Source organism: Nycticebus coucang, chromosome 2, assembly GCF_027406575.1.
Source record: "Nycticebus coucang isolate mNycCou1 chromosome 2, mNycCou1.pri, whole genome shotgun sequence".
Taxonomy (NCBI): Eukaryota; Metazoa; Chordata; class Mammalia; order Primates; family Lorisidae; genus Nycticebus; species Nycticebus coucang.
Window position 1 is genome coordinate 24798005 of NC_069781.1, and position 72089 is coordinate 24870093.

General features: G+C 41.6%; 2 protein-coding genes across 2 annotated transcripts in view; both read left to right on the plus strand.

Annotated features, from left to right (window-relative positions):
* The first annotated feature begins 29525 nt into the window (after positions 1 to 29525).
* ZFP37 (ZFP37 zinc finger protein) lies at positions 29526 to 45814 on the plus strand. The gene is made up of 4 exons (XM_053578970.1): positions 29526 to 29670; positions 36466 to 36592; positions 36895 to 37029; positions 42846 to 45814. The coding sequence occupies exons 1-4, from the start codon at positions 29539 to 29541 to the stop codon at positions 44393 to 44395; spliced, it is 1944 nt and encodes a 647-aa protein (XP_053434945.1). The 5' UTR covers positions 29526 to 29538; the 3' UTR covers positions 44396 to 45814.
* An 18726-nt stretch (positions 45815 to 64540) lies between these two features.
* LOC128575023 (zinc finger protein OZF-like) overlaps positions 64541 to 72089 on the plus strand; it is a 13168-nt gene continuing 5619 nt past the window's right edge. The window contains exons 1-2 of the mRNA XM_053576263.1: positions 64541 to 64552; positions 70102 to 70188. Coding sequence (XP_053432238.1) covers positions 70128 to 70188 — 61 coding nt within the window. The 5' untranslated portion in view covers positions 64541 to 64552; positions 70102 to 70127. The remainder of the gene's footprint in view (positions 64553 to 70101; positions 70189 to 72089) is intronic.

A 72089-nucleotide genomic window follows, 5' to 3' on the forward strand; every position in this document is an offset into this window, starting at 1 on the left:
TTTGTTGTCCTCATAAGTTATACCTCTCTCAGAGAAAAAAATTTTTACAGGATGGATGTAATTTGTACTTTGTAAAACTGAAGTGGGATTACAAATTGTTTATAATTTTAGAAAGGGATTCTAGAAAACCCTATTTGGCTGCCCTTTCCTGGCGAATCTTTTTTTGTAAGTTGTGAAACAGTCATCACATTTCAAAAAAAGGAGTACATTGTGTACTGGATAGATTTTGTCCCAGACTGATATAAAAGCCAGAAGCAATGGTAGCAACCTTGTGGGCACATGTCTACAGAGGTTATCTCCTTTGACTTTGATAAATGTAAACATTTCTCTAAGCCTTCGATCCATGTAGACAAAACTGTAAGAGGTCCCAAACTTCATAGTGAAAGCCCCCTTACCACAGGGAGCAAATCCCACCCCTTTCTGGCAGTCTGAGTATGAAGCGTGTGGGACATTTAGAGGGTAAGTACCTTTCATATTCCTGGGTGGTTGCTGAACAGAATTTGCCAAAATTTACTTTTTCCCAACACCCTGAGCACCCTGCCCTTGTACAACCCTGTTGGGTCAGGGTTGGAACCTGTCTTAGAATTCTGATACCGTGTTTATCATGGAATATCTAGCATTAATTTTTATTTTTAAAAATATTGTTTTAATAGCCAGGCGTGGTGAATCACACCAGGAATCTAGCACTTTGGGAGGCCAAAGTGGAAGGATTGCTTGAGGCCAGGAGTTTGAGACCATCCTGAGCAACATAGCTAGACCCATTCTCTTTAACAACAACAACAAAAAAGTAGGCAGGGCTCAGTGGCTCGTGTCTGTAATTGTAGCCCCGTGGGAGGCCAAAGCAGATGTATTGCTAGAACTCAGGAGTTGGAGACCAGCCTGAGCAAGAGCGAGACCCAGTCTTTAAAAAATAGCTGGGCATTGTGGTGGGTGCCTGTAGTCCCAGCTACTCGGGAAGCTGAGGCAAGAACATTGCTTGAGTCCAAAAATTTGAGGTGTCTGTAAGCTATGACACCACAACACTCTACTAAGGGCAACAAAGTGAGACTCTGTCTAAAATACATATATATGTATATAAATTTAGCCGGGTGTATAAAGTAAATTGTACTAACATTTTATATGTCTTCATACCAAGTCATTTGGTATGCCCTTCCATTTTGTGTTTAATCCCTGGCCTGGAAAAAGCTTTGGATATAAAGTTGGGATTTTACTTGTCTGTATATCGTGTCTGAAAACCAGCCAAAATGTCATTTGGCAAAGCCCAATGTACATCCTTTTATGTGTTTTGGTTTTTGTTACACTTTTTCTTGTAACTATTTTTTCCCTGTGCCTAGACAGACATCATTACAGGTGATCTGAAACTTTAAGGGAGGGATTATTTATATCACAAAGTCACACATTTCCCAGAGAAGTAGGGTTCTGGCAGACCAGGCTGACTGAAAAGGCCAGGGCCATATCTCTCCTTTCCGTGCCAGGCATAGAGAGGGCGATAGTCCAGCAGACAGCTCCCTGTACCAGAGAGTCCACTCGGGAGGTGCCAAAGTGCCTGGCCTGTGAGCATCAAAGGGCTGTTCTCAGCCCCCACCCCACCACTCTACCACTGGACCCTCTCACTCCCACCCCTACCTCTGCCTCTCCTGCTTGTCTCTGGGTTGGGCAGAGGAGGAGTCACTCCTGATGTTGACACCAGGAATGTTCCTGGCCTGTTCAGGTTTGCAGCCAGTGATCTGCAGATTTCCTTCCAACCCTCAAAATTTTCTTCAAGTTTTACAAAATCCTTCGAAACTGTTTTCAATTGTCAGAAATTCCTAGGCTGTTCCCCAAATGATCCAGCAAGATGAGGAAACAGAAAACGGTGGCCATATAACTATCAGGACCACAGATGTCACCAAAAACTGGACCTTCCAGGCTCCCTCCCTTCCATTCTTCCCCATGGGAAGTGACTGAGCTGGGACACAACCACGCCTGCTCGTGGCCCTGGCAGGGCTAGGAGTAGGAATACAGAAGGGTCAAGGCCTGTGATGTGCGTACAGATGTGCACTGAGGGCAGCCAGGAGTCCATGGAGAAGTGAGAGACTCTGTGGCTGTGCCAGGGCGGGTATGAGATGAGCCCGCAGCATCCAGTGTAGTGCAAAATGCTAGAGAGAGCTCCACCACTGATGGCCACATGTCCCCAAATACCAAAGCCTTTGTAAGGAGCTCCCACTGGCTGTGGTGGGCATCGAAACACATAAGGATGCTACCAGAGTATCCCCCATTAACTACGAGTCCACGTTGCTGGTACATGGGCTGGCACACTTGTGCGCACTCACCTAGGCTTGTGTGTGAGCTCTCGCTAGCGGACTACTATCTCTTGCTCTTACCCGCTCCCACCTAAGTAGATGGAGGAGAAAGATCTTTCTTAGGAATTGTAAGTAATGAACGTAGGAGGAATGGGACAATTCCAACATCGTAGTTAGTAATGACTCGAGCAAGGTCGGCTACACTGCCCTTTACCTGTCCCTGTGGATAAAAGGACCCTCAGTGGCTCCAGTGGATTTTCCTTCCGGGGACTTCCTCCTTGGGCACTCCCAGAAAACCCACGCCTCCTGTAGGTGAGTGGTATTCATTTTCTCTTTTCTTTTCTGGCAGTCACTCCTCACTCCATGCCCTTCAGTGGCCGGTGACAGGGATGCTCCGAAAAAGAAGACTAATTTGCATGGTGTGGAGAGATGACCGCAGCGGGCGGAGCAGTGTCCCGGATGAGGCCAGAAGCCCTGCACCCTCCTTCCACACGGCAGGACCTGCCTGTGTGCCTCAGCCCGTGTGTCCCCGGAAGGATCCCCAGAGGCTCTACCTAGCACGGGCAGGTCCCAGAGAACTTCTGCACCCTGAAGGACAGATGGTTACACTCAGGACAAGGATCCCACAAGGAACAGCCATACGGAGCCGCAGGTCACATTCATGGCCAGGAGGTGTCCCTGCAGCCCGCGATTCGGCTCACAGGGAGGCGCTACACACTGGGGCTGAGATGGCGCCACTGCACTCCCCAGGGTCCTTGTCAGCACCAGCAGGTGACCATTGCCCAAAACCTTTTCCTCCCTGCTTGCCTCATCTCTTCAAGGCACTTTGGCTGAAAGGAACGTTCACTGGCGATGGAGGGCTGATCCTATGGATCTGTGAAGATGCCATTTGGCGGCCATGGTGCAAAGTCTCCATGGGAAGATGAGTAGGCACTCAGCGGGGAAAACTCATGGCCAGGTTCACGGTTATACTATAGACGGGCCAGATGCTTGTCTGCCACGGAGCCTCTTCCTAGGATTTGCTGTGGTCTGCCCAGGACCCTCCACAGTGATGTCCTCCCCACCCTGTGATCACAGGGGCCAGCCCTTGTCTGTGGCCTTGGGAACTCACTATTGTTCCTGATGCCTTGTGGGGTGGGGCTGGCAGGGTGGCACGGCCTGTACCCAGGCCTAGTATTGTGGTCCCAGCTTGGTGGTTGGTCTCCAAAACAGGAGCTGGAAGGGAAGCAGATCTTCTTGTGGCACATGGAGATTCCAGGTTGGAGGCTATGAACACCTAGCTCCTCCCCTGTGCATTTGGCAAATAGCCCTTCCCCTGCACTCTCTCTCCTCTGGGCCCCCTCTTCCAGGGAGAGGGCACGGGACAGACTCTTGCTTTTTCCTGTTCCAATCCTATCCTGGCCTGTGGGAGTCACACCAGCTAACCAGGGTCCCTTTACACATGTGGTGGCACACCGGTGTGCCCACGATGGAGGCCAGTGCCCTCTCTGGGGTTAGTAGAGGAAAGGGAGTTTGGGGCCCTTAACCGGGCCAGATTGTCTGACCTGTCACGGGGACTCTGGGGTTGGGGGAGCCAGCGCTGCCTGTGTGGTCCCACCACCCTGCCCATGGAGCTGGGACACCCGTTTTCTAGTGTGGGTCCCACCTCCTCCTGCCACTGTGCGTGCAGGAAGCAGCGCTTCTGAACGGCCCTTCTACATGGTGGATGTCCACGAGGCTCCCTTACCCAGCCTGGAAGCTGACTGGGACATTTCTAGTTGTCTCAGCCTCAGTGGTCTGGATCTGGGCCCACCCCCCACTCAGCCATGTGACTACTTTAAGGGTGTGCGGGGGCAGGGCACACATCTGCTTCATCTAGGTCTTTGGTCGAGTCTTTTTTCCTCCTTCTGAGTGTTGTATATATTTTTTTCATTTGGTCCACGAGAGCAGTATTATGAACAAAGTGGAATGTTAATGACATTGTACCTCTGGGCTGGCCCTGGGAAGGAGCATAGACTTGGTGGGTGTGGACGCCACTGCGCCTCCCCCAGCCAGGCCCGGGTGAGTGACCGAAGCAGGCCGCCAGGAAGAGTGGAGCAGTCCCTCCAGGCTGACCGCAAACAGCGCTGGGGTCACCTTAGCCTGTCCCCAAGCGGCACCCACAGTGGGCAGCACCTGGCTGTTAGAAGAAGTGCTATAGTTAGGAACTCTCACTGGGGATGAACCAAGGGTCCCTGGCCTGTTTGGCTGTCCTGGGGGCACTGGGGTCTGTGTCCTGCATGCAAACTCTGCCTCGGGAGTTAGGCAGTACAGGTGGAGGTGGAGGATGATTTCAGGGTAGTGATGGAAAACATCCTTCAAATTCAGCCAGGGGCCGGTGAGGTTGTGCAGAGGAACCAGGTGTCCTTGGTCCAGAGCCACTCAGGCAACTCTGCTCGCAGCTTGACCCTCATGGTTGGACCGTGGCTCTTTTTGTCCTTCCTCTTCTCAGTGCATGAAGTCCCTCGATGAAATGCCTCATCCTGATCCTTATTTGACCCTTTGATGGAGCCTGTGGCCAACACCAGGGCTCTGTGTCCCCAGAGTCTCTGCCGACTGCAGGTCCTGGGCAGGAGACCCTGGTGAGCATCGAAGGTGCTAGCATGAGATACAGGGGCTGCTCCTGGCACCTCTGATTTTCTTGGCATGTCCCACCCTGTGTATGACCTTCCCCTTGCTGTCACAGCACCTTACTCGAGTCTACAGAATGTGCACCCCTCCCCTCCCCAGCCAGGAAAGGAGAGGGCCTTGTCTTCCCAGGAAGTTTGTAAGTTTGATCCCCGCCGGCTCCTTGCCGGTAAGTTTTTTGGTAAGTTTTTCTCCTGCATCACTTTTATGAAGTGGCCATGGTTTGTAGCATAGGATGATGGGAGAAAAAAAAAGTTGATAGATCGACTTTTTCTTTACTGTCAATGTTTCTGTCGTGCATAGTAAGAGCTCTGGTTTCTGGTGGGCACTGCACAGAGCAAGGAGCCTGTGTGGGCTCTGGGAGGTGGACCTTCTGTCCCCTTCTCATTCTCATGGGCTTTGTTCCCAGTGTCCTCTGCCTTCCCTTATTGGAGCAGGCGGCTGTACCCTGAGATGGGAGGTTCCCCTGTCCTGCCTCCCCTCTCTGATGCCCTCACCCTCGTAACTGGTGGGAGGTTCTTGCCCTATTTTCTGCCCCACTGCTCCCGTCTGAGCGACCTCTGAGAGCGTGTGAGAATCACAGAGGCACCCAACTGCCCCCATTGCTCACGGAACCCAGGGATGGTACGGTTTTGGGAGAATTCTGGTCCTGACAGAGTGTGGTGGCAGGTGAGAAGGCGGGCCCTGTTCCCTTCTGTTTGGGCTGCTGTAAAAGTTCCTCAGAGTCGTAATTCATTAACGACAGAGATTTCTTGCTAATCATTCTGGAGTCTGGGAAGTCCAAGTTCAAGTTGCCAGCAGATTCAGTGTTTTGGAAGGCCATTCCTTAGGGACGGAGCCCTGTAGCTGTGTCTTCACGTGACAGACTCGGGCAGAGAGGTTGCTCAAGCCACCTGGATGGGCATCTCATCCTGTGCGTGAGGGTGGAGCCCTCCTGACCTTCTGGAAGGCCCCATCTCCTAAAGCTACCTGGTGGGAATTAGGTTTCAACATATGAATTTTGGGGGACACCAACACTTGGGCCATAGCAGGTCAAAGACATAGTGGGCTGAGGCTGAGGCAGAGGCTCTAGAACCTTATTTTCACCTAGAGAAAAGCACTGGGAAATGGTGCTGGGGGCTGATAGGCCCTGGTCCACATGGGATCCAGTGTCCATGCTGTCCTGGGTAGCACAGCAGGGCCCTGGTGCAGGGTGTCAGGCAGTGGGCAGGGAAAGGTGGAGGCCAGTTTGAGTGCCCATGCCCTGACGCCCAGGGGACCAAGATAGAGCAGATTCCCTCCTCCTTCCCCACCCACGACGTCACCTCCGCAGTGGCCCAGCACAGCCCTCAGGGCACAGGGTTGCTGCAGCTGCCCCTGGAGTTACCTTCAAAAGGAGGCTCCATGTGCATCCTGGAGTGTCACTGGTACAAGAGAGCCTGGCAGGGTCTGAGTCCCCATGTTCCTCATGTTGTGACACTCTTTTGCCCTCTCCTCAAGGCTGCTCTGACTGTCCCTTCCTGGGGGTTTTCCTCTTGGTGTCAAACCTGGGCTACACCTGAACTCTTGGGGGCAAGCTAGGAAGAGGGCGCCCTGAAGCCTCAGGAGAGTGGTCACCTTTGCTAAAGAGAATGTTGGTCCCCGGCCCCCGAGTGCTCCAGAAGGGAGCTCTCCGGGCTGGGAGACAGAGCCCACGTGTGGAGGGGAGCCCAGGCAGAACGGTCCCTTACTAGGTCTGTGGCCAGTAGCAGTGGGATGGGAGCCTGAGTCACCAACTAAGGCCTTCCCTGTCCTAGGTGTCCCCCTGAGCATGAACCCCTCTTTCCTGAGAATGCCCAGCCTGGCTTCCGTCAGTGCCAACCATGTGGGTTCAGAGGAATAGGAATAGGAAGAGGAAACACAAGGGTCGTCGTTTCCTGGGGCTGGGCCTAGGGTTGTGTGTTCTTTTGCAATGTTGGTGACAAAGTATCTGAGCATAGGGAGGGCACGAAAGTGGCCCAGAACTAGAGATTCCTTGGGCCTCCAGATCCTTCTGCCCTTCTCTTGGCCCTGTTGTGTTCCTCTTCCAGCACCTCTGTGTGTGTGTGTGCGCACACCAACGTCCACGCACGCGTGTGCCCTCACGTGTGTGGTTTCTCTTCCTCTGCCATATTCCCAATAGTAGGTGGGTTCCCCTTTCCCCCTTAGAAATACAGGCTTGGACTCCTCTCAACCTACAGAGGTTTGAATATTTCCCAAGAAGTTTTTTCTCATTCTCAGGTCCTACTGGAAAGCCAAAACACAAATATGTTTTGGAACGAACAGTGCAACCAACATAAAATGCAAATATTTAAGCATACAGCCCGATGGGTACTCTCACTCTGAATACCCAGTGAAGCTACTGCTTTATACACATGTAGATTTGTCCTGAGCCCTGGGAGCCTCTCTCCTGCCCCCTGTAGTGGCTCATTGTGCCCAGTGCTGCTGTCCCCTCCTCCCGGCCCTGCGGGTCACCTCTCCTGACCTCCTGCAGCACTGATTGCTCCTGGCAGCACAGTGTTAAGGCCTTGCTCTTGTGGCCATTTAGTGGTCACCGTAACCCTGTGAGATAACTAGGACTATCATTCTGATGTGACAGAAGTAGAGGACATAGGGGTGTGGCCATGCTGCCAGCCAAGGGTGGGCCAGGGTCAGGCTGGGAGTTCCCATGCGGAGCTGGTCCCCCCCACTCACCTGTGCTGTGGAATGTATCATGGCAGTCTGGAAAACAGGCCAGCTCCGCCTGAGGGCAGGTCCTGAGCTGTCCCCCAGCCTGCCCACCTGGCTGCTGTGTAGAGCTCTGCACATCCCCCTATACTTCTAGTCTGTCTGAGGGAGGTGAGAGGCTCAAAGTAGTAAGGGACTTTCCCAAGGGCCACGGCTGCGAAGTGGCAGATTAGGGACCATTATTCTCTTCTCCATTTCACAGAGGACAGGAGGAAAGTGGGGCCAGGTGGGTACATGACCGAGGGCCTTCTTTTCTCCCCACATGGCAGGCCCACAGCAGCATTGCACAGTATTGGTGCTGACCCAGAACAAAGCCCCAGAAGGGCCTGCCTCTGTGCTGAGTGTTGAGATGCAGACTCCTGCCCCTTTGTAATGCCCTCTCAGAAAATGTGAACACACGTATTTGTTTTATGTCTGTTGTTGTATACAGATATCCTTCTGCTGTGAAATAGTATGCCTAGTACATATGTGGAAAGCTGATGGAAAGTGTGAAGTGTGCAATAAACCATTTAAAAATACTTGTTTGTTTTTAATTGCCAAGGGGTATAATCATGTTTCCTGGAAAATAACGTGATTGTGAATACTAATGAAAATAGGTCATTAACAATGTTTTGGCTTGGCACCCGTGCGTGGCTCAGTCGTTAGGGTGCTGGCCATATACACTGGGGCTGGCAGGTTTGAACCCGGCCTGAGGCTGCTAAACAATGACAATTACGACAATAAAATAGCCAAGTGTTGTGGTGGATGCCTGTAGTCTCAGCTACTTGGGAGGCTGAGGCAAGAGAATCACTTGAGGCAAGGGTTTGGGGTTGCCATGAGCTGTGATGCCACAGCACTCTACCAAGGGTGACATAGTGAGGCTCTGTCTCAAACAAAAGAAAACAAACCAAAAAATGTGACAGGAATGATGGAGAATGCTTCATTTCTCCTCTAGGGATTTTAATTTTCAAATTCCTTCCTTGGTTAAGATGTTCTTAGGATAACATGTGAGAACACCAGAAAAGTGGGTGTTTTTATCCCCAAAGGTTTTTTTTTCTCGTACAGTATATGTACATGGAAATTGTTTTCCTTTAAATTAGAAGAGTAAGAAGTTGCTGCTATAATGTGCCATAGAGACTTGTCTAGAGTGCTGTCACCTACTCTGTCCCCTTCCCACCGCGTCTGAACAGCCTTCTTCAGCCCCTCATGTCTGCACCTGCATCACCAGGAGCCCCTGGTGGGTGAGTGACAACACAGACTGCATGGCCACCCCCAGGGCTTCTGACCCAGTAGGTGTGGTGGCGCCTGAGGACTTGCATTGTAACCAGTCCCAGGCGATGGCGATGTCCTGCACCTGCCCTTGGGGAGCCACTCCCCTGCTTAATGCAATCGAAAAGCTCGGGGCACAATTTCCTCTTCTCAGGTGTTCCTGTTAGACCTGGAGGCCAAGAGCTGCCCAGGTGGGAGACATTGTGATTCTCGCTTCCCTCTGGTCAGCACAGAGAAGATGGTCATTTTTCTATACAGAGAAGCTCTATGTAGAGGATACTAAAACAAAAAGGAAAACCAGGTGCACTTCTCAATTTAAGATGATTTTTGAAATCCTTTTAAGGAATATGGTCAGAAGCAGTTTTTTTCTAGAAGGGTTCCAGTTGCTCGAGTTGTATGGTTGAGTGAAACCAACATGCCACTGTAGCAACAGTGATAGGGACACAATGTGGTGGATGCAAAAAGGCAATTTCAGAGTAAGTGACAGTACAAGGATCCCATAATGTTGTAGGCAGTGGAAATGCTTATTTAATAAAGACAAGGAGGTGTTAGGGCCTATACAGATCCTCTCCCACTTAACCATGCTCAACCTACAATCTTTTGAAGAGTTCCTGTTGCTCTTGTATATGGCTGAGTGAAACTAAGTGCTATGATAGCAACATAAAGTAAACCAAATACGGTACTATGATCCAATAATCTTGTTGGCAGTATATATGCTTGTTCAATAAAGTGAAAGACATGTTGGTGTCATTAGACCTCTGGTTGTTTTTGGCGTCCACAATACTCCCTCTCCTAACTGTTCTGAAATCTGCAGGGTTTCCTCAAATGGAGAGGCATGATACAGAGAGGGTGATGGTAGGGAGGACAGTACATGTGGTTATGGCAAGTCTAGCCTTTAGTAATTCAGTAAACATTATTTTTATATAAGATCTTTTGGGTTCTAAATTATGTGCCCACCAAAGGCAAGACTTTTGGTATATAAAATTTGTGATTTTGAGTAAATTATTTAAAAAAACACTGACTACCCTGGATGTATCTCTTTGGGGAATCATACTGGATTTCTTTTTTTTTGAGACAGAGTCTGACTCTGTTGCCCAGGCTAGAGTGCCATAGTGTCAGTTTCACTCTTAGCAACCTCAGTATCCTGGAATCAAGCATTCTTCCTGCCTCAGCCTCCCAAGCTTCTGGGACTACAGATGAGCGCCACAATGCCCAGATAATTTTTCCTATTTTTAGTAGAGATGGGATCTGGATTTTTCTCAGGCTGGTCTTGAACCCTCTGAGCTCAAGTGATCCTTCCACCTTGGCCTCCCAGAGTTGTGGGATTACAGGCTTGAATCACTGTGCCCAGCCCTCATATGAATTTTAAAACTTCAGGAATCCTACTTTTCACCTGGGTCAATCACTATATCTAAAATTAGAAAACTTACTTCCAAAAACTAGTATCTAAACAATCAGAATAGTAACTTTGTGATGATGGAAAATCAGGAGCTTTTTTTGTGCATGTTTACAATTGAGTGCACAGAATTGTTTACTTGAGGCAGGTAGAATTCATTCCTGCTCTAACAGCACACAAACTTTCTAGGAAGATTCTCCATCTATATCAATATGGTGTGAATGAAAATTGTTGCTAAATTGTGATGCTATCTTGCAGAATCCAAGTAAAGGTTAATCAAACTTCAGAACAGGTGAGAGCTACTTAAGCCCATGCAACCACCGGACATTCTCATTAGGGTGACTTTGGTCTTAATTCTGAGATTTTGGGCACCATGAGTTTAGTTTTAAGAACAGATTCCTGATGCCTCATGCTGGTTTTCTTATGCACAGGAGTCTCTCAAAGACCACACAGCCAGACAAGTCAAATTTAAAAAGAGTCCTTTTATTGAAGAGACAGCTGGCAACTGCCTCAGTGTTCCAACACTGGGTTTCTGAGAGCAGCCCCAAGTTGTCTGTGGCTCTGGTACTTTATAGGGCAAAACTTCTCTGGGGGGCAAGCAAGTGTTATTCCAGAAGTGAAAATAGCAGTTAAATGGGTAGGAGGAATCACAAGGGTAGGGTGGTTAGTCGTTTTACACAATCCTATGATCAAGAGAGCCATTAGTAATTTTTCTTCCTTATAAAATAAGTACAAAACACAATGTCCTAGGGGGGAAATGCAGGGAGGGGGTATGATCATAAAAAGCTATAATCACTAGGGCCACAATTACAAGCAAATGCATTGACAGTTACACAATGGGAGGGCAAACAAGAGGAAGTAGTTTTGAAGGTAAAAGAGAATAAATAGCTTGGGAGGCAAGATGGCCGACTGGAGCCAGCTTTCCACAGATACTCCCATCCAGAAGGAGAGTTAAAGGACAAAATTTTAGCAAGTAAGCTGCTGGTTTGGATCTGAGCCAAGAGAGAAGGTTGAAGAACGCACATCAACCCTGCTGAGGCAAGCTGTGACCCCAAAGAAAGAAATAATAGCTACAAAATCCATCACCAAGCGGATGGGAGTTCCCTCCCCCATGAGAACAGTTCATAGTATACTTTGTACAAACAAGAAAGCATAGTTCAGATCTCCTCCTATTTTATCCCACACGAGAGACCCTCTAAAATCCAGAACTCCTTTCCCAGAGAGGACCCACTAGTGTGCCATGGTACTCTCCTGCCAGGCATAAAACTATATATATTCTCTACCTGTAATTATGAACTCATAGCACTCCCCTCCACTCTCATCCTGAGGTCTGGAAGCCTGTCCCCCATGGAGTCCAGATTCTTGGGCATTTTCTAGAGAGGTGTGGACAAGGCGCGGGCTGTTGCAGGTCCATGACGATTCCGTAGCACGGGTGTAAAGAGAGGACTGTAGACCGAGGGAGCCATATGGGAGAGGGAGAAGTGGTGCCCCGCAGCACAAAGCAGCAGTAGCAGCGGTGGGAACAATAGGGTTCACACCCCTCAGGATATTTTGGAGAGACACTCCCCACCTCTCTTGGCAACCAGAGAAAGCTGGGCCTATACTCCAGTGGCAGCCACTGGCGGAACAGATCTGGGATGGAAACACAGGACTCATGAGTAAAGCGTATGCCTGAGGCAGCCCCAGGTGGAGCACATGGGGACAGAGACTAGAATACATGCACACGCAGAGACAGCATTCTGCCAGGGTGGAGCTGAATCAGAAATGCTGCTTTAGTGAGCCTAAGAAGCCCCCAGCCCCCAGGGGAACATAGCTGAGAAAAAAGCAGGCGGGGCAACAGCACCAGCCCAGGGAGAAACAGACACTTAGAGCTGTGTGCAAGTACCAGCCCCGGGAGAGGCAGGAACTGAGAGCTGTGTGGAAGCTCTAACCATGCCTGACCCAACACAGAATGCACCAGAGACAGATATGCTAGCTCCTTGAGAATTGGCTCAATGGCAGCAGCACAGGGTGGGGCTGAGTTGCAGTTTCTGTGAACTTAAACAGCACCTGGCCCACAGGGGAATATGGCCAGGACAGAAACACTAATTCTGCCAGAATATAAGTGGCAGCAACATCAATCTGGGGCAGGGCTGGAACTGAGTGAACCACCCCAGCTTCCATTAACCACCCAAGGTTGTCAGGCTTCATCTCCACCCTACCCCTGCCAGCTGGTGGCAGAGTTCAGTGGTCTGGCCAAAAAGACATACATCTCCCTATGAATCAGGTGGGTGTAATCCCTGGAGCATCTGCTCATTGGAGGGAACTGAGTCACAGCCCTGTGGGGTTATCAGTGACTGGGTGTGACACAGGTGCAAGGTGGGGAAGGAGGCATCAACCTTCCTGGACTAATTCATTTGCTGGGTGGGTCCTTTTGACTCCACAGAGCACTGGAGTGTGTCATACTTGAACTGCCAGCAGACTCCTGCTATCTAGTTGCTGGAGACCCTTTGAACTCACCCACTTGAGACTGGGTGCTGACTGGGACAATTTATTTGGAAATCTTGACCTGGGCGAATCACCCAAGGACTATCCAAATTGGTACCCTGCTGTGTGGTTGTTGGAAGGTTTGATTTTCCTTTTCCAGTTGTTGTCCATTTGGGGTGGGTGACTTAGTTGCTGGTATTTCTCCACAGCTGAGACTTCAACCCAGAGTTACTGATTCACTAGGATTGGACAGAGACCAGCTAAAAACAAGACAGAGCCACTTAGTCCCACCACACCAAGCAGGTCCCCAGTATCTTAGGCCGTAGCACTGTACGGGTCCTTTGCAAAGCTCTAGGGGAAAAGGTACAGATACAAGTACCAGCTCTTGGGCAAAGGGCTGGTTAATCCCGACTCCAGGAGCCCCCAACCTAACTTCACCTTCTCTGTTCATCTGGACAAATGGTGTAAAATAATCATGGGGCAGAATCAGCAGAAAAACTCCAGCAACATGAATAATCAGAGTAGATCGACTCCCCCAAGGAATGACATGGCGGACCTACCAGAAGATCCCATTCATAAACAAATGGCTGAAATGTCAGAAATTGAATTCAGAATTTGGATTGCAAATAAGATTAATAGAATGGAGATAAAGTTGTGATTAGAAATTCAAGGAGCAGTTCAAAAGTTGTCTAAAGAATTCAATGAATTCAAAGACAAAATCACCAAAGATTTTGACACATCGAGTTAAGAACTTGCAGCCCTCAAAGATCTGAGAAATACAGTAGAATCCTTCAGTAACAGAATGGAGCAGGCAAAAGAAAGGATTTCTGACATTGAATACAAAGCTTTTGAATGCTCCCAAATGCTCAAAGAGGAAGAAGAGTGGAGAGCAAAAACAGATCATTTTCTCAGAGAGCTCTGGGATAATTTGAAGAAAATAATATTCACCTTATAGGAATTCCTGAAGGTGACAAGGTTGCTTCAAAAGGCCCAGATGCCCTATTCCATGAGATAATCAAGGAGAACTTCCCAGACATGCCAAGAGATTCTGAAATTCAGACAGCAGACAGTTTCAGAACCCCAGCATGACTTAACCCAAATGAGGCATCTCCCAGACACATTATAATTAACTTCACCAAAGTTAATATGAAGGAGAAACTTCTGCAAGCAGCCAGATGTAAGAAAACCATAACCTACAAGGGGAAGAATGTTAGAATGACTGCAGATCTCTCTGCTGAAAACTTTCAAGCTAGAAGACTTTTAATCTCCTAAAAGAAAATAATTATCAACGCAGGATCCTGTATCCAGATAAACTGAGTTTCATTTATGATGGAGAAATTAAATTAAATACTTTAATGACATTCACATGATGAAGAAATTTGCCATAACTAAACCAGCTCTCCAGGATATCCTCAGACCTATCTTCCATAATGACCACTGCAATCCTCTACCCCCAAAGTAAACTCACTCAGAAACTTTTGATCAAATTCCAACCTCCACAGTGGCTAAAGGATTAAAAATGTCCACTGGACTTTCAAAAAAATGCTATACACAAAATTCTACCAGGCTTATCAATATTCTCCATTAATGTGAATGGCTTAAATTGTCTTCTAAAGAGGCACAGGTTGGCTGACTGGATACAAAAACTCAGGCCAGATATCTGCTGCATACAAGAATCTCATCTTACCTTAAAAGATAAATGTAGACTCAGGGTGAAGGGATGGTCATCTATATTTTAGGCAAATGGAAATCAGAAAAAAGGAAGTGCTGCAATTTTATTTGCAGATATAATAGGCTTTAGACCAACAAAAGTAAGGAAAGATAAGGATGGGCACTTCATATTTGTTAAGGGTAACACTCTACATGATGAGATTTCAATTATTAACATTTATGCACCCAACCAGAATGTGCCTTCATTTATAAGAGAGACTCTAAGAGACATGAGCAACTTGATTTCCTCCAGCTCTATAAGAGTCAGAGATTTTAACACTCCTTTGGCAGTGTTGGATAGATCCTCCAATAAGAAGCTAAGCAAAGAAAGCTCAGACTTAAACTTAACCATTCAACAATTGGATTTAACAGACATCTACAGAACATCTCATCCTAACAAAACTGAATACACATTCTTTTCATCAGCCCATGGAACATCCTCCAAATTTGATCATATCTTAGGTCACAAGTCTAACCTCAGCAAATTTAAAAGAACGGAAATTATTTCTTGCATGTTCTCAGACCATCATGGAATAAAAGTTTAACTCAGTAACAACAGGAATCTGCATATTCATACAAAAACATGGAAACTAAATAACCTTATGCTGAATGATAGCTGGGTTATAGACAAGGTTAAGAAGGAAATTACCAAATTTTTGGAACAAAATGATAATGAAGACACAAATTACCAGAACCTCTGGAGGACTGCTTTTGCAGTCCTAAGAGGGAAATTTATAGCACTGCAAGCCTTCCTCAAGAGAACAGAAAGAGAGGAAGTTAACAACTTAATGGGACATCTCAAGCAACTGGAAAAGGAAGAGCATTCCAATCCTAAACTCAGTAGAAGAAAAGAAATAACCAAAATTAGAGCAGAATTAAATGAAATTGAAAGCAAAAGGATTATACAACAGATCAATAAATCAAAAAGTTGTTTTTTTGAAAAGGTCAATAAAATAGATAAACCTTTGGTTAAGCTAACCAGGAAAAAAAAACAAAACAGTAAAATCTCTAATTTCATCAATCAGAAATGACAAAGACGAAATAACCACAGACTCCTCAGAAATTCAAAAAATCCTTAATCCTTGTTACAAGAAACTCTATTCTCAGAAATATGAAAATCTGAAGGAAATAGAATAATACTTGGAAGCATGCCAAGACTTAGACAGAATGAAGTGAAAATGTTGAACAGGACTATATCAAGTTCTGAAATAGCATCAACTATACAAAATCTTCCTAAAAAGAAAAGCCTGGGACCAGAATTCTGATGGCTTCATGTCAGAATTCTACCAAACCTTTAAAGAGGAACTAGTACCTATATTACTCAACCTTTTTCAAAATATAGAAAAAGAAGCAATACTACCCAACACATTCTATGAAGCAAACATCACCTTGATCCCCAAACCAGGAAAAGACCCAACAAGAAAAGAAAATTATAGACCAATATCACTAATGAATATAGATGCAAAAATATTCAACAAGATCCTAACAAACAGAATCCAGCAACACATCAGACAAATTATACCCCATGACCAAAAGGCTTTTAATCCCAGGGTCTCAAGGCTGGTTCAATGTACATAAATCTATAAATATAATTTAGCACATAAATTAAAAAACAAAGACCATATGATTCTCTCAATTGATGCAGAAAAAGCTTTTGATAATATCCAGCATCCTTTGATGATCAGAACACTTAGGAAAATGGGTATAGAAGGAACATTTCTTAAACTGATAGAGGCCATCTACAGCAAACCCACAGCCAATATCATATTGAATGGAGTTAAATGAAATCATTTCCACTCAGATCAGGAACTAGGCAAGGTTGCCCATTGTCTCCACTGCTTTTTAACCTTGTAATGGAAGTCTTAGGCATCATGATTAGGCAAGAAAAGGCGATCAAGGGTATCCATAAAAGATCAGAGAAGATCAAACTTTCACTCTTCACAGATGATATGATTGTATATCTGGAAAACACCAGGGATTCTACTACAAAACTCTTAGAAGTGATCAACTCTTACAATACAGCAGTGTTTCAGATTACAAAATCAACACTCTAAATCTATAGCCTTTATATATACCAATAGTAGTCAAGCTGAAAAAACAGTGAAGGACTCTATTCCTTTCACAGTAGCACCAAAGAAGATGAAATATTTGGGAGTTTACCTAATGAAGGACGTGAAAGATCTCTATAAAGAGAACTATGAAACTCTAAGAAAATAAATAGCTGAAGATATTGACAAATGGAAGAACATACCATGCTTATGGCTGGGAAGAATCAACATTGTTAAAATGTCCATATTACCCAAACCAATATACAATTTTAATGCAATCCCTATTAAAGCTCCACTGTCATACTTTAAAGATCTCAAAAAAAAAATACTTCATTTTAATGGAATCAGAAAAAACCTCGAATAGCCAAGACATTACTCAGAAATAAAAACAAAGCAGGAGGCATCATGCTATCAGACGTCAGACTATACTGTAAATCGATAGTGATCAAAATTGCATGGTACTGGCACAAAAACAGAGAGGTAGATGTATGGAACAGAATAGAGGACCAAGAGATGAACCCAGCTACTTACCATTATTTGATCTTTGACAAGCCAATTAAAAACATTCAGTGGAGAAAGATTCCCTATTTAACAAATGGTGCTGGGTGAACTAGCTGGCAACCTGCAGAAGACTGAAACTGGACCCACACCTTTCACCATTAACTAAGGTAGACTCTCACTGGATTAAAGATTTAAACTTAAGACATGAAACTATAAAAATACTAGAAGAAAGTGCAGGGAAAACCCTTGAAGAAATTGGCTTGGGTGAATATTTTATGAGGAAGTGCCCACAGGGAATTGAAGCGACACCAAAAATACATTACTGGGATGTGATCAAACTAAAATGCTTCTGCACAGCCAAAAGCACAGTAAGTAAAGCAACCAGACAGCCCTCAAAATGGGAGAAGATATTTGCAGGTTATGTCTCCAACAAAGGTTTAATAACCAGGATCTATAGAAAACTCAAACATATTAGCAAGAAAAGAACAAGCGATCCCATTTTAGGCTGGCAAGGGACTTGAAGAGAAACTTCTCTGAAGAAGACAGGCACACGGCCTACAGACACATGAAAAATGCTCATCATCCTTAATCGTCAGAGAAATGCAAATGAAAACTACTTTGAGATATCATCTAACTCCAGGAAGATTAGCCCACATCACAAAATCCCAAAACCAGAGATGTTGGGGGTGGATGTGGAGAAAAGGGAACATTTCTACACTTCTGGTGGAAATGCAAACCAATACAATTCCTTTTGTAAAGATGTTTGGAGATCACTTAGGGATCTAAAAATAGACCTGCTATTTGATCCTTCAATTCCTCTACAAGGGATATATCCAGAAGACCAAAAAGCACTTTATATAACAAAAATATTTGCACCAGAATGTTTATTGCAGCCCAATTCATAATTGCTAAGTCATGGAAGAAGCCCAAGTACCCATTGACTCATGAATGGATCAATAAATTGTGGTATATATACACCATGGAATATTATGCAGCCTTAAAAAAGATGGAGATTTTACCTCTTTCATGTTTACTTGGATGGAGCTGAAACATATTCTTCTTAGCATGGTATCTCAAGAATGGAAGAAAAAGTATCCAGTGTACTTAGCCCTACTATGAAACCAATTTATATCTTTCATTTGAAAGCTTTAACCCAATTATAGCCCAGGAATATGGCAAAAGAGGAGAGAGAGGGGAGAGAAAGGGGGAGGATGGGTGGAGGGAGGGTAATTGGGGGCCCACACCTATGGTGCATTTTACAAGGGTACATGTTAAATTTACTAAGTGTAGAATATAAATGTCTTAACACAATAACTAAGAAAATGTGGTGAAGGCTATGTTAACCAGTTTGATGAAAATATTTCATATTGTATATAAAACCAGCACACTGTACCCCATGATTGCATTAATGTACACAGCTATGATTTAATAAAAAAAGGGGGGGGTAAATAGTAAAATGAAGTCAAGCTTGTTCTTTTAACATTTCACTATCATATACAGATGGTATGAAGACCATCTTAACATAATCACAAGGGTTGTTGTCACGAGGATAGTGACTTTCTACACAATACTAATAATTATAACAGATCTAACCAGGTATACTTAAAATACCATGCAATGGGCGGGGAGGCAAGTGGAACTGTTTTTTTTTTTTTTTTAAAGCAATAAAATATAACAAAACAACAGAATGGAGTCAGGCCTGCTTTGCCTCCCCACTGATTCTCAGGACTAAGAGTTGCAACAAAATGGAGTTAGGCCTGCTTTTCTTTCACCCTAAAAGTTTGACCAGCTGTAGAAAGCAGCAACCTGATCTAGATGCCCTTTGCCATGACTGGAGGCTGTTTTTCTCAAATAGGGGCTGTGCAAACAAGGTCATTTACTTCATTCTATCCCTGGGCTTCCGGGGATGTATACTATTCTGTCTATTCCCACTATTTCAAAGATGATCAACCCAGTTATTCCATATATAACTACAATGCCCTCAGTTAAAGGCAACAAATATCATGTCTATGAAATGCTTCAAAGGAACATCAGGGGGTCACTGTCCTCACGCAGCCCTGTGCCCTGAGTCATGTCCATCCCACTCCTGTTACGCCTTCGGGCACCTTAAAAATCAATTTGAAAATTTGAGGACGACCATACCCAGGAAGAAAGAGGAGAGAAAACAAAATTATTTTTTAATGGAATAAAAAAATTATAGTTAGATATTCACGTATTGTACACTCCATAAAAAATACAGCAGACACTTGATAGAGATTGAGGATTTTATTTTATTTTATGACAGTCTCACTTTATCACCGTTGGTAGAGTGCCATGGCATCATAGCTCACAGCAACCTCAAACTCTTGGGCTCGAGCGATTCTCTTGCTTCAGCCTTCCAGTAGCTGAGACTACAGGCGCCCAGCACAACACTTGGCAATTTTTAGAGACAAGGTCTTGCTCTGGCTCAGGCTGGTCTCAAACCTGTGAGCTCAGGCAATCCACCTCAGCCTTCCAGAGTGCTAGGATTACAGGTGTGAGCCACCATGCCCTCCCCAGACTTGATTTTAGTACTAGCTATAAGGCACTAATTGGATTGGATGGTGTGTTTCCTATGTTGTCTGTCCTGTCCTCTTTATATTTAACGTGCTCTCAGTTGGCCATTGTTCTTTCCATGGCCTTATTTCCTGGGCATTGTCCCAGGACCAGGGGCTCTTCCATGGGTTATTAGAATTGAGACAGAGGAAGCTATTTTTCCTATAAATTTGGGGGAAGAGAGATGTTTAAAAAGAAATACTACCAGCATTCCGTGTCGTCAAGCTATCCAACTTCATGAACCCTTCTTAAGGAAACTGACATTAATATTCAGGTGACTTAATTCTTTAGGCAGCATGGGCCAAAAATAAAGCCCAATTTATATTTAGTGTGCAAATACAAATCTAATCATATTGATTTCATGATTCAGGTGATTTCAGTTAGCTTTCAGTTAATCATATTAATTTCATGATTTCTATAATCCTATGAATAAAATCCTATACTTTGGCATTTATAATAGACAAGTTGATTCACCATTAATATATTTATGTTCTCACTGAGGAGGGGGATTTTAACTGGATATATTTTCTGTGCTTTAAAATCTTGTTTTCCCTGTGGTTCTCTTGCTTATTTCTGACCCTACTCTCTGCCCTCACAGAAAAAAGAGCAAACAGGAATAACAATAGTTTCTATCATTCAGAAAAATGAGTTAAAAGCTGTGACTCTGTGGGTAAGTCTCAGCAGGGAGAGATAGAAGAGGAAATATAAAGAACAGAAGTGCACTTACTACATTCCCTTGGAGTGATCAAATCTTGGGAAGGAGCAATGGAGTCCTAGATAAATCCAGGAAGGGGGTCTAGCTCATAGTTTTCAAGGCATTGCCTGGGATACAATCCATATTACACACAAAGTGTACTATTCCAGCTGCTATAAGACAATTCCTTGTCTTGATTCTATTGTGGGCCATGGATGAACTAAGGTAGGATCTGTAAATCAATCTGGATACTTAGACAATTATGTTCAATGATGCTATTTTCTTCAACATATAGTTTCCAACATTGCTATGCATGGAGACGGGAAAAAGGAGGATCACACATGTAAAATACATATACATGGTGTCCATAAGTTCATGACTACATTTTAAATTGCATGTGAACTTTATGGATACCTTGTATAGCCAAATACAAACATGGCATCCCTAACTTCTCCCCATGTTGTATTAACAAGAACTCAGTTATGTTGCTCAACCAACTGCAAGGGATATAATGTTTCACTGTAAGTCTAAGAGGGAAGTGAATTGGGCTTGTTGAGAAGTGAATTGGGTTTGGTGGGCAGTGAATTGGGCTATAAGTCATCAGATGGTCCAGGGGAGTACTTCAAAGGTGACCATAGTGATATTCAGCATTTTCTCTAATTTTTAATTTCTTTTTTAAATTTGAATTAATATGAGGGTACATATAATTAGGTTACATTGCTTGTGTTTGTAAAGTCAACTCAAAGTTCTAGTTGAGTCCTTCACCCAGGAGGTGTGCTAATACCCTACATTGCACCTGGTAGGTAAAAACTTAATGAGCCCTCTCCACTGTAGCACTTTCTCTAGGATGAGTTCTGGAACTTAATTGTTCAACTTCATGGACAGGATAATCATGATAAAGGTCCCCACTCAGACTAGGAATGAATGGGAAGAACAGCAAATTGTTATTGCTTACTGGCTGAGCACTGTAAAGGTGAGGATCTTCCCTGATGAAAAGAGACAATGAGGCTCTAACCAAACAAAAAAAAGCAGAATGGATCTTAGAAACTCCAATTACTTGCACATTAAAAAGTTGCTTTCTCAACTAAAATGTAGGCATGCATGCATGTACTAATGAAAGTCTGGAATTAATGGTGACCTTAGCAGGATAGGGACATGAATTATAGTCAATCATCAGCCAGACAGATTGAAATTTGTTTTATGTGTTTATTTTCCAGACATTCTTTCTTAGTGGTTATATTTTATACTTTTATCCAGTAACGTAAAACTGCAGGTTTAAGCTGAAGTCCGTGAAGACAACATGGGTAATGGCCTCAATGGACCTGAATGGGAGAGGCATACTTTAGCCCCCATCACATCAGTTCCCATTATGGTTCTCCTAATCCCCAGAGAAATCCACTGTTTCCTAGACAAACGCATTTTACAAATATAATGAAGGTCATTGATTAGCTGAAAGCGTTAAGAAGATAATCCCTGTGGATATACTCTAATCACCCCAGCGCTTAGAAACAGAAAGGTTCTGGGCAGTGCCTGTGGCTCAAAGGAGTAGGGCACTGGCCCCATATGCTGGAGGTGGCGGGTTCAAACCCAGCCCCAGTCAAAAACTGCAAACAAACAAACAAACAAAAAAAAAAAAAAACAGAAAGGTTCTCCGGATGGCACAAAAGGGAAAGGTAGACAGATTCCAACATTGGAACACCTCAACCTGTTATTTCCTTGAAAATGGAGAGCACCGTGTGGGAGGGATTCTACCTAAAATAGAGAAGCAGAGGACAAAAGCAGACAAATGATCCCAGCAGCCAGCTAGTGGGCTAGTCACCAGTTGAGGGCAATACTGTCTATCAGGCAGTACTAAAGGGAAATGGGAAGAGGCATCACACACGTCAAACCTGGCAGAATTCCAGGCAACTCAGACCCTCTAGGAAATGTGCTCTGCCACCGCTTTTAAGAAATCAGTGTCATCGGGAACATCACCACAGCCTTGCCTTCCCAACTGTCCTGTCCAGGGCTGCATTCCTACCCTGACGCAGGACCCGGGAGTTGCCACACACATTGCTTGTGGGGGCAAGAGAGCCCCAAAGATTCTGTGGCCCTTCACTCTAAAAATGGGCTGCCCTCTGCTGTGTGACTGACACACACACACACAAAGACACGGAATAATCTTGAAGCCAATGGCCCAAGGGCATCTCGGAGCACACCACCAAATACTGTACATTCTTTCCAATACACATGCAACATACAACACATTTTGTCTCTATTGTCCCCTCAGGAAAAGGGCTCAAAGAGTAGTGGAGGAAGTGCTGGGGTGGAGAAATCACACTTACCCACCACCCAGAGCTGCCTAATTGAGTCAAGTCTTGCTTGAAGGTAGGGTGTGGCCACAGCAAAGGACACTGGGAAAACACAGCAGGGGGCAGAGGACCTTATAAAATCCCAGGCCCACTGGCCGCCTGGTCATTTCCCAATGGATTCCTCCTGCAGAGAACAAAAAGACATTCCCACCAGGTGGAACCTGCCCCTTGAAGAGAAGGGAGAGGACGGAAGTCCCAGTGGAGAAGGAGGAAGGAACAAGTCAGTATCTACAAGTCCTTCCCTATCTAGAGGTGGGAAGACGGAGGAGATGGAAGTCCACCAGACCCGAGAGCCCTGTCACACAGGACCAGGTAGGGCGCAGACTCCCCTTTGCCCAGATAGGTCTGGAGAGATGAGCCTGTGGGCTAGGGAAGCTGGAGGGACAGGTGTGAGCTGAGAAAGGGGGCAGAGGGCTCTAGTTGATGTGCCCCAGCGCTGCTAAGTTGCTGGGGGAAACCAGGTTCCTTGTGGTGGACCCAGTCTGGGGGTGCGGAGTTGAGGGAGTGCTTGGCGGCTCCCAGGCATCCCCAGGCACCAGAAAGGCTGGACTCTGGGGCTCTGGGGGTGGAGATGGTGGGCAAGTGAAGAGAGAAGGGTACTTGGGGACAGAGACGTTCGTTCCTCAGTTGAAGTCACTCTAGGAGGCAGGCTTTATGAATTCTGCTCCCAGAAGTCTAGGGATGGGTCAAGGGGCACTCCCTCCTGATCTCTGGTGTACCCACAGGTGTCAGCCGTCACAGCCAGGAGGCTAGGGAGCGCAGTCCCCACAGGCACAGAAGGCGGGATGGCCCCTCTGGGAGTGAACACAGAGACCGGGACAACTGCACAGGGAAGATGAGGGAGCCCCCATCCCCTGCCCATGGCAGAGAAGAGAAGCCTGATTCCAGCAGAGCAGGAGGTCAGCCCAGAGGAGGCAGGTTTCCAGGTTGGGGATCCGGGGAGGTGGGTGGTGGGCACAGGGCCTGGGTGAGGGCACTGCCTTTCAAGGAGAAAAGGGCTGAGTCGGAGGCCCCCTGGAGTTGGAGCTGGGTTCCAGCGGAGACGGGAAGGGATCCTCACGATGGGGTGTGGAGGCCAATAGCAGAAGGGTGGGTGGTGGAGGCTGGGCCCAGGTGGGTGGCGGGATGGGGAGGGCGGTGAGACCTCTGAAATGAGGCCCTGACAGCTGGCTGTGAGCAGCCACTCTGACACCTCCATTTTGCTGCCCCCACAGGTGCCGGCCACAAAACAGGTCGTGTGAGGAAGAGAAAGAGCAGGTCCAGATCGCCCAGGAGGAGCGGCGGTCGGGGCCGCCGGCCTGACGTCCCTGAGGATCTGCCCACCTCCCCGAAGCGCCGCCGCCGGCTGTCCCCACAAACCCGAGCGTCGGGGTCCAGCCCGCTGTCCCGCGTCCTCAACCACGTGGGCGGGCTAGAGGTGCTTCTGGCTGAACTTCGGACCCCCGGCGGCGCCTTCTTGCCGAGCTCCGGCGTCTGTGGCACGCAGCCCAGCGCCCGGCAGCGCGCCTGGCTCACCTGGCAGCTGACCCACTCCGGGGCCGCCCTGCACTGGGCGCTCGCCACGCTCCACGCCCTGCTGGCCCCCCAGTCCTGGCACGCTGGCCCCACGGCCTCCGCGCCGGCTCCCGGCTGGCCGTGGGGGGCTCCAGGCGACAGCGCCCTGCCCCGGTCGCACACCCAGTACCTGTGGCCCGGAGATCACTGCGACCCTGCTCTGCATACTCACCTGGAGCTGGCCGCCGCCACAGCAACTTGCCCAGCGAACACGGAGCCTCCCGCGCAAGGCAGAAACAAGCATGTGCCCACCGACCCCGGCAGTTGACCAGGAGAGGTTCCCCAGCCCTGCCGCCCGCATCCTCCCCACCACGGGAAATGGCTCCCTGGCTCTGCAAGCCCACCTCTCATTTTCGGTATTGGCGGGAAGACTCTTTTTCTTCCTGGCTGGCCTTCAAGAGCCCAGAGTGATGGATTGGGACATTTGCACCCTGGTATTCCCATTGTGTTTTCAGAGGACAACATCTGTATTGTGTAGTGCTCTGCATCCTAGTGATTTCCCTGTATTTGGCTTCTTAGTTTGGATGATCTAGACAGGTGGAATCAGACCGTTAAATTCATTGAGAAGACTAGAGTATGTTTCGGAAATCTCCACGAGTTGTGAAAGTTAATCACATTTCCTTTGTTTATAGGGCTTGAGGTTCTCCATGAGGAACAATAAATATCTTTAATATTTTATATTTGTCCCATTGTGATTATTTTATGCATTTATTTTTGTGTTTTTGGTTAAGATTTTTACTGGATCCTTTTGCGTTCCTTCCAGGTGGTTGTTTTCAACATTTTTCTTTATTTATAGAAATTAAATTTACGTAAATGTGGTGCCCATTGAGTAAGTTCATATGTCAATATTTATGAATGTGTATACAGCCATGTAACCTGCATGCAAATCCAGACAGAATATTTCTATTGTCTCATTGGCCGTCATTAGCTCACTTCAATCCCACAAAATGCACCCTATGCCTCCTATTTAAAGGAATATTTTGATTGTTATATTGAGCTTCATATCTCATTTGCTCAATTTGTTGTGCCTACTCAGAAAATTTTCTGCTTGCATTGCACACCACTCCTTCTTATATTTTACTGCATTATTTATCCTGATTAGTGGAATGACAGATATAGAGGAAATGGCAGGGTCTACAAATGGCATGAGTCCTGGTCATGTGAACACAGAGGGGCACAGTCCTTTACATAACGAATATGAAGGATTTTTCTCCATGGGAAACCCGTCTTTTGGAAGGAATAGAGAATATTAATAACACTATTAAATTTGAAGAAAGAAGGGATGGGTTGATATTCTTTAAGGAGGGCTTCAAATGAGACTGGGTAGAGTTCCAGATTCTTCTTTGAGGAGATTAAGTTTGGAAGTGGCATTAGCCTTTGCACATGCTTTCTTAGTTAATTCTCATTCCTGTTTTAGAGACAGCATCTCATTATGTTGCCCTCGGTAGAGAGCCTTGGCGTCACAGCTCATAGCAACCTCAAATTCTTGGGCTTAAGTCATTCTCTAGCCTCAGCCTCCTGAGTAGCTGGGATTATATGTGCCCACCACAACACCTGGCTATTTTTTCTTGCAGTTGTCATTGTTGTTTAGCTGGCTGGTTTTGAACCTGTCAGCCTCGATGTACGTGCTTTGCTACAGGTGCTGAGCCAAAGTTTGTAAATTTCTAAGACTATATAAAAGCACTCCGATCACCACGCATCTTTTCTTTAAAGCACTTACCATAATAATTTTACATTTTAGCTTTTATGTTTATTTGAATAATACCCATCTCCTCTCCTGGATCCTAATCTCCATTTAGGGAGTGTGTTTTAATTTTTTTCTCATTAATGTATGTATAATTTCTAGCATAGTTCCTGGCACATAGTAGTTGCTTAATACGTACTTATTGGTTGATTCATGAGTTACTGAATGAATGAATGAGAAAGTATTGACATACGGGATCACAGAATTCTCTTTCCTTTTCTGGTAGAACCTTCTACAAAATCAGTTTGTGGGGCATTTCCTAAGGACTATTGACACAAATTCCCCATAGTCCAGAGACAAAATACAGGGTAATTTGGGAGTGGAGTTAGAAACTCAGATACCCAGAATCACATATATGGTAAAGATAAATGACACCAGAGGAGATGATACAGTTTATAGAAAGCTGAGACAATTTTCCAGTGGTTTCTATCATAATGCATTTTTTAAATTCACTTGAAAATGTTTCCACATATACAGAAATTCACACAGAAATATAAAACCCACACATGGACCCTTCCAGTCTTTACAAAATTGATTCAAGTATAATATTTTCTCCTTTCTTATTTATCCTGAACTAGAAAATTGACTCTGCCTTGCAAAGAAGTGGTGGCACCTCTTTAGTAAACTGAAAAATTCCTGGTCACCATCCCATATCCTGTTCTCATCAATCTCCTTTGCCCTGCTTCCTTCTTCCTTGAGTCTCTTTTCCTCTTTAGTGCAGGAACAGACCCTTACCCTACCTCTTTAAGGTCTCCACCCAGTTCTTTCTCTGAAAAACACCCCTACCTCCTTCTCCAGAAGTTGTCTGGAGATGGTCAGTTACTAGAATCAAGTTAGCTTGGAAGACTATTAAGATTTACAACAGAATTTTGTTTGTAAATATGTTGGAATTTGTTTGGCTTTCTGAGGCAATATTGGTGTTGAAGAAAAGCCTTGAGAAATCAGCCTGCCTCTCCTTCTTCTGATCTGTGAGGAAAGAAGAAATAGCTGTTTTTTAGAAATGTAAGTTTGGGATTTGATAAGAACTGTAATATCATGAACAATTAAAGTCAAGACTATACATGAGAAGGAGATGAAGTAATTGCTCCTACCCAGAAAAATGAGGATCAAAGAATATTATGTCAGAAATATAAGAAAGGGGCTTCATTCTGAGTAGATGAAAGGGAATCTTAATTTAGCAAGTATTTTCAATATTCACTGAGCCCTTGTTTTCTAGGGCTGCATTATAAATTACCAACAACAGTCACTTGATTAAAATAATACAAAATTTCAATCTCAGTTCCTATAAATTGGATGTCTACCCATAGCATAGTGTAGTTGCTGTGATGGAATTTTATGTGTCAACTTGCCTGGGTGATAGGATGCTCAGATAACTAGCAAAATTTTATTTCTGGGTGTGTCTGTGAGGGTGTTCTGGAAATAGATTAGCATTTGAACCAGCCAGTTGAATAAAGAAGATCAGCTCTCATCACCCCACATAGGATGTGGAGTGGGCATCATCCCATCTACTGAAGGCCTGACAGAACAAAAGTGTAGAGGATAGATGAATTCTGTCTTTGCTTGAGCCAGGACATTCATCTTCTCCTGCCTCTAACATGGTAGCTCCTGGTCTGGGGACTATTGGATTCTGGGACTTATACCTACCCTCCCTTACTGGCCACCTTTGAACTTCAGATTTAGACTGATTTATACCATCTGTTTTCCCAGTTTTATGCCTTCCAGATGGAACATGATCACACTTCTCAGCCTTCATAACCAAATGAGCCAATTCACGTAATAAATTGCCTCATACATCTATATATCGTACCTGCCCTGTATCTGTGGAGAACACTGACTAATACAGTAGGGTTCTTTGCTCAGTGTTTCACAAAGCTGGAATCAGGATGTTGGTTGGGCTGTATCCTAATTTACCATCTTTCTCCACTGGAGAAAGATATGCTTTCAAGTTCTCTTATATTGTCAGCAGAAATCATTTCTTTGCAGTTGTAGGACTGAGGGCCTTGTTTTGCTAGTTGTAAACCAAAAAATCCACTCTTAGCACCCATGTGGCTCCTGTCACAGGCCCTTCCACATTTGGAATCTCTGACTTTAGGAAGGGTCCAATCCCATTTAAAGGCTCACTTGATTTTTAGATCAGGACCACCCAGGAAAATCTCCACTTTTATTAACATCACCTGATTTGGGATCTAACCATGTGAGTGATATTCCCTCAAATCACAGTTCCTCTGGCACTCAAAGAAAGGGGATGTCAAAAAGGATAGAATCCTGTTTATAATAATATTAACAACATACTTTGTTTACCTAACAATTGCAATCAGTGTAACCTGGCTTATTGTACCCTCAATGAATCCCCAACAATAAAAAAAAAAAAAAAAAAAAAAAACATACTTTGCTAGGTCCTAGAGTTTATGTCAGAAGAATAGGAAAAGAACATTGTTGGAATTGTTTTTGAATAAATAGGAAACATATATATGTGATTTGTGGGACAAAAAAAGTTAGGAAAAAAATTCAGTAATACAGGAGGGAAATTAAGCAGACACTGTCCTGGATAGGCAATCTAAGGGAGTCTTTCTTATGAGCTCAGTGAAGAAGCACTGAAAATTGTATTCAAATAAAAGATCTTGAGTCATGGGCGGCGCCTGTGTCTTAAAGGGGTAGGGCGCCGGCCCCATATGCCAGAGGTGGTGGGTTCAAACTCAGCCCCGGCCAAAAAAAAAAAAAAGATCTTGAGTCAAAGACAGAACCCTCTGCTGACAGAGTAATAATTACTCTTTTAGTCATCCAAGTGGAAGGTGCCAAATAGGGTGTTTTTGACTCTGGAACAAGGAACAACATATTTGGGATAACTTCATCACCTCTCTGCCAATTACAGCAGGGAAGGAAGGCTGCGTATGACTCTCCACTCTTTCCTAGCACAACATACACCAACCTGCACATACTTGTATAAATGTTCAACAAATGATTGTTCAATAATGCAGTTAACACATGAAATAGTACTTTGAGAAATTATTTCTGCTCCAATTGCTCTATTATTCTGCTCAAATGTCTCCGCCAATCTAGGCTCGCGCTGGGGAGTGCTGTGTTCACTTAACCTGTTGTTTCAGTTTTTTCCTCATTTTTCTTATACCATAAATGCAAGGATTTAATCATATATCTCAAAGATTAACATCTTCTCCCTATAAAACGATGTTATTTGCTTGATCAGGCTTTTCCCCTTTCTCCAATTTCTCTCATCCCAGCATTCTGGAATCCGCACTGGGCATTGCAATTCCTGGCTGCACGGACTTACTCCGCAAAGCAATTCCAAGTTGTGTAACCAATCTTATTGTGGGGCAATCGTCTAAACGCCAGGGGTGGGTTGTGGGTCCCAGTGCTTTCCTGCACTAAGTAACCCACCTGGTTTCCACCGCTCGCATCCCACGGCTCCAGGACCCAGCGGACGCCCCGCCGCGCCCCCGCCTCTGTCTGCTGATCCCCAGGCCCGCGGTTTGCGTTGTACGGCCAGAGCCTCTGCCAAGATGGCCGCGCCCAGCGCCGTTACCCAGGGGCGCCGCCATCGCTGCGGCTGGATCTGCCGAGGCCGCGCTCCGGGTAGCCGCCATGTCGGTCTCCAGCAGCGGCCAGATTCTGACAAAGCCGGAGACCCTAGACCGGAGGGGAAGTGCGGGAACGGCCGAAGAGGCCAGACGTCCACTGGAGATGGCTTCGTCCGAGCCCGGGGCCAGCGCCGCGGTGAGCGCTATGATGGAGCGGGATGGTTTGGCTGTCAGAGATGGTCTAGAGGGGGCCGTGATTGGAGGGTTGTTGCCATCTGTGACCACCGGTGTTCGGAAATTGGCGGAGTCGATGCTAGAGGGTCTTTTTGCGTGTCAGCCTTCTGTGGGATCTGTGGGGTGCTGATGGGGGAAGGTGGAGGGGTCGGGTTTTAGTTTTAGGAACTCAGGGTCTTGAGGGATCTGCATCGACAGTGATGGGGGGGCTTCTGTCAGTCCTTGGAAGTCGGGTTTGAAAGGTTCCGAGGATCAGAAGTGGGGCCTTTGTGATGTGTGAGAGATTGGGAAGATTTGTGGGGGTCCGTGATTCGATGGATGCCTGTGGTGGTTATAGACTGGATTGTCGAAGAGGCTCAGTGGTGGTGATGTTTGTGGAAATTTGATTGGCAACATCTTTGAGAGTCAGGGATTAGCGTGCTGCCAATGGTAATGGAAAAATCTGGGATCAGTACTGGGATGTGGATGGTGGAGCGTGGAGAGTAAATGCTAAAAGGTGTTTCTGCAGGTGGTAGATGATGTCATTTGGGGAGAAAGGTAATTGGGGTTTATGCAGGTCAATGATTAGGGGGTGTCCAGAAGTCATAACTGCTTTCAGTGAGGAGGTGGTTAGCAACAATGATTATAGATCCTCTATGATTTTGTGACTAGGAACCTGAGGAGGTCAGGAATTTGGGGGGACTGCAGGACTTAGTGATTGGAGGTCTGTGGAAGCTAATAATTGTTCTGTGGAGAATGGTAATTGGGAACTTGTACGTTCCAGAATTGGGGGAAGTTTTTGAAGGTTAGTGATTGAGGAGTATTTGGGTGTTAGTGATTAGAAACTAGTGGAAACAGGCATACTTTAAGATAAGCACTTATTTATGCCAGGGAGTGTTTTAAACATCGGTGTTACAATAAGAAAACAGAGCCAGCATCCCTCCCTCAATGTGTTTACATTCTAGAAATAGGAATGAGACAATAAAAATATAAACAGATAAAATAATTCCAGGGACTCCTAAGAGCTACAAAGAAAATAAAAGAGGATAATTTGGTAGAGAGAAATTGAAGATAGAGAGGGTAAGCAGGTTAGTCATGGAAAGCCTTTCTCAGGAAATGACAGGTTGAGGTGTAAATCATGATAAGAAGGCAACCATGCAGAGATCTGAAGAAAGAGGGTTTCAAGAAAAAGGAACATCAGCTAGGTGCCCATGCTCAGTGGTTAGGGCGCTGGCCACATACAGGTTCCAATCCACATACAGGTTCCTGCTGGATTGGCAGGTTCCAATCCAGCACCAGCCTGCTAAACAACAATGACAACTGCAACCAAAAAAATGGCCAAGTATTTGACTTTGCAAAGATGTAGCTCAACGGTTATTATTTTGACTGATTAGAGCTCCTTCGCTGGAGGAATGGGAGTTAAATCCTACTGGAGTGAGTTGAAAGAAAGGGAGGTAATGAAGTGGAAACAGCAAGTATAGACAACACTTATGAGGAATTTTGCTGGTAAAGGAAGCAGAGAATTGGACATTGGATAGGACTTGAAATCAGGAGAGGGTTTTCTTCAGCTCAGTGATGTTAAGGCAACTTTGTATACTGATAGGATGGATCCACTAGAAAGGGAGAAACAAAAGAGAAAGACGTAATTGCAGGAATGAAGTTGCTGGAAAGGCAGTTGGGGATGGGATCAAGAGCACAAATGGAGAAAATGGCCTTAGGTGAGAGAAAAGAAAACTTTTTTTTTGAGACAGAGTCTCAAGATTTTGCCCTGGGTAGAGTGTGTCATAGCTCACAGCAACCTCCACTTTTTGGGCTCAAGCAATCCTCTTGCCTCAGTTTTTTTATTTCTTCTATTTATTTATTATATTATTATTATTATTATTTGAGACAGAGTCTCACTATGTCACCCTCAGAATTCATGTCATTCTCTTGCCTCAGCCTCCTGAGTAGCTGGGACTACAGGCACCCGCCACCACACCCAGGTATTTTTTGGTTGCACTTGTTATTGTTGTTCAGCAGGCCCTGGCCAGGTTCAAACCTGCCAGCATTGGTGTATGTGGCCAGTGCCTACTCACTGAGCTATGGGCACTGAGCCAAGTTTCTATTTTTAGTAGAGGCAAAGTCTCGCTTTTGCTCAGGCTGGTCTCAATCTCTTGAGCTCAAGCAATCCACCCACCTCAGTCTCCTAGAGTGCTAGGATTACAGGCGAAAGCCACTGTGCCCGGTATGTTTAATATTTTAAATTGGGTGCAAACTGGCTCGGTGCCTGTAGCTCAGTGGGTAGGGCATCGGCCACATACACTGGGGCTGTTGGGTTCGAACCCGGCTGAGGCCTGCTAAATAACAACAACTACAACCAAAAAAAAAAAAAAAAAAAAAAAGCCAGGCATTGTGGCAGGGGCCTGTAGTCCCAGCTAGTTGGGAGGCTGAGGCAAGAATATCACTTAAGCCCAAGAGTTTCAGTTGCTGTGAGCTGTAATGCCCCAGCATGTGCCACATAGTGAGACTGTCTCAAAAAAAAAAAACACACACAAACTTTATGGACAACCTGTATATGAGTTTGGATACAGGATGATGGAATTAGTGACAACAAGGCAGGGTAATTTTTTTGTCCATTTGCATTTATTTTCACTTTAAAATATAAGGGAAATTCATCAGCCTGAGAGTGGGAAACGATGTTAGAGATTTCAGAGAGAAAGAAGAGAAGGTTTGAAATGATCATATTGAAAAGAGGAAAGGTGAATTTTCCAGGGATAAGTAGTAAGATTTGTTGACAGTATTCAATGCCTATTTGAGATATGTGTATAAATTTAAAGCAAGTCTAATAAGCACGGTTCAATTTTTCTCTTGCAATATTCAGCTGCAAGTTTGCAGGCAGGGATTAAGAAAAAAGTTGGGGCAGTGCCCATAGCTCAGTGGGTAGGGTGCCACCCACATACACCGACGCTGGTGGGTTTGAACCTGGCCTGGGCCAGCTAAAACAACAATGACAACTGCAACAACAAAAAAAGTAGCCAGGCGCTGTGGTGGGCGCCTGTAGTCCCAGCTAGTTGGGAGGCTGAGGCAAGAAAATCGCTTAAGCCTAAGAGATTGAGGTTGCTGTGAGCTGTAATGCCATGGCACTCTACCCAGGGCAATAGCTTGAGACTCTGTCTCAAAAAAAAAAAGAAGAAGAAAAAAGGTGGTTTTGACCAAGGTTGAGGATTTGATAGATGATGTTAAGACCAAATTCCGCCACTGAGAGATCACCAGACACACATGCAAAAAACAAAGGAGTGACTTTATTCAAGCATGCTCGCGGCTGTACCTCTAGCAGAACTCTGCTCAGAGGGGATGACCCCAAGGTAGAAATGATGGCAGGTTTTGTACTCTTTGGCGTGAGGCATTTTGGGTTGCAACAAAACACGGGAAACCGGGACCAACAAAACACGGGAAACGCAGGGACTGAGGTAACTTAAGAGGTTTAGGATTGGCTGGCTCTATCCCGGACTGGCCTTACCTGGAGGCTGTGAGAACAAAGGAGTGCATGTTGGATTGGCTGGCTCTATCTGGAACTGAGCTGGCCTGGAAGCTGTGAGACTCGGAAGGGTCTTTTAAAACTGTAGCCACTTTTCTTTCCTCCACACTCCTCCACCCCAGGGTTCTGTGCTGGGCCCTTCAATGACAATAGCAGGAGACAGGCAAAGATGTTAAAGCTTTAAAGTTTTCAATGGAGTATATATGGTACTAGACCAGAGAATCTAAACAAGAAAGCAAGCAAGCAAAGCTATGAAGTGGGATGATTGTGAAAAAGTTGTTAGGATCAGAGGGCTCAGTGACTTTGGAGAATTATTGGAGTGAAGTTCTAGAGAAGGTGAGCTGGCAGGATAGGAAATGGTGGTCAGAGGATAGAACATTTTAAGTAGAGACCATTAAATGGTATAGTGATGGTAAGATGTAAGTGTGGATGAGGAATGAGTAGATGGCTGAGTTTGGGTAGAAGAAAAGATTATTGGTACCAGGGACGGAAAAAAACTGCTATCCCTAGGCCTGCCTGCAAGGTTGACTTTTTTTTTTTTGAGACAGAGTCTCACTTTGTTGCCCTCAGTCGAGTGTCATGGTATCATAGTTTACAGCAACCTCAAACATTTAGGCTTAAGTGATCCTCTTGCCTCAGCCTCCTGAGTAGATTGGACTACAGTCGCCCACCACAACACCCGGTTATTTTTATAGACGGGTTCTTGATCTTGCTCCAGCTGGTCTTGAAACCCTGAGCTCAGGCAATCTACCTGCCTCAGCCTCCCAGAGTGGTAGGATTACAGGCATGAGCCACTGCATCTAGCCTTGCAAAGTTCACTTTTTGCTGACATCTGGGAAATTAGATCTTGTGGGAGTTCCCACCATCCCCCAAACTGATAAGGCTCGCTGTACCCAAAGTATATAAATAAAGTGTTTTCTGCTGAACACCTGCTTTCCTTCTGGAAGTCTGGAATTTTTTTGTTTGTTCGTTTAGCAGGCCCAGGCCAGGTTTTTACCCACCAGCCCTGAAGCGTGTGGCCAGTGCTGTAACCACTGAACTATGGGTGCCCAGCCTGGAAGTCTGAAATTTTTGATACATGACCAGTCCCCAGTGAAACTCTTGGGCACTGAATCTCTAATGACCTTCCTTGGTAGATAACATTTCATTGTCACAACATGCTCTGGGAGGAGTTAAGCATGTCCTGTGTCATTCAACTGGAAGAGGACTCTTGGGTGCTTGTGCTTGGTTTCCTGTGGACTTCATCCCATGCTGACTGATTTCGCTTTGTGTCTTTTGCTGTAATAAATTGTAGCTGTGAATACAACTATATGCTAAATCCTGTGAGTCTCTCTAGCAAATCATCATATATGAATATGTATAAACAAGCTAGGGATTTTGAAGGAGGAGTGAGAAATGGTTGAAAGTTATCATTTATCTCGTCTTTAGACACTGAGGTATATGGATTATGGGGAGAAGAAAGAAAAATGTCAACCTCCACTTGAGGCTACTTTATAAGAAAGCAGGGTCTTCGGGAGACTGGTAGATTTTTGTTCAAGGATGCAGGTGAAGGGAATTGCTAAAGAGGTTGAAGATGGAATGGAATTTGCTGGCAGAGATTAGGATTTTTATAAAGGCCATTGGTTGAGAGTTCTCCTGGTATCAGTGATTGGGGATTGATAGGATGAGGGAGTTGGGGTCATATAGGAGATAGACCCATGTGTTTAGCGGGTATCAAAGGTTGAGGAACCAGTGGGCGTATGTGATTAGTTCCTGTGATTGGGAGATATGCTGCTGCTAGCAATTGGGAGGTTTGTCGGAGTCAGCCATTTTAGAATTATAGGCTCAGTGATTATGGAAGGCTGTACTGGCTCTGTGATTGGGAGGCCAGTGCAATCAATGATGGAAGGTTATTAGGAGTCAGTGACTGGAGGTCTACAGAGTTACATTGGTGACATATATAGATAATTGACTGGTGATCTGTGGGGTAAGGGATTATCTTTAAATGTTAAAGAAGCATGTTTGGATATATATTTATTAGTTCAAAATTCTCTAGTAGCAGTGTCATCCTCCTGTCACCTGCCTAATAAGAGAACTTCAGAATATTTTAATTTCTTTCCTATCCCAAACTCTTCCCATTTATAGTTCATCATACTTTTTGCTGTTAGGATTTTTTCATAACAGTTGCACAAGCACATTATTAAGTTACTTAATTTTAACTAGACATGGGTTTGGTGCCTGTAGCTCAGCAGCTAGGGCACCAGCCACATACACCAGAGCTGGTGGGTTTGAATCCAGCCTGGGCCTGCCAAACAACAATGACAACTACAAACAAAAAATAGCTGGGCATTGTGGCAGGTGCCTGTATTTCCAGCTACTTGGGAGGCTGAGGCAGGAGAATCGCTTAAGCCCAAGAGTTTGAAGTTGCTGTGAGCTGTGACACCATGGCACTCTACTCAGGGAGACATAGTGAGACTCTGTCTCAAAAAACAAAACAAAACAAAAAAAAAACAACTTTAACCAGACATTTATGGTTATTCATAGCTCTCACATATATTAAGTCTTTCCCAACCTTGAAATCTTTATTCTATCCCATCTTTCTTTCTCCTAAAGAAATCTTTCTTTTCTATTCTTCCTTTTCCTCCTTCTCCTGTCTTTCCTTCCTCTCTCCCTCTCCCCCCACTCTTTTTTTTCTTTTTTCTAAAGACTATAACTAGTGTACTTTCTGCATTGTTACATGCTTAAAATATGTTACCTTTGTTGCCAGACATAAATGATTTTTTGACTGGTTATAAAAACCAAGGGTCCCCAATTCTTACACCCCAGAACGCTGTAAGCTGTAAATACTACTCCACAGCCTTTTAATATTCATCATTGTGGAAGAAAAGATAAAGACTGATTATGTTTGGGTTTTATTTATTATTATTATTATTATTATTTGTTAATCATTTTTCTGAAATTTTTTTCAGTGGTTTTTGTCCAGGGCTGGGTTTGAGCCCGCCACCTCCAGCATATGGGACCCGTGCCCTAACCCTTTGAGCCACAGGCTCCGCCCCTTTCTGATATTTTTATTTTATCCTCTTGAATAAACAAATTCACAATGGAAATAATTCTGAATATGGTTTTTTGTTTTTCAAAAAATGCAAAATAGGATAGAGAGTAGGTATGCTATAAAACATCATGATTGACAGTGAGTGGTCAAGGTAAGAACAAATATTATGTTGCTCAAATCACTCACTGAATGTGGATAACATTGGACTAAACAGGAATGTGCTATTACAGGGATCAGTAACATTCAAAGATGTGACTATGGCCTTTACTGAGAAGGAATGGGAGCAATTGGATCCTACTCAGAGGAATCTGTACAAGGATGTAATGCTAGAGAACTACAGCAACCTAGCCTCAATGGGTAAGGATAATTTCTTTCATAATTCAAAATGAGTCCATTGCGATACTCTCTAAAGTCTTTGATAAGTTTGGCCTTAATGTTTATGGGTCAAAGAGTTTTAATCCCTTTTGGGTATTAGGCAGGATTTGTACCTTGCCTCCAAGATGGAAGGTTGACTCGGTTGAAGTACATGGGCATATACTTAGTGAGCCTTCAGAAGCCATGTATTCTTTAGTCTTTAAAGGCCCTGAAGTACAAATTCCAGGGCTTGATTTCTGGGATGGTTGTTCTGACATTTAATTTTCACCATTTTTCATGAGCAGGGTTTCAAGCTCCAAAACCAGACATGATCTCCAAGTTGGAAAAAGGAGAAGAGCCATGGTTGGAGAAGGGAAAAAGGCCCAATCAAGGTCATTCAAATAAAATAGCAAGACCCAAGAAAATAGGAATCAATGGAAGTAAGTTTCTGGTTTCTTGGTAGTAACTTTGGAATTCTTCAAAGAATAATTTATTCTAAAATTCATCTTAAAGATGCTAGACCCTTCTTTCTTAACTAGGAAATATCAGTAGAAAAAAATAACAGACACTCCTGGAGAAAAAAAGAGTTCAAATTCCAAAGATTCTCTAACCTTAGAGATGCTAACATTTCTTCCTTCTAGGAATTTGTCCACAAGAGAGGTTCTCATATGAGGTTCACTATAGTAGTGAGCCAGTGTTAATTAAGGGAGTTTGGTTATAGCATTTGCATTGGTCAGATTAGACTAAGTTTTACTCTGAATGACCCCCAAATCTTAGGGACTTACAACAAGAAAGTTTTATTTCTTGCTCAAGCTGCAGCCCAGATATCCCACATTATCTTTATTTGATGACCTATTCTGACAGGGCATTCTCCATTTGGCAAGTTCTGGTCTTATGGCCGAGGGAAAAAAAAAAACATGAGTAGAACTATATATAATTCTTAAAATCACTTCTTAGAACTGTGGATATCCCATTTGACTCATGTTTTATTGTTCAGACTGGGCTATTTGCCCACTCCTGAGTTTAACAGGGTAGGAATGTATACTCCTTCCACTGGGAGGGGTGCTGCAATTCTAATGGCCAAGTATTTGGGAGGGGCTGGGGGGGTGTACTCCTTCCACTGGGAACAATAATGCAGTAGATCACACTAGTCAGGTTGTGGTAGGAAAAATGGTGAAAAGCAGGGCTCCAGGCCTTTGGTACCTAACTAACCCCTCCATCTGGCGATATGTCCTTGTCCATGTGCTCTGTTGCTCAGTTTTCAGAAAAGTGATGACCTCTCTTAGCTGTTCTTTTCATCCCTTTAAAAAAAATCCTCCCTTTCCAGGAAAAGGAGGGAGGAAAAGGGAGGATTTTTTAAAAGGACCGCTTTGGATAAGGTAAGCAGGAATGGGATATCCTCAGTTATTCTACTTTCCTTCACTCATTCTCCAACACCCTAGGGGACCAAATTCTCACCTATGTATTCAGACATTCTTAGATCTGTCCTCTTTCTAAACTCTTGGCATGACGTTTCTGCCTTGAATTAATTTTCATTTCCATCCTTTCACTGAGAAATGCTCTAGACTTGTGGTCTATAACACATCATCATCTCCATTTTCTCCTTAACATCTGCAGTCAAATCTCATAGAATTCATGCCTCAATCTAAATTTCTGACTTTATCTCTACTGCTTACCTTCCAATATACACTTTAATAGTTTTGATTAACCTGAAGTGCTAGTCCACGTCACTTGAATTATATAACTTGAATCAGATCTTATCCTTTAAGTACTTCTTTACCATTTATTCACCAGCTTCTCTTCCTTCTCACTTTGTTGAGGTGTCCCTAAAGTTTTGTCTACTACCAACTGTTCTTTTTTGCTATTATATTTCTCTCGAAGGGATTGTTCATTATGCAAATATGAAAATACAAGCTATTTCTTTTATACTGGTGACTTCCCAGGGGACATCTCCACTTCCTTTGTCTTTCACTCATATTTAACCTGCTTACATTCCATCTCATTACTAAGGTATCAGAAATTGAAAGCTTTATCTTTCTACATTAGAAGTTTCTTTCACCTTCCCTATTTTTAGAAGGATTTTTAGCCTGTTGCCCATAAAGTCACTATCCTCACCTTAGTTCTTATTTGTTTGGGGTTTCTTCCTCCTCAATTCTCATCTACCAGATCAGGTTTGTTTATCTTGTAACTAAATTGCTCTAATTCTTAGGCAGTTTTGTTCAATCCATTTTTTTCTACTTCATCTTCAGTGTTACCACCAAGCATTAAAATATTCAATTATTATTTGTCACTACATTTCCCATGTTAGCTGAATATTCCCTATGTCATTTTAAGTTTCCTTTGACTTTGAATTATTCAGGACCCCAAGAATTTCCTGAGAATAGAGGAACCAGTCATTCAAATAAAAAATGAAGAGATTCCATGGAATTTCTGCTTTGTCCAGTAATGGCTGTAGTTTTGACTATCCTTATTTTTTCTTGCTGACACTTGGGTTACAACTGAAAAATAATCCTGAGTCATTCAGTACATCTTTGTCATTGCAACAGTAACCTCTTTTGGGGTCAGGTTCTTATCTAGATAGTAGTTGGAGGCTCTTCAAGGAAAGACTGTTCTATTCCCTCTGATAATTTATTGGGCCTAATGAGCTCAATACTTAAGTTTCTTAAGTTAGAGTTGTTTTGGCTTAAAATGTACTTTTTTTACTGTCTCAAATTTAGGAAAAGCCTCCAGCCTTAATCTAATACTTTTGCAGACCCAACTCTTCCTTAGCACTTGCCCTATTATTTTATCAATTAACTAGTTCAAATTCTTCTCCCTTCCCTCATGGTACATTTCTCTTGTAGTGCTTTATCTTTTCCCGCTGGCAGATATCAGTTGTATCCATCATTACAAAGGTTCTTATAATGTTACATGTCAAGAACAAAGGTTTGAGTTTCATTCTTTTCTTCCCAGAAGGAAATTTGCCTCCATTTTTCCTATCATCCTTGGGAATTGGAAGATACAGCATTGTCATGCTACCTAAAAGTCTCTGTTATACCCTTTCTCCCAGGTTACTGCATAAGTTAAAATTTCCTAAGTGAAAAAGTAGTCAGCAACTTCACTTCTCTAAGCTTCCTACTATATCTAAACATCCAAAAACTGATCTCCTAGTCTGTAGGAATTAATTTTTTAAATGTCCCTCATAAAAGTCAGTATTTCTGGTTTGGGACCTGTAGCACAGGGGTTACAGCACCAGCCACATGCACCGAAGCTGGTGGGTTCCAACCCAGCCTGGGCCAGCTAAACTATGACTACTGCAAAAAAAAAAAAAAAAAAAATAGCCAGGCACTGTGGTGGGTACCTGTAGTACCAGCTACTTGGGAGACTGAGGCAAGAGAATAGCTTAAGCCCAAGAATTGGAGGTTGCTGTGAGCTGTGATGTCCTAGCACTCTACAAAGGGTGACATAGTAAGACTCTGTCTCAAAAAAAAGAAAAAAAATTAAATAAAAATAAATTAAAAGTCAGTATTTCTTAACTGTTCAGATAACTCTTTTATGTTTGAGTCCAGTTTTCACTCTCTCCATATAATGTTCTTTTACCACCAAGATGGCTATTCACTTTGTCTTTCTTTGTGAAGTCATTGAAACTCATGTTTGCTTTTCTCTATGACTCTGTTTAATTTTCATGCTAAAGCTTTATATATATATGTATGATCTCTGAAAAAGGCCACCTCCAAATAGCAGCCCTGGGTCTTAAGTTTATAGGTTTTTGTTGGGGACCAGCCCCAAACTATACCATGAATTCTTTCCCAGTGACTGGCAGAGATGAAAGGGTGAGGAAAAAATGAAGATTCAAAAACACAAGAGTAACATTTTTTAAAACTGGCTGAGGGACTGTCCAACCATGAAGATTGGTGGCAGCCCCTACCTCTGAGTTAGCTTCATTTTTATTACATACATTAAACAGGGGGAAGCTAAATCCTTATGTCATGGTTCTTGCTGGGCTTGGGCTTGTATTTTCTAACTAAATTATTTCTTTAATTAACTACCTTAAATGCACTGATTTACTTCTTACTTTTATCACTCTTAAGTCATTTTGATCTTAATGCAAACAGATCCTGGGAGAGGAACACAGACCAGGAGCGGGACATCAAAGCCAGACCCCAATTAGACCACACACACACACACATCCCAAGATGAGCAATTAAGCCCCTGGGAAACTTTGTGAGCAGTCTGGAGGTGCCATACTGAGAAATGGGAGGGAAGGGGCACTTTCCCCTCACCTCCCCAAGAGGCTTTTTCTCTCCTACCAAGATCATCAAAGTGCTTGTGCTATTTCCAGCTCATTTCACCTTCTCTTATTAATCTTCCCAACCCCCTGTGCTCACTCCCTCTGAGAGAGCAGTCCCACTTCCATGAGCCTGGCCTCACAGTGGTTAGAGACCTTAGCGACCACGCTGGGAGAGAGATGAAACCCCAGCAAGACAGTCTCCTTGTTTAAAGGGTCAGGGATCAAGCTGTCAGTTGTGCAACAGACTTTGAATTTCTCAGTATTGATCCTGTAGTCTGAATGTGTACATGCTTTTCTCTGACCCACTTCTCTCTTGTCTCTGTTCCCTTTGCCCATCTGCAATCATTTTCTTAATTCAATTCCTAACTTACTTATAGTAAACAATTAAGAACTAATTTCAAACTTATTAAATCACTGTTTCTAGCAATGTAAGCACATCAAGAGATGACTCTTCCCCTAAGTGCCTACATGTCTACCTGCAGGTTTTTATACATGTAATATCTGTAACTAGCTAAAGAAGCCTTTTTATTGTAGTTCCAGATTTTTAGGAGAAGAAATATTACTGGACTCTGGTATTTACCACTGTCTAATTGATTGTTTTCAGCCAGAAGTTGGATCATATGGTACAAACATGGCTGCCTACACTGTACAATGTGGTTAGTGGTCTCAGAGAAGGGAAACAGGGGTTGAGAAGACATCTCAAAATGTATAATTGTATAATGACTGGAGGAAAGAATATGATCAACCATTTAAGCTGGGAATAACTTGACACTTATAATTAGCAATTAGAATGACCTGACAAGGACAAAGATGTACTCCATAGCGAACTGTTGGAAAACAGGTGTGCATGTACACTATAAATCAAACAATGTAAAGTTTCTTTGCCAAGCTAATTTCTGTGAATTTTATTATTTGATAACATCACTGGGGAGCTTAGAGAAACTATAGCTTTTTTTTTTTTTTTTTTTAGTACAGGGATATCACTATTTTATTGGTCAAGGGTTATAGCAGTAGAAAGAAAAAGATCTGCCAGCAGGAAAAGATATAAATCACTACAGGAAAAATTCACCTTGAGCAGTGGAAAGATGGGACCCTTTCCTACTTACTCCCTCATATACTTTATAGCTCTTCAGTACTTCTTAGTAGACTCACTTATTTTCTCCTTGCTGGCTCTTTGAGTACAATAACAAAAGTTTACTTTAGCTAGCTTAAGTGAACAGAGGATTTTATGATAAGGACATGAGTATATCTCATATAACCTAAGGGCATCAGGCAGACTTAACCAGGGTTTAGAACCAAGAATTGGGAAGCCATTGGAAATTGAAATTATGCAGATTATCTCCTTGAGGACACACAGTCTTATATTTCTGCTTCACTGTTTGTAAATGCTTCATTCTCTGGACAGATGAGCTTTCTGTTTATTCAGGGAAAATATGGCTTTACTAGTACCTGTTTTATATCATTTTTAAATTTAAGGATGGAGTGGAGACTAACTAGAGTCTAAATTTTAATGGGAAAAATCTTATTGGATATCTTGGTTTCAGCCAGCTGTGTCCCCAGCTTTTCCCATGGAAAGCTGAAATAATATAGTATAGGCTTGAATAGCCAAATACTGTCAGAGCTTGGGCTGAAGAGAAACCTTAAGAAGTACCAACTACAATCATAAGCTCTTTTGACTTCATCTGTCCTCCATTCACTGCTCCTTGTGTTTATTCCCTGATCTATCCCAGGTTGCAAATTCATATTTGTAAACAGCCAAAGCTGTTTCTAATCAGTATTGTCACTTTTCTTTCCTTCATTTAACTACAGCATTTTCCCCATCAAGTCCAAGAGGACAGAGTCATTTGCCCTTGATATTTCATTCATTTTTGGATACTAGACTTGAATAAAGATTCAAACCAACAGGTCATTTCTTACATTATAATTTTATTTTAAAATGTGAGAATATAAAAATTCACAAAAATGTCTCATTAAATTCCATTTTAGAGGAAGTCCAGCAGGATGATGATCAGCTTAAGAGTAACCAGAAATCCCAAAACAAACTCCTTGGGGAAGTTGCATCCAAAAAGAAAACTCTGACTAAAAAGAAAGGCAATGAGTGTGGTTCACTGGGGAAAAAGAATAACATGAGTACAAAATGTGTTCCTTCAAAAAAACGGCTTCTTAAATTTGATTCACATGGAACGAGTTTGAAACAGAGTGTAGATTTACCTGATCACATAAGAAACTGTGCAAAAAAGAAACCTGATACAGCTAAAGAAGACAAGATGTCATTCAGACATAGCTTATCTGATAAAAAGAAAATTGGAAATCAAACTGGAAAGAAACGTGAGAAATTATCCAACCATAGCTCATCTGGTAAGTGTGAAAAAACACAAACTGGCAAGAAACATGAGAAATTATGCCATCGTAGCTCATCTCGTGCTAAGCAGGACAAAATTCAAACTGGAGAGAAATCATCCAACCCTAGCTCATCTATTAAGCATGGCAAAACTCAAGCTTGTGTGAAACCCTATGAATGTAATCAGTGTGGGAAAGTTCTCAGCCATAAACAAGGACTCATTGACCATCAGAGGATTCATACTGGTGAGAAACCATATGAATGTAATGAATGTGGGATAGCCTTTAGCCAAAAGTCACACCTTGTTGTACATCAGAGAACTCACACTGGAGAAAAACCATATGAATGTATTCAGTGTGGCAAAGCCCATGGTCATAAACATGCTCTCACTGACCATCTAAGAATTCATACTGGTGAAAAGCCATATGAATGTACTGAATGTGGGAAAACCTTCAGACACAGCTCAAACCTTATTCAACATGTGAGATCTCATACAGGTGAGAAGCCCTATGAATGTAAAGAATGTGGAAAATCCTTTAGATATAACTCATCTCTTACTGAACATGTACGAACTCATACAGGTGAAATACCATATGAATGCAATGAATGTGGAAAAGCATTTAAATATAGCTCATCTCTTACTAAACATATGAGAATTCATACAGGTGAGAAACCTTTTGAATGTAATGAATGTGGGAAAGCTTTCAGCAAGAAGTCACACCTTATTATACATCAAAGAACTCATACTAAGGAGAAACCTTATAAATGTAATGAATGTGGAAAAGCCTTTGGACATAGCTCATCTCTTACCTACCATATGAGAACTCATACAGGTGAAAGCCCCTTTGAATGTAATCAATGTGGGAAGGCCTTTAAACAAATTGAAGGCCTTACTCAACATCAGAGAGTTCATACTGGGGAAAAACCCTATGAGTGTAAAGAGTGTGGGAAATCCTTTAGTCAAAAGTCACACCTCATTGTACATGAAAGAACTCATACTGGAGAGAAACCCTATGAATGTAATGAATGTGGAAAAGCCTTCAGTGCAAAGTCACAGCTTGTTATACATCAGAGATCCCACACTGGAGAAAAACCCTATGAATGTAATGAATGTGGGAAAGCCTTCAAACAAAATGCCTCTCTTACCAAACACATGAAAACTCATTCAGATGAGAAACTTCATGAAAAAAATTAATGTGAGAAATCTGCTAACTAAACTTAAGGTTGTGTTTGACTTTGGAAATATTCTTTTTTTTTTTTTTTCCTTTGAGACAGTCTCATCACTCTTGTTGCCCAGGGTAGAGTGCTATGACATCATAGCAACCTCAAACTCTTGGGCTTAAGTGATCCCCTTGCCTCAGCCTCTCCAGTAGCTGGGACTACAGGAATCTGCCAGAAGGCCCAGCTAGTTTTTCTATTTTTATTAGAGATGGGGTTTCACTTTTGCTCAGACTGGTCTAGACTCCTGAGCTCAGGTAAGATCTACCTGATTTGGCCTCCCAGAGTGCTAGGGTTACAGGCATGAGCCACTGCACCAATCCAACTTTGAAAATATTCTGAATTTAAACAGTGTTAGAAAGCCTCTAGCAAAAACTTGCACCTTGTCGCACATGAGAAAATTTGAAAATGGACCTTCACATAGAAGCAATGGATGGAAACAAGGGTTTAAACTTGATACCAAAACTTTAATAGAAAGAAAATACCCAATTATTACAAATGTTCTATGTGTTCAGATTGAAGTATAAAGCTTCAAAAAGTTGTTAATAAGCTGAATGATCAGAGCAATGGAGGAATAAGTTACATATACTGAACAATTTCCAATTGCCTGTGTGTTGTATACTTAAGTATCATGTTTTAGAATTGAATTTGTGTATTTGTTTTTTGCCTTGCATAAATGAGTGTGGGTATTTGTATGATTTGCCCCTTTGATATCATCATCCAGCTTTTTCTTAATGTGTATGTTAGCTCTGCATCAGCAGAAATCTTTGTAAAAGTTGTTATTTATTTAAGAAATGTTAACAGAAAATTGTGAGAAAATGGAAAAAGCAGCAAGGATACAAATGTGCTGATAGGGAATGATGTTCAACATATATTGTGAAGTGTAAAAAAGCAAATTCCTTAAACACATATGCATCTGTTTCTATTTATTTACAAAAAAAAAAAAATAGAGTGTGTTTTACCTGTCTCTCTTTGTGTGTATGTATGTATATATACACATAAATTTGTATGTAAATAGACCTTGAATAATACAGAAGAAACTTACTGGTGTTTGCTTTTGGGCAAAACAAGGAGTACAGGATTGGGGTCTGGGATTAGGGTAAGAACTTCTTGTTATTGTATGCTATTTAAATATTTTATCATATACAGGGATTATTTTTATAATTAAAATATAGAATACTTTTAATATGCATAAATCAACATTTAGGATTGTTATCAAGCCCCTCCACAATGTTGTTTGACAGTATTTAAAGTTTCTTTGCTTATTTATGATTGATGGTGAATCTGAGGTATATATATTTGGTTTTGAATTACAAAGACATTTCCTATCATGCACAAGTTCTTTCCTTAACCTGGTGAGTTAAAACTATAATATCACTGTGCTTCATCCATTTGTCATTTTTTTTTTTTTTTTTTGTAGAGACAGAGTCTCACTTTATGGCCCTCAGTAGAGTGCCGTGGCCTCACACAGCTCACAGCAACCTCCAACTCCTGGGCTCAAGCGATTCTCTTGCCTCAGCCTCCCGAGTAGCTGGGACTACAGGCGCCTGCCACAACGCCCGGCTATTTTTTGGTTGCAGTTTGGCCGGGGCCGGGCTTGAACCCACCACCCTCAGTATATGGGGCTGGCGCCTTACCCACTGAGCCATAGGCGCCGCCCTATTTGTCATTTTTTATTACTAATGGTGAATTCTGATCACAAGTGAATGAAAGTGATTGATCATTCTCTCCATTTTAACTCATGTTCAAAGCTTTAACATAAACACCTCAGTCAAGGAGTTCCAATGTCACCCCTTCTTGTTATTGCTTCAGAAGACAATTTTAATAGATCACTGCAGTCTTTTTGAGTGAACCCAGAGTTGGCTTCAGAATCATTCTTAAGCATTTATTCTGGAAGCATTTATTCTGATTCTGTGAATCAATTCCATTTCCATTGCTTACCCTAGATTTTTTATTTTACTATTGAGCTGTAGATAAAAAGTATATCTGAAGTGTTTTAAAATTTAAGGTGTAAATTTTAAAATTTAAAACAGGCAGAAGTCCAAAAATGGTTTGTAAAACAGGCAGAAGTCCAAAAATGGTTTGTAAATCATTGTACTAAAATTTTAATACAATATCATTATGAAATTAATATGAGATACTGTAATACTATTTGACATTTTTGTTTTCACACACACATTCACTACATTATCTCACTGATTTCTCAAAGTTAGTCTACAAGTCAGTAGTTAGGACTTGTCTAGTAATGTTTAATTCTGCTCAATAAATATTTCATCTAGATAGTAATTTAGCATAATAATTAGCCCCCAAATATTAATGTTATTAAAGTCAGTGTTGAAAATATTTCCCATTCTAGTTTCTTCCTGATCTTTCAGAGAATTATAAAATGTAAATGTTGCCAGGCGCGGTGGCTCACGCCTGTAATCCCAGCACTGTGGGAGGCTGAGGAGGGAGAATCGCTTGAGCTCAGGAGTTCGAGACTTGTCTGAGCGACAGTGAGACCCCGACTCATGAAAGAAATGGAAAAACCCAGCCAGGTGCCGCGGCGAGCGCCTGTAATCCCAGCGGCTTCCAGAGGCTGAGGCAGCGGGGTGCCCACAGCCCGAGTCTGAGGTTGTGGTGAGCTACCATGCCCACTGCACTCTGCTCAGGGGGCATAGGGTGGGACCCTGTCTCAATAACAACAAAAAAAATGTAAATGTTATATTGAAAGTAGAATGTGTATTCATATGTGTGCACATATGTCCATATATGTGTGCACGTGCAAGGGCTGAAAGATCAAGTCATGGATAGTATGCCTTCATTTCCAAGTAACTGAAATCTCATGGGAATAAAATTTTATATGAAAACCATTCCATCATCAATTTCTTACCAAGTGGAATTCTTGCACTATGCACATAATGAGTCATCATTGTATAGCTACATAGAAAACCTGCAATTTTGGAAGGATAAATCAGTTGCAGGTTATGCATATGCTGAATATACATATCCTTTGGAGTACCCATAGTAGTGCCACATCTAGAACAGCCAGAAATATATGTATGTCTCAAAAGTAGAAAATGAATGCTGAAAGCCATTTTGTGCAGTAAAAAATGATTTAAAAGTTAGCATTTATGAATGAGGAAATTATGTCTACAAAAAACAGAAGTAGTGAAAGAAAAGAAACAGAGTAGAGTCTAAACCAATGATACACAAACATTAGTATTTCTCCAAATTGCCTGAAGAATTGGTTAAAACACAGACTTTAAAAATGCAAATTTGGTGGCCTATCACAGACTTATTGAATCAAAAACTCTGTGCATGGGAACCAAGAATTTGCATTTTTTTTAAGAGGCTCACTTTATTGCCCCAGGCTACAGTGCCATGGTGTCATAGCTCACGGCAACCTCCAACTCTTAGGCTCAAGCTATCCTCTTACCTCAGCCTCCAGAGTAACTGGGACTATAGGCATGCACCACCATGCCCTGATAGTTTTTCAATTTTTGGTACAGAGTCTCACTCTTACTTAGGCTGGTCTCGAACTCCTCAGTTTAAGCAGTCCACCTGCCTTGGCCTCCCAGAGTGCTAGGATTATAGGCTTGAGCTACCACTCGGGGCAGAATTTGCATTTTAAAAGGGGACATCCTTGTTGCTAGTCCAGCTGGGGCAACACTTTTGAGAACCACTGCCCTAAATTATTGTGTAAGTAAGTTTAAAAAATTTTAAACCCATAGGCAGCGCCTATGGCTCAGTGGGTAGGGTGCCAGCCCCATATACAGAGGGTGGCAGGATTGAATCCCACCCCAGCCAGCTAAAACAGCAGTGGCAACTGCAACAAAAAAATAGCCAGGTGTTGTTGCAGGTGCCTGTAGTCCCAGCTACTCAGGAGGCTGAGGCAAGAGAATCCCTTAAGCCCAAGAGTTGGAGGTTGCTGTGAGCTGTGACACCACGGCACTCTACTGATGGTAATAGAGGGAGACTCTGTGTCAAAAAAAATTTTTTTAAACCATTTTTGAGGTCTTTTTCACTATAAAAAAAATGAAGGGATATATATCCATAAAGTAAATTATTTAACACTTACTTAAGTAATACTGATCATCTATATGCTAGGCATTGTTCTAAGTAGTCAACAAAACAGGAAAAAGGAAAAAAACCTGTCCTCATAGAACTTAATACTAGAGGGGGAGACAGGCAATCAAAGCAGGAAAGGGGTGGAAGTGTTGGAAATCCAATCTTAAATATGGTGGTTGGGAGAGAGGGCAGTGAGCTCACTTAGATGGTGACAAAAGCAAAGACCCTGAGAAAATGAGAGAGCAAACCATGGTTATACATGTATATAATGGAAGAGCATTCTGGGAATATATCTTTTAGAATCTGAGGGTGTGAGAAGAGAAAGAAATGCTGAATTCCTCTGCCATAAAAAAGAGGGAAAAAATGGTAATTTTTAAGACTAAATCAAGGGTTTAAAAATAATTACATCCACAAGGGAGGTAGATAGTACTTCCTCATACATGCTTTTGGTAGTTGTATAAGGTTGCACAACCTTCTAGAATGGGAATGTGACAGTACACCAAAGCCTTAAAATGTCTGGCAATGCTACTTCTAGGAATCTGTTCTTACATAATCAGGGCGTACTATAATATTTATCACAGAACAGAAATTGGATATAATGTACATCACTAGTTAATGAGATAAAGTATTCAATCTTCAAAAAAATGAAATAACATTAAAATCATTTAAAATTATGTTAAAGAAAATGCAAATGATCCTATATTAATATCCAATATTATTCTGTTAGGAATGTGATTGACTGATACATCTCCAGCCATCAAGTTAGTAACATAATACTAAAGAATGTTAAAATTTTCCACCAAGTTGCCCTTCTAGCCCAAGGTGCTCACATAGAAATGAGTCACATGACCACCCTTAGTTTTAAGAGAAACTTAAGGAAATTACATCTTTAGCTTCTTAATCTCTATAGTAAAGGAAGAAATGAGGGCATTAAAAACGAGTGTTGTGCTAACCAAACTATTACATATAAAGTAATTAATAAATAAAAAACATTACAAAATTATACATAATTAAAACCTCAATTAAAATATATGTAGTTAATGCACACAAGTACATAATGTTGGAAAGTTAATATCGTCATCATTATGTGCACAGTGTTTGTTTTGAGATTGTGAGTTTGAGTAAGTTCTTGTTTTTCTAAATATTTTTGACAGTTTCATAAATTTATTTTATTTTTTTATAATGGCTCTCCAATTCTGGTACAGACAAATGGATTTCTACTGAGGCTGGCCCTCTCACAGATAACAATTATAAACTGTGAGAAACACACACACACATACACATACCAATGACCCAAAGGTACCGGAGAGTGAACAATGCAGGAAAATTATGTGAAGGAGTTGAAACTTGGAAGAAGGAAATGGTAGGGTGTTAGAACACATTTTTATGGATTTATTAATAGCATGAGGACAGGATGAAGTTGATGTAACAGAGGGGGATAATTTGGTAGAAAGCATGTCTTTTTGACTTGAATAACCGTAGGGTGGAGTACAGGAAAATCACCATTACTGGAAAGTGAGGGGAGAGTCCCAGAAAAGACAAGACTCAAAGATTGGGCAACCAAAATTCTGTGCATTAATTCTACCCAAGTCTCTAGCTGAAACATGACAATGCATGCACAGCATAGACCAAGGACAAAAGAACTGAGCTTTCATTTGTACTACTAACCCAGAGACAGTTTAAGCTTGAGTTCAAATTAATTTCTTAATAATACAAAAATCTTAACACTCTGCAGAGGAGTACACAGAGTCTGGAATCATTCTGATATCTAAATAAAATTTGCTTACCATTTGAAGAATTAAGTAATCTCATTTCAAGAATATAGCTGATCAACTCAACTGGAATAAGCAGATCAGAATATGAAAGTAGGTATTATAACTATGCTTAATGAAATAAAAGGAAAATATTCTCAAAATGAATGTAAAGATTTTTAATTCAGCAAAAATAGAAACATCAAAGAAAAAATAAAATTCTAAAACTGAAAATACACTGTCTGAAATTAATTTTTTTTGTTTGTTTTGAGACAGAGTCTCATGCTGTCACCCTGGGTAGAGTGCCATGGCATCATAGCTCACAGCAACCTCAAACTCTTGGGCTTAAGCAATCCTCTTGCCTCAGCTTCCTAAGTAGCTGGGACTGCAGGCACCGCCACAATGCCCAGCTATTTTTTTTCTGTTGCAATTGTCATTGTTGTTTTAGTTGGCCCAGGCTGGGTTCAAATTCCAGCTTTGGAATATATGGCCAGTGCCCTGCCCACTGAGCTATGGGTACTGCCCTGAAATTAAAATATTGATGCATACATTTACCAGTAGAATGAAAATGACAGGGGAAAGATTCAGTGAATTTGATATAGCAGAAATTATCCAAAAATGGGCGGCTCCTGCGGCTCAGCGAGTAGGGCGCTGACCCCATGTACCAAGGGTAACAGGTTCAAACCTGGCCCCGGCCAAACTGCAACAACAACAACAACAAAATAGCCAGGAGTTGTGGCAGGCGCCTGTAGTCCCAGCTGCTCGGGAGGCTGAGGTAAGAGAATCGCATAAGCCCAAGAGCTGAAGGTTGCTGTGAGTCATGTGATGTCATGGCACTCTACTGAGGGTGGTAAAGTGAGACTCTGTCTCTACAAAAAAAAAAAAAGAAAAAGAAAGAAATTATCCAAAAACGTCAAAGAAAAATGATTGAGATGAACAAAATCTCAGTGACCTGTGGGATATAAAAATTATGTCTTATATAAGTATAGTTGAAATCCCATAAGGAGAGAATGAAATACACAAACTATTTTAAGGTAGTTTGAAATTTGGGGAATATAAATGTACAGATTTAAGAATCTTAGCAAACGGCAAGCAGGATAAATGTGAAGAAAATCCTAAGGTACATGCTAGTTAATGTGCTGAAACCCAAGGATAAGATCTTTAAATAAACCCAGGAGAAAATGACACATTACATGTATTTACAAACACAATGAGAATTACTGATGATATTGTCAAAGATTATGAAGGCCAGAAGACAGAAGGAATCCATATTATTAGAGTGATGTGGGGGAAAAAGACAACAAAAAAATTTAACCTCAAATTCCATGTGCAATAGAAATATTTGTCAAGAATGAAGGTGAAATAGTGACATTTTCAGATAAAGGAAAACTAAAACAATTTATCCCCAGAAGACTATAAAGTCCTTCAAGTTGAAGGGAAATGATAACAGATGAAAACTTAGTTCTTCAGAAAGCAATGAAGAGCATCAGAAATGGTATATGTGTAGGTAGCTATGAAAGATGGTATTTACCTTTTAAATTCTTTAAAATACTTAGGATTGTTAATAACAAAACTTATAATGTTTTCTTATGTGGATTGTAAGGTGTTTATATGCAACACATATGACAACTCTAGCATAAGGGTGGCAGACTTACATTGTAGCAAATTTTCTATATTGTATGTGATATGGTACAATATTAACTGCAAATAGACTGTCATAATCAAGGGTGTATAGATCAATTCATACAGAAATCACTAAAGGCTAATGCAAAGTGGTAAAACCAAAAACACAATGGATACATTAAAAGCAACCTCTGGCGGCACCTGTGGCTCAAGGAGTAGGGCACTGGTCCCATATGCCGGAGGTGGTGGGTTCAAACCCAGCCCCAGCCAAAAAAAAACCCACCAAAAAAAAAAAAAAAAAAAAAAAGCAACCTCTAAAAATATTCAAAAACTCCTAATGGAAGTTGGAAAGGAGATAGATAGGAATAAAACCAAAGAGGATAAACAATACAAATACTATATTAGACCTAAATCTAACCTTAACAATAATTACATTAAAAGTAAATGATCTGAATACTCCAATTAAAAGGCAGAGATTTTCATAATGTATAAAAAGACCCAATCTTTACAAGATCCAGACTTTACTTAAAAAGACACAGATAAGTTAAAAGTAAATAGACTGAAAAAGATACACTATAGAAATAGTAGGCATAAGATAGCTGAAATGGAAATGGTTATATAAATATCTGACAAAACAGACTTCTTAATAAAAGGTATTATTAAAGAGGATTTTTAGGCAAGGATTGGTGGCTTACGCCTATAGTCCTAGCACTTTGAGGGGCTGAGCTGAGAGGATCACTTGAGGTCAGGAGTTCAAAACCAGCCTGGGCAATTGTAAGATCCTGTCTCTACAAAAAAAAAAATAGCTGGACATGGTGGCATACACCGGTAGTTTCAGTTACTTAGGAGGCTGAGACAGGAAAATTGCTTGAGCCCAGGAGTTTGAGGTTGCAATGAGCTCTGATGCCTTTGTACTCTAGCCCAGGAAACAGAGCTAGACCGTTTCAAAAAGAAAAAAAAAAAATTGGGACACTTAATAAAGATAAAAGGATCAATTCATCAAGAAGACATAACATTCATAAATGTCTAAGTATCTATACCAGAGCTTCAAAGTATATGAAGGAGAAAGTGAAAGAATTAAAGGGGAATATCATCAATTCCTCCAATATAACTAAAAATTTTAACATCCCTCCCTAAGAAATTGATAGAACTAGAAAAATCAGTGAAGATATTATCTGAAGAACATTGTCAACAATCTGACCTTGACTTAATGAAGATTCATAGAACCATATAGCTGCAGAATATACATTTTTTTCTCAAGTAGTCATGCCATATGCACCAAGATAAGAAATATGTCAGGTCACATAATAGGTCTCAGTACATTTGAAATGACTGTAATCATGTAGAGTATGTTCTCTGACCACAATAAAATTGTGTTGGAATTTTCTAGAGGCAGATGTTTAAATGGAGTTTGTCTTGGTCCATTTTTTGTTGCTATAAAATAGCTGAGACTGTATAATATGAAGAAAAGAGGTTTATTTAGCTCACCTTTCCATTGGCTGAGAAATTCAAGGGCCTGGTCTGTAGCAGCCCATATAGCCTATGGCTAGGAGGAGTGAGAGTTATAAGAAATACCTATATAGCTCAATAAGTGAACGCCTTGGTGGAAAGGGCATGAAAAGGGATTTAGCTCTCCTAAAACAAGCATGAGAGATGGCGAGATGAGAGCAGTGGTGAATTGGCAGTCTCTACACCTGTGTTGTTGAGAGGCACGAGATCAGCCTTATATTAGGCTGGAGGAGAAGGCAGTCGGAGCATGCGCATTCTATCATGAACTGGCTTACTCTGACTCTGTCTCCTCTTCTGCCTGCAGAACGCCAGCATGGCATCTCTGTACTGAAGATTACCAAGCTCTGCTAAAGACTAAGATCTATCTAGTCTAAGACTGCTTTTCTCTAAGACACTCTCTCTCTCCAGCTAATGTAGATAGCCCTCATGCACCTAACAGACCTGAGCAAGGTAACTTAGGGGTCCACGTCGGGAACCTAGTTAAGCGGGGCGGAGACCTGGCCAGTCATGGGCCCTGACAAGTGGTGTCAGGAATGAGATGTGACAATGGTCCCTAGATTCTGGTGAGGGTTTTCAGGATGTATCACAACATGGCAAAGAATGTCAAAGGGCAACAGACATGTTTGAAGAGGGAAAACCCTGAGAGGCATCCTGGCTTTATAATGATACACTCTCATGAGAATGAATCCATCTTCTAGGAGACTCAATTCAGTCTTGCAAGAGTGAGAACTCACTACTGCAAGAACCACCCAAGCCTTTCATAAGAGATCTAACCCCATAACCCAAACAACTCCGTAGGCAACAACTCCTAACACCATAACATTGGGATTTTAACATTTGGTAGGGAAAAACAAACCACATCTGAGTTGGAGGCATCAGTTGCTTATTGGAGATCAATACCCATGAAAAGAATGGGGAGAAGCAGGAATGGACAGAGAAGTAAGTTGATATATTTATAAGTTGTTTGTTACAGGCCAAACAAAGCCCATGCCATTCTGGTGAGGAGCTCTAGAGTGTTTTCACCATCTGAGTGTTCTGCATTGGACCTTTTTATCCCTAACTTGCTCATTCACCAGATGTAGGCTGCCCTACAAAGGTCATGACCTTGGGTGAGGCAGGTCCCTGTAATTGAGGCCCACCCTGAAGTAGCCAAAAGCTAGAAGTTGTCTTATGATTGCCCTCTCCCTGCCCCCTAATCTGGGCAGTAAGGCCTTCCTTGATGGAGAATATGATTATGCCACTCTTATGTCCATCATGCTCCATCCCTTGCTCTATTCAGGTGTATTAATAATTATCCATACATATCTAGAAAGTACTTCCTCCAGGATGTTTGTGTGCTTCTGAAGGATGATGTAGAAAAGGGAGATTAGTGGGATAAACCACAGCCCCGCTGCTACAGTGATCTCAGGGTCACAGAAGATAACTCATCCCTCTTGTACAGTATCTTTTCTTAGCTGCCAACTCTGCTGACCTGAGAAAGGCATATTGATCATTACGCCCTCTCAGACCAGAGTTTCTGCTCCTGTAAATTCACACCACAAGAGGCAAGGAAGACTCATTTGATCACTGGGTTTCATGTTTTCTTCCCTGCCCACATTGTGTGATAGCAGTCCCCTTCCTACTGATACCAGCATTCCTTACCTCTAAAAAGACGACTCCTCCTCATCTTGGTCCCTGAACACAAAGAGCTCAAAGTGTCCATGCAGTAGTTATAGCTTATAATTCCATGGGACTAATGATGTCTCCTCTGGTGAAAATGTGCCCATCTAGAGACGTGCCTCTTAGTAGGATTGGCATTGCCAGTGATGGTTAGTGGGTTCCACTCTCCTGCTTCCATCTCTTGGTTGGTGGACTGCTGTATTCTTCCCAATGAACACACAGCACCATATAAACTGTCATTGATTCAAAACAAACATTGTGTTCAAGATGATTTTTCACCCAACCTTACAGAGTATTGCCTCTGAGATCCCAATGACCTTTCAGGAGGCATTTCCAACACTCTTAGCTGCATCCAGCTGCTTTAGTTTATGATATGGCAGGTCTCAAAGTAAAGGTCTCATTCCTATATCCCCTATGCTTTAAAGTAGGTTTCCTGGTTAATGCAATGTTTTGTGGGATCCTATGGTGATAAATGCCCTTAAATGGAATTCTTGGCTACAGCCCCGTGTGAAGGCAAGTCAAACCAACGCTTCTGTCACTTTTAGTGACAACATGTCTCTTTTAGTGAGAACAATCCACTGGCCCTTTCGTGGTGGAAGGAGCCTAATGTAGTTAACTAGCAACCAAGTGATTGGTCTTTTTGAGGAATTGCGTCATAATAAAGAACTTAGTATTCCTCTTTTTTTGTTGGTAGATTGCATATTTAGCAAAACTCCAATAGCATGACTATCCTTGGTAACTGACATTGTTTTTGGTTCTAGTGTGAAATTTAAAACTTTTTAAATTCAAATTTTGTTCTTGATTTCCCCCTTGTAGAGGAATAGACACCATGCTTGCAAGGACAGTTACTGATTCTTACCACATTAAAAGGAAACGCTGAGAACAGAACAGTCTCCTGTCAAGCCTAGAGATATTTTGTGACTTAGGGGCAATCCCCCAAGTAACTCAGTGTTCTGGAATGAGATAAGATGGGTCACTCGTTAGTAAGCAGGTGTTAAACACTGATGCTTGGAGCTACTTCATGGAGGTTGTGGGGAAAGAACACTTGAGGGAAGAGCACGTTGCAATCCTTACACATGCAGCTCTCCTATGTCATTACTTTAACTCTCCACACCTGTTGTGTATCACCTTAATAAATAGCATTGCAGAGGGGGCTCAGGGCTCTCCTGCACCTCTGGTTAGCTCACCTCTTGCAAGCTAGCACTTCAACCTGTATCCTGCCTGGTTCTTTTGTGCAGCATAGAACGGCAACACCCCCTTGTTTTTGTTCTCTTGCACACAATGGAACCTTCCTCCTTTGTAAGTCAGGATCATTCTTCACTAGGGAATCCATTCACCTCTGGGTCTTTTACCTCTTCTTTCCTGCTATAGCTTCTCCCCACCCCCAGTCTTTGACCTGTTTAAATTTTCTTAAAATATTCCATCTTGTAACATATACCTTTATCTTTCTGTCCCATAACATATAAGATTCTTGAAAACTGATTTTATCTTGGTGTTTCTATTTCCTCAGTTCATAAACACTTCAGTATAATGCCTTTGTCTTCACATTACTCTAAAACAATTTCTCCAAACACCATCTTCCTATTACTAGGGGATATTTTGTCTTAGCTTAGTGGATTTGTTGTTTTTGCATCTAACGTTTAATCCTTCCCTTTTCCTTGAAATATCTCACTATGTGTTCCCCTAACAGCACTTTCCTTCATCTTCTTCTCCCTCCATTTCTCCCCTATTTCTGATATCATCTCCTCTTTTTTTTTCCCATCCTTTGTTAGTTCCAAGGCTCCATCTTTGGTGCCTCGCTTTTTCTAGACTATGAGCTTTTTCTGATTGATTGCATCTTCTTCTATAGTAGTCTGTAAGAATCACCACTTCCAGACTTATCTTAACTACATTTGGTTGACTAGAGACAATGTTTGAATTGTAAATTCATATTGGACACATTTCCACATATCTGCAGCACATAAGATTCTACACTTTTTTTACTCACATGCATAACACCATTTCTATGTAGTATCTAAACTTTTCCACTTCACCTTATGTCCTCACTACATGATCCTGTAGTATTTGAACAATAAGAATTATTTCTGCTGTTTAGTGTAAGATAAGCATCATAAACTAGTGGGGGTAACTTAAAAATATACCAGAATACATTCTTTAAAAAACTTTTTTATTATGGTAAAGTACATATAACACAAAATTTATCATCTTCATCACTTTTAATTGTACAGTCCAATGTCACTAAATATATTCATAGTGTTGTGCAACCTGCACCACTACCTAACTCCTTTCATCTTATAAAGCTAAAATTCTATATCCATTAAAAAATAATGCCCCATGAACCCCACCCTTCATCCCTGAAAACCACCATTTTACTTTCTGCCTCTGTGTTTTCTACTGCTCTAAGTACTACAGTTTGAGCAGAATTCACATGTTGGAAATGTGGTTCCCAATGTAGCAGTGATGGGAAGTGGGGCCTTTAAGAGGTGATTAGGTTGTTAAGAGGAATTAATACCATTCTCCTGGAACTGGGTTAATTCTTGCTGAAGTGCTTGAATTTTCACTCTTAGTGAGATTAGTTACTAGAAAAAGCAGTTGTGATAAAGTGAGGATGCCCCTCACGTTTTGAGCCTTTCACATGCTTATGAAATAAAGCATCTTTATTAACTTTATCTATTTTACTCTATCTTGTGTATCTCTGTTCACTACCTGTAGGGTGACACACATTTCAGATTGCCCAGGATAGGTATTATGCTCTGTCCGAGCGTAATTATGAAAATAACCCTCTTTGAGATCTGAGCTATCCTTGGACACAGCTGGAAGCCAGAAGGGAGCCTAGTGGAGGAAAAACAGGGTCATGGCTGAACACTTTAAAGAAGCAAGGAGATGTTTTATCTGCCTTGACTATTATGTTGATAATCCCGAGAACCCAAACTCTGGATAACTCCCAATTTCTCCGATTCGCGTACACATTGCAGAAGGAGCGCCACAGGGAGGGTTGGCTGTGTCCCTTCCGCCCTAAAGTCTCTCAGAAGAGTAACATCAGGGCCAGCTCAGCCTGTAATCCCAGCATTCTGGGAAGCTGAGGAGGGTTGATTGCCCGAACTCAACAGGTTCGAGACGAGCCTGAGCAAGAGCCAGACCCCGTCTCTAAAAATAGCCGGGACTTGTGTTGGGCGCCTGTAGTCTCAGCTACTGAGGAGGCTTAGGCAAGAGAATCACTGAGCCCAAAAGTTTGAGGTTGCTGTGAGGACGTTTGAATTTCATTTTCCAGGATGATTAGCTGGAGTTCATCGGCTAGCTAACTTCTAACTCCCTCTCCCAGTGCCATCTCTCAAGGAGAATGTTGCTCCATCTTGACTTTTCCATCTCAATTAAAGTCTAAATTAAATAACTTATCTCAGTGAACATGCCATAAGTTCTCTATAAACATTTGCTATTATTATTACTATATCTCAGATTGGGAAAGTGAGGCAATGAGACCTAAATCAATCGATTTAAGCTCGCCGAACCTCACTCTCCCCATCTGCATAGTAAGAAGAGGGGCTTTCTTTGTGCTCTAGTCCCCTTCCTCATCCTTGCCCTTTCCACTGTGTTCCCATTTTCTATACATCTTAGCTGGATACTTACCGGGCCCGACTCCATCCTCAGATACCTCTAATTCTTTCCCAGTTTGTCTCCGGTTCCGCATCGTATCTGTATCTTTCGCGTAGCTACAGCTTTCCAGGGCTCTCCTCATTGCTCTTAAAAAATGCTCTTCTGTAGGGTAACGACACCTATTCGAAATAGGGCGCTACCCGCCGCGACACACTTTCCTGTGCACGGGAGCCGCCATATCAATTCCCGTTTCCTGGGCACTAACAACCGGGAATGTCTCGCGATAAAGGTGAGTCATGGGCTGCGCGAGATTCCTCCGGAACACCCAGAATCCCTCAGCTCCGCTGCGGAGGGGGTGGGCACCGAGCGCTCGGCTGAGGGCTCTGGAGGAGAGGCGGGCAGTTCGGGCGTCTGGCTCTGAGGAGAGCGTCAGACGCTGGCGTTGGAGTAAGGGTCGTCATGTTTGAGCAGCGCTTGAGCGTCTGCAGCGGCCGGTAGTTTTCGCCCTTGTGGTTAGTAAGGTAGTGAACGCCGCCCCGTGGGGCTTGTTATTTAGCGGTGCTGCTGTAGTGGATTCTGAGGAGGGTCGGTGAATGATTTGGGGTTCATGGGGCTTAGCGATTAGACGTGCCTTTGTGAGTGATTGAGTCTCTCAGGGTCACACTTTGGAGGTCACCTAGAAACCGGTGGTTGGGGCCCTGAAGGGGAACAGCCGTTATTGGGCTTATTTTAGGAACCTGATGGGGGAGATCAGTAAATGGGGGCTGTGATGGACAATTGTTAGTAGCCTGCTTGATAGCCTTGGGAGAAGGCTGTGGATGATCAGTGATGGGTCTCCAGCCGTGAGTTAAAACAGTTTGCGTTCAGGCTGCACTCCACACATGCTGTGCTCTGGGTTTTCTACTGGAGTTTATGCCTATAAGGATGCGAGGTAGAGTTCCCATCCTTCTTCCAGGGTTCTGCTTCCACCTTTGAATATATCTCCTGAACAGACCTCGAGTAGTTTACCTTCTTTACTACCTTCTTGTAGCTAGCTGAATACTTCAATTCCAAGTCTTTCCTCAAAAACCCTTTCTTTCTTTCTTCTTCTTCTTCTTCTTTTTTTTTTTTTTTTTGAGACAGAGCCTCAAGCTTTCGCCCCGGGTAGAGTACCGTGGCATCATAGCTCACAGCAACCTCCAACTCCTGGGCTCAAGCGAGTCTCCTGCCTCCGCCTCCCAAGTAGCTGGGACTACAGGTGCCCGCCACAACGCCCTGCTATTTTTTGGTTGCAGCCGTCATTGTTGTTGGGCGGGCTCGGGCTGGATTCGAACCCGCCAGCTGAGGTGTATGTGGCTGGTGCCTTAGCCGCTTGAGCCATAGGCGCCGAGCCCAAAAACCCTTTCTTAAAGCTCTTTTGCCCTTTTCCTGTGCTATATATGTGCTATATATCTAGACAGTTTCAACCACATTCTGTGTATCAGCTGTCACCGTTAAACTCAAGACTTGCTGGTCTACAACACTCGCCCAGACTTTTCTTCCAAGCTCCAGATCCACATAGCCAACTGTCATGCAGACATCTCCATGACTCACAGACTCCTCAATCACAACATGTTTAAAATATCAAAACAGAATTTATCATCTTTCTTCTTCCCACTGTGACTGCTCATCCTGCTGCCCACCTTTTATCCAGATGGCCCTGTTGAAAACCCTGGAGACATGCAGTTTCTTCTTTCCATTCTTTCCCCCTAACCAACTAGTGGTCAAATTCTGGTGATTCTGCCTCTTTGACATAGCCATGATTTTCCTCACCATTCCCACTCCTCTGGTTTTAGTTCAGGTGGCATCATTCCTTGCCTTAAGCATGTATCAGGAAAGTTGTATATGAAAATGTTGAACACTTAGGGGAAGTTAGAGGAAGGAATGACTGATTCTATCCCAGAAACATCTGTAAAGGCTTTCTAGAGTAGGTGACATTTGAACTGACTCTTGATGAAACATCAGTTTACCAGGCAGGGAAGGGATATGGTTCTTTTAATTAGTGCCATGTCTGCTCTGTGCTCTAAATGCTGGGAAAACAGTCTTGCTGGGAAAAGGAAGAGTGGAAGGTTCTTGGGGGGAGAAAAAAGAGCATCTAATTAATTATCTAATATTCGATGCTATGTAAAGGTGTGTGTCTGCTTTGGAGATAGGTTTATACAAAACTAAGCCATTAGAACAAAAATTAAGTCCAGGAAAAACAAAAAGTTGTTCACAAAAGAATGGAATACTCTTAATATACAATAATTACATAGTTAAAATGCTGTTAACACAGAAATTGATTTTGCCCCCCCAAAACTTTTTTAATTGTTGAGGATTCATTGAAGGTACAAAAAAACCAGGTTACACTGATTGCATTTGTGAGGTAAAGTCCCTCTTACAATCGTGTCTTGCCCCCAAAAGGTGTGGCACACACCAAGGCCCCCTCCCTCTTTCCCTCTCTCTGCTTTTCCTTTCTCCACCCCGATTTTACCAAAATTTTGATGTGATGGGAAATGGAGGTGGTAGTCTGAGTGCCAGCTCCTCGACTTCAATTCTAAGGAGCCAATAGGTAATGTTTAAAATTAATAAATCAAGCCAGGCGTTATGGCGGGCACCTGTAGTCCCAGCTACTCGGGAGGCTGAGGCAAGAGAATCACTTAAGCCCAGGAGTTGGAGGTTGCTGTGAGCTGTGACTCCACAGCACTCTACCGAGGGTGACAAAATGAAACTCTGTCTCTAAAAAAAAATTAATAAATCAAGAAATGGTTAACATATACCCGTGTGTATGTATATATTTCCATGTTATTTAGAAATATAATGATAAATGCCAGAAGAAACTACTAAAAGAGTTGAAAGTGATTGGTACCAGGCAACAAGATTTAGGGAGGAGGGGCAAGGCAGAGAAGTACTGTCTTTCATTTTAAGGTTTTCCAATTCTGTATATGCTTTAGCTGAAAATAAAAATTAATTAGAAAAATGGAGATTAAAATAGTACTCAATTCCTAGAGTGATTTTTGAAGTATGAATGGGATATTGTATGTGCAGAATTATACATTGTCCAGCAGGAAGTAAACATTACATGAATGTTATTACAAGGCAGAATGCTAGATATTTTAAAAAAATATGGAATCATTTTTAGTCATCACAGTAACCTTATGAGCTAAGATCTGCCATCCTTTTATAGAGAAGAGTGTGAGAGTCAAATCCAGTTTTACTCAGTTTTTCTAGTACTGTATGTGTAAGAATTTCTATTTACGTTCGCACTCCAAATCTTGTATGTACAGTATTTGACCCTGTCTAAATCACAGAATTGACTAAATAATTATGTATCCCCTCCAAAATCTGGTCTTGTAATCTAGCCCTAAGCATTTCTAGAATAGGTTTGAAAAGTGTATGGCAAATGATTCTCACCAAACATTACCATTTCAGCCTCTCTGCAAAGCCCTTGACTCAGCTGCTGTGCTCTTTGTGTTTCATAGCCCTTTAAAGACTATGGAGGGCCCAGGCTATAACTTGAGGGTGAGTTCCCAGGGAAAGACAGAGATTTGAGACCCTGAGTCACCAGGTTTCAGTGGAATAGGAAAAAAAAAAAATAGGTGCTTTGAGTTAAGTAAAAGTAGGCATCCTAGATTTCAGAGGGAGAGAGACAGAAAAATTACTGGGCAGAATTTACACTAATATTTTCAGGTCTGGGAAGCTAGGTGATGGACTGTGTTGCAAGTGGCAAGTTTCATTTCCAGTGATGTAGGAGAGGTGAGAATTTGGGGAAGGTGAGATTTTGAAAATGGGAGACTGCCATAGGGGTACACTTGCTATAAAATGGATTCTTTGTGTAGATGGAAAAGGATGACCAGCCCCCAAGTATATTGTTCCCCTGCCTAAGGATTCACACATGCTACCTCTTTTCCTTCACTTGCCTTGTCTGTTTTCAGATTTTGGGTTTCTTCCCATATCATTTCCATCATTACAACTGGTCTTTATGAAACGTTGATTGCCCTTCTTTAACCAGGACAGGAAAACATCCCTTTAATTCTTTCAGGGAATTAAAGAATTTCAGGGTGGTAATATTTGAGGCTATTTTCTAGTTGTACCTCCTTTTTCTTTTTTTTGAGACAGAGTCTCACTTGGTGGCCCTGGATAAAGTGAGCTCACAGCAACCTCTAACTCTTGGGCTCTAGCGATTCTCTTGCCTCAGTCTCTCAAGTAGCCCACCACAACGACCGTCTGTTTTTAGAGGCGGGGTCCCGCTCCGACTCAGGCTGGTCTCCAGCCCGTGAGCTCAGGCAATCCACCTGCCTTGGCCTCCCAGAGTGCTGGGATTACAGGCATGAGCCACTGTGCCTGGCCTGGTCCTCCTTATTTCAAACATTAGTGAGGCTGGGCCTAAGTGAGTAATAAGCTCTTCTAGCTTGTTAGTTGCAGATGAACCCAGGCACAACATGGTTCATCAATGATCAAGCCTAAAAGTTCCTTTTGAGAAACTACTATCAAATGTGAAGAGGTGATCGAAAAGATGGACCAGATCTACACAAAGACTTGTACGCAAATGTTCATAGCACATTATTCATCATAGGTTCAAACTGGAAACGATGCTAGTGTTCGTCAAACAGTGAATAAATAAGTAACATGTGATATATACACACAGTGTAATACTATCCAGTAATTAAAAGGAACAGACTACTAATAAATGCTGCAACGTGGATGAACCTTAACAACATTATGCTATAGAAGTAAGCTAGACCTCAGTACTACACATTATATAATTCTATATATATGAAATTTTCAGAAAAGGCAAATCTCTGGAAACAGAAAGCAGATTAATGGTAGCCTGGGGCTAGAGGTAGGAACAGTGATTTATTGCAAGAGGCCTGTGGGTATTTTCTGGGGCAATGGAAATATTCTAAACCCGGCTGTGATGGTTGTACAATTTACTAAAGTTTGTGACATTAAGTTTACAAATTTTCTATGTTTTTATCATAAAATTTGTAAATTCACTAAAAATTAGTTACACTGAGTATATTTTATAATCTATAAATTATACCTTAATCAACACAAACAAGATACACCAGAGTGTAGAAAAAGTGTGAAGTGACATAAAAAAGTGTGTGGAAAACAGTGACTATTGAAGTTTATTGAATCCCTGTTTGTTTTCTTATAGCTAAACTTGCTGTGGTGAATTGTGCCCTTTAGAACTTAACTTGGTATGAGCTTTGGTTAAGAGTTCAGCTGGAAAACAGCTACTAAAAATAATTATCATTTTTAATTTCAAAAGTAATATATACTTATTGTAGGAAAATTGGAAACTGAAAATGCCAAATGCAACTCAATAGAAATTACTTGTAATCCTACCATCCAAAGGTAACCATGAACATTTTGATATCCTTGCAGATATTTTCTTTTAACTGTGATCATATATCATTTTGTGATTTATTTGTCTTGCTTTATAATGCAACTGGAAACATTTTCCAGGTTTGCAAATATTTTTCTAGGACACCATTTTTAATGACTATTTGGCATTCTGTCCTTTCCATAATTGATTTAATCAACCCCATTTGCTGGACATCTAGGTTTTTTCTAATTTTTAGGTGATAAATCATCATTGTAATGAATATGCAGATGTAACTTTGTGTATGTCCACACTTATTTTGTTATAGCAAATAGCTAATCGTAGATTTGTGGGGTCAAAGGAGAAACATTTAACATAAAGGAATATAAACACTCAGATCCTCAAAGGAAAAACATACTATGTCCTCATCTTCTCAGAACTATACATCAATAGGTTAATGTTATCACTGTATAATCCTTGTGGTCTCTTTGAAATAAACCTACGAAAGGGGGTCTTTAATGGAGTTGATGCCAGAGTTTTATCCCCTTCCTGCTTATCCCAGCCCTGTCTTTAACAGGTATCTGCCTCTTGTGAAGAGCGGCAGAAAAAGACCAAGTCTCAGGTAAGTGAGCTATTTATGCCCCATTTTGTTTTTTGCGGTTGAGGCAGTGTAAAAGAATAATTTAATTAAATAAAAAATGCAAATAGACATCAAGGAAAATAATAACAAAATAGAGGATACTTTTATTTCTAAGGAAACTTGGAACATATTCATACAAGTTATAGGATCTTTCATAAAGTCAAGCATACTATTTGTAATTATATAATTTACATTATACATTAAATGTGATAATTTCTCAAGGGAAGTAAAGATTTTTGGTATTTAGGTTTGAAGTTATCCTCTTTATGGGTCTGTATACACATGACGTAGTGACAGTTCCATAGCAGGTTTCTTCATATCTCTTTCTAAAACCACTTCTCAAATTAAGTATAGGGCATAATAATAAGGCAGAATTCAATGAATTTGTTTCTTCTGCCCAGTAGAATTATGAGGTTCAAGTACATACCCTTTTGGCAATCTGTCTTGGTCTAAGTATAAAATCTGTCATTTGTGGTGCAGAATTTCAGAGTGTGTGAAATTGGTCCAAGAAATTCATGTCATCAAAGATAATAAAATCAATTATAATTTGTAGTTTTTAACCAATAAATAATCAAATACTTTTCTATTAAAATGCAGTGGGTTAAGAGCCTTGAAGTGCTTATCCAGTGAGCATGCTTGGTGATGGATAGTGGAGATCAAATGAATGTACTCATTCTTACTGTATTATCTCTCAGTTTAGCACTGCTAACCAGCATCATAGTGGTTGTAATTCTTAGAGTTTTAAATGTTTTCATTTGAAGGGTACATATTATTTCATTTTTGCTTGTAACATTCCATTAGGTATGCCCTTTATGGCTTCAGTATAGTAGTCTTCAGAGTTGAGAGCATTCCTCAAAAGATATGCAAGATGATCTACTAGGGAGACCTACTGGGGAGAAAATATGAGAATTTTTACTTTATATCCTTTTAATAAACATAATATCTCAGTGTCAAAGTACATGTGTATAATTTATGGGGTTTTTTAAAGGTATGTATTATTCATAGTAAATGCTTTTATTTTTTTTTCTTCCTTCTTTTAACCATGAAGTGTATCTGATTTTAAAAGTCTGGGGTCTTCTGGATTATAATCCTTTGTTGCCAGTGTACTTCCTCATTTCCAGAGATCCTTTTTTTTCCACATCTCTCAACCTCCAACTCTCACTGTCATAGTCTAGATTAGTAATTGCCAATAACTGTACCTCCTCTAAGCATTTCACTGGCCATTATTTCTGTGTTTCTAGCTCATTTACTATAGTATCTTGACTCTAACAATTCTTCAGCTTCCTCTATACCTCTGATCAATTGACATTCCATTTTTGTATTGTCCATTACACCTCTCTCCCCACTTCTCTTTTCTCAGCTTGAACTCCATGCTTCATGGATTTTGGTCTGAGCAACTATCATCCTGTTGAATCGTCATTATTACCTAGTCATTATTGCCACTTAGAGATACATTTTAGTAGATATTTCATGTTTAATTTGAATTTCTTTTTATTGTGATAAAATATATATAAAACTTTCCACTTCAACTATTTTAAGTGCATAATTCAGAAGCATTAATTATATTCACAATGTTGAGTGTCCATCACCACCATTTCCAAAACTTTCATAACCCAAACAGAAAGTCTGTACTCATCAAACAGGAACTCCTCATTCTTCCTTCCTCATCTCCAGCCCCTAGTAACCTTGATATTAATTCTGAGGCTATGGATTTGCCTATTCAATGTATTTAATATGCAAAAGTACATAATATTTATTCTTTCATGTCTGACTTATTTTACTTATCATAATGTCTTTAAGGTTTGTCCATGCTGTAGCATGTATCTTAACTTTATTCCTTTTTATGGCTGAATAAGTAATATTTCATTGTATGAATATACCACATTTTATTTCTTCATCTGTTGATGGTCACTTGAGTTGTTTCTACTTTTTGATTATTGTGACTAAAGATGCTATGAATATTGACATACAAGTATTGACAGTAATTGAGTACCTGTTTTTAGATCTTTGGGATATTTTACCAAAGAAGGGAATGTCTAGGTCATAAGGTAATTCTGTGCTTAACATTTGGAGTAACTGCCAAACTGCTTTACAGTAAGAACAGTTGTACCATTTCACAATTACACCAGCAATTTAGGAGGTTCCAATTTCTCCCATCCTTGTTAACATAACAGTTATTTTTTGTTTTATTATAGTCATTCTAGTAGGTATGAAGATCTATCTCATTGAGGTTTTGATTTGTCTTTTCCTACTTACTAATGATGTTGAACATCTTTTATGTGCTTATTGTTCATTTACGTATTTTCTTTAGAGAAATGTGTATTTAAGTGTTTTACCCATTTTTAATTGACTTTGCCTTTTTATTGTTAGACAAATAGAATTCTTGTTGTTGTTGTTGTTGTTGTTGTTTTGAGACAGAATCTCAGTATGTCACCCTCAGTAGAGTGCTGTGGCATCACAGCTCACAGCAACCTCAAGCTCTTGGGCTTAAGCGATTCTCTTGCCTCAGCCTCCCACGTAGCCGGGACTATAGGCACCTGCCACAACACCTGGCTTTTTTTTTTTTTTTTTTTTTGTGGTAGTTATCACTGTTGTTTAGCAGACCCAGGCCAGGTTCGAACCTGCCAGCTCCAGTGTATGTGGCCAGTGTCCTAACCGCTGAGCAATGGGCTCTAAGCCTGACAAATAGAATTCTTAATTCTACCTTTCCCTCTGGCCAAACTTGCTTTTTCTCATGTACAGGATTTTAGTAGGATACTTAAACCAAAAGCCAATGTGTTTTTGCTGATACTTCTCTTTTCCTCTTACAATGTTTGGTATAGGTTGGTTGGGTTTGATTAATATCAAATTAAAAAATTAAATTTTCTTATTGGCATAGAACTTAGTTATTGTTTGAAAAGCAAGCAAAAAGGGGCTTAATAGTACTTTATTAGTAATTGAGCATAAATTATTCTATTTTTTATGTCTGGATATGCAGTTTTCATTTGTGTTGATTAGATTTTTTGGTGTGTGTGTTGATTAGATTTATTGTTTATGTATTTAGGAGACAGAGTCTCACTGTGTTGCCTTCTGTAGAGTGCTATGGTGTTACAGCTCACAGCAACCTCAAACTCTTGGGCTTAATCGATTCTTTTGCCTCAGCCTCCCAAGTAGCTGGGACTTCAGGTGTCCACCACAATGGCCAGCTATTTTTTTTTTTTTTTTGACAACGCCCAGCAGTTGTCATTGTTGTTTAGCAGGCCCAGGCTGGGTTCAAACTGCCAGCTCCGGTGTATGTGGCTGGTGCCCTCGCTGCTGAGCTACAAGTGCCGAGCCTATTGAAATATTGCTTTTTTTTTTTTAATTTTCTTGAACTTTATGTTTATTTAATTTTTTAAAAAAATTTAATGGAAAAATTCAAAATTCAAATATCTAAAAGTTTAGAAAATGGTATAATGAACTGCATGTACTTCCTCCTATATCTTCAATAATTATTAGTATTTTAGCAATCTCTTATCTTTCCTTTCTCCCTTTATTTCTTGGAATTTTAAGGCAAATCTCACACATGGCACTTAACTAGGATATACTTGTTTGTAGATTTTTGTTGTCTTTGTCTTTATTTTATGACAAGTGATAATGATTTTCCCTTTAAATTCTTCCTTTTAAAATGAAATTATTTAAGTAAAAAATGTTGAGTTGGGTTGAAACTATTAAATCAATAATAGTGCAGGTGACATGTAGGTATAGTAAAAATTGTGAAGGTGGTATGTGAATAAATATGTTTGAGCATTATTCTGAAGTACTCAAAATTCCTTGAATTTTTTTTTTAACATGAGTTTTGCTATTCCCATATAGTAGAAAACCTGGTCTCATAATAAACATCTTCTTTAACTTATTGTGATTAACTCTTCATTCCAAAAACAGTAGTAAGTTCCCAGACATCTTTTACACATCAGTGGTTTTTTTGCTTTAGATTGAACGGAGAGGTCTTGTTATAGGGCTTTGTGTCACTCAAGGATGTGACTGTGGACTTCACTCAGGAGGAGTGGCAGTGAACTCTGAACTCTGCTCAAAGAAACCTATACAGGGATGTGATGCTGGAGAACTATAGCAACCTTGTTTCAGTGGGTAAGGACATTTTCCCTCAGAGAGTACTTATGTTAGTTACCTATTATAATAGCCCGAAATTTACTGGCTTAAAACGAACAGTTTTTTACTAACACTACCTGTACATCAGGAATTCAAAATGACTTGCTGAGTAGATTTGGCGGTAGTTGCAGTCAGATATCATCAGGGGCTGTATTCACCTGAAAGCTTGATTGGAGCTGTAAGGTCTTTTTCTAAGGTTGTTCACTTACAGGACTGTTGACAGGAGACTGTTGTTCATTGGCAGGAAGCCCCAGTTCCTCTCATAATATTCCAGCTAACTCCCCCCAGGTAGAATGATACAAATGAGTAGACAAAGAGGAAGGTACCTTTTGTAACTAAGTTTTCACAATCACACCATCATTTATTGTATTTATTAGAAGTGAGTTGCTAAGTCCAGCCCCTTGCAGGGAGGGAGAATTCAGCTCTACCTCTTGAAGGGAAGTGTGTCAAAGAATTTATGGACAAATATTAAACCAATGAGAGTACTTAATTGATTACTTTTTTTTTCTTATTTACTAAAAGCTGTTGGGTCTCTGAATGTTAATGAGCTTGGTTTCAAGCTGTGTCAAAATAACATTAATTTTTTTTAGTACCAAATACTATGCTTCTACCTCTCCAGGGAACTTGGATAAAAAGAAAATGAATACTTCATCCTGCTCATTCTTTGAGGCAAAAGACAATGGACTTGGAGCCCAAGTTTTTCTTAGTTTATATGCACATAAATTAATTGAGGTATAATGTATATAAAAAGTGTTCAAATATTATAGAGCTTGATGCATTTTTTCATAAGTATATACTACTACCAAGATCAAGACACAGAACATATCTATCACCCTGGCAGACTGTGAGAGCCCCTTACTATTCTGTACTTTTATCACCATAGATTAACTTTGTCTATTCTTGAACTTCATGTAAGTGGAATCGCACAGTATGTTTTTATTGTCTGGCGTATTTTATTTAATATAATATCTGTGAAATTCATGATGTTGCATGTAGTAGTAGTCTGTTCCCCCTTATTATTGGGTTCTGTTCCATTTAATAAGTATACAATAATTCATCAGTGTATCCATCTTACTGTCAATGGTCATTTGGGTTGTTTTGGATTTGAGCCATTATGAGTAAAGCTGTTAGAAACAGTCTTACAGGTATTTTCTGGTTGAAAAAAACATTTTGTTTCTATTGGGTGTATATTATAGGAGTGGAATTGCTGAATCATAAGGTATATGTATATTTAGTGTTAGAAGATGCTACTGGACAGTTTCTCAAAGAGGTTATAACAATTTACGTACTACCAGCAACATATGAGAGTTTTGTCAAGCTTTGGTAATGTCAGTAGCCATTATGGTGCGTATGTAGCAGGTTGTCCATTAATGTCCAAGACCTTTGTCATTTCCCATAAGCAGAGTATCAGTCCCTGAAGTCAAGTCTAATGTTGAAGCAAGGAGAACCATGGATGGAGGAGAGAGGAATCTCAAGTTGGCCCTATCCAGGTAAGTGAGAACCTAACATATGGAAAGCAAGGAAGTAAGATTCCTATGGATCCTTGAAATATTATTTTTCTTTTTCCTTTTTTTTTTTGAAAATGTGTTATTGATGAAATGTATTACATCCCCTAGGCAGCTACAAGATTGCATTAGAATGAAGCATTGCTTGTAAGCCAGATGTGTGCCCTTGTCAATGTTTCCATCATTGGAAATACTGTATTATGAGGAAATTGATGCGATGCTCACAAATCTATCAAGATTGTCTACACAAGTGTGATCAAGACACAGAGAGCAAACCATTACTTTTGGCCAAAAGATTAAATGATAATCAAGAGGGAAACTCAAGCTTCATATAGCTCAAGAGTCTGATATACAGATAGAGACAGATATACAGTTGAATCTTAAATACCATACCATAGGAATCATTTGCATTTAATTGTACTGTATTTACTGAAAGGGTCTAAACCCATAAATCATAGCCAAATCAGAGCTGCCTTGAGGCAGAATTCTTTTATCATGTATCACGTAGGATTAAAAAAAAACATAAAACTATAGAATGAGAAAGACTTGGCATAATATTAACTCCTCAGGAAAAGACATAAACATTTCAGTTTTCCATAAAGTCAGTATAAACCCAATGTGTGATGAGCTCCCATATCTATTATAATAGGTGGCATTAATAGAAGTATGGAGCAAGAACAAACTGGCAAGCAGGAAAACTTCACTGATAGTCTGTAATGATGTGAACAGTATGGTGCTTACTTCTCACTACCACATTATAGAAAAGGTTGGCAAAATGAAGCCTATACATCAGAGGCTGATGCAAAGATAGAACTGCATCTGATAAGGATGTTTTAAATAAAAATATTAGGTAACTTTAAGACCCATTGGAGCTTATGATAATGATGATATCATTCATTGTAACTAATATTTTATTACATTATCTCATTTAATGTTCTCACAATCTAGCGAATTAGGTGCCTTGTTATCACCCACTTCATAGATAACAAGATGCATGTTATGCATCTCTTGAGGCCACACGATCAGGGAGAGCAAATGACCATGTCGTCAATGACAGTGCTATGCTGCATCAGGTGTAAACAGTTGACAGTCCTTAACAAACTATCCCAGGTCTGGAACATTTTGTGGATGAAGGAGAGTGACTTTGTAGGGTATAAGGCTGCAGACCTAGACATGGGGTTACATTTGCAGATTACCAAGTCTTATGTGAGACAATTCTCTGATAAGCAGAGTTGCTCAAAACATGACAGGATCTCCAAATGACAGATGTGTCTCCAAATCTGGGGAAGCTCTTCACCTTTGGTCTGCTCCTCATTTTGTTTCTTTTACTGTAGAGATGGAGATTTCCGGTTGTCAAGATAGTAAGAGTTGCCAAAAGCTTTTGCTGTTGTTTCAATACCCCTAAATTCTTAACTCAAAACAATATTAAAAAGCATTTTGTTATTTCCCATGGTAGTTCCAGTCTGGACAACATACATTTTTTTCTAAGTTGGAAATAAAAGGTTTTGTACAGAGCTCAAAATAAATAGCCTAGTGCAGGACTTACAGCTCCTTCCTTGACGAATGATGTCTGAAAGCTTTCATTACCTTCCTGGGGATGGCAGTTACAGTCTGTGACAATTACCTAATTCAAGGTAGATGAATGACAAGTTCCCCTCCATTCTTTAATAGCAACATTACAAAAGCAAGTTGGACAAAAGTCTAGAGAGAAAAAAATTCTCATTGGTACTTCACAAATATCATATGTTCCATTTGCTACGATCCGTAGAAACTATTCTGGTAAAGGTGCACACAGATCTTAGTTCATCTTATATAAATATTTTAAAAGCCAAAACTTCATTATATAATGCTGTATTATATAATTATAACTAACATTTGTTGAACAC

Coding starts and splice junctions, on each gene's coding strand:
- ZFP37 (XM_053578970.1), top strand. CDS start 29,539: ATGTCGGTCTCCAGCAGCGGCCAGATTCTGACAAAGCCGGAGACCCTA. Junction 36,593..36,894: donor CAGCAACCTAGCCTCAATGG/GTAAGGATAATT, acceptor TTTCATGAGCAG/GGTTTCAAGCTCCAAAACCA. Junction 37,030..42,845: donor GAAAATAGGAATCAATGGAA/GTAAGTTTCTGG, acceptor ATTCCATTTTAG/AGGAAGTCCAGCAGGATGAT.